This window comes from Pollachius pollachius (genome assembly GCF_949987615.1).
Source record: "Pollachius pollachius genome assembly, chromosome: 1".
NCBI classification, from domain to species: Eukaryota; Metazoa; Chordata; class Actinopteri; order Gadiformes; family Gadidae; genus Pollachius; species Pollachius pollachius.
Window position 1 is genome coordinate 6,501,072 of NC_136934.1, and position 60,948 is coordinate 6,562,019.

The 60,948-nt window shown below is 42.9% G+C and overlaps 5 protein-coding genes across 7 annotated transcripts in view; 3 read left to right on the forward strand and 2 right to left on the reverse strand.

The window, feature by feature from the left end:
• LOC307074742 (arrestin domain-containing protein 3-like) overlaps window positions 1-9,311 on the forward strand; it is an 11,568-nt gene extending 2,257 nt beyond the window's left edge. The window contains exons 2-6 of one of the 2 annotated variants that reach the window (XM_079735019.1): window positions 4,999-5,056; window positions 5,346-5,493; window positions 6,398-6,494; window positions 6,973-7,229; window positions 7,427-9,311. In XM_079735019.1, coding sequence (XP_079591145.1) covers window positions 4,999-5,056; window positions 5,346-5,493; window positions 6,398-6,494; window positions 6,973-7,229; window positions 7,427-8,299 — 1,433 coding nt within the window. In that variant the 3' untranslated portion in view covers window positions 8,300-9,311. The remainder of the gene's footprint in view (window positions 1-4,998; window positions 5,057-5,345; window positions 5,494-6,397; window positions 6,495-6,972; window positions 7,230-7,426) is intronic. The other variant, XM_079735020.1, reaches the window with a different exon arrangement.
• Window positions 9,312-16,978: 7,667 nt separating this feature from the next.
• On the forward strand, window positions 16,979-20,287 carry LOC307075351 (uncharacterized protein). The gene is made up of 6 exons (XM_079735912.1): window positions 16,979-17,091; window positions 17,865-18,247; window positions 18,464-18,605; window positions 19,004-19,123; window positions 19,618-19,708; window positions 19,931-20,287. The coding sequence occupies exons 1-6, from the start codon at window positions 17,040-17,042 to the stop codon at window positions 20,127-20,129; spliced, it is 987 nt and encodes a 328-aa protein (XP_079592038.1). The 5' UTR covers window positions 16,979-17,039; the 3' UTR covers window positions 20,130-20,287.
• Window positions 20,288-34,909: 14,622 nt separating this feature from the next.
• On the reverse strand, window positions 34,910-44,466 carry aqp3a (aquaporin 3a). Of its 2 annotated transcripts, XM_079736014.1 has the most exons (9): window positions 44,418-44,452; window positions 43,942-44,022; window positions 39,941-40,008; window positions 38,663-39,027; window positions 36,827-36,953; window positions 36,544-36,681; window positions 36,275-36,390; window positions 35,895-36,112; window positions 34,910-35,747 (listed from the first exon to the last, which is right to left on the reverse strand). In XM_079736014.1, the coding sequence occupies exons 4-9, from the start codon at window positions 38,768-38,770 to the stop codon at window positions 35,546-35,548; spliced, it is 909 nt and encodes a 302-aa protein (XP_079592140.1). In that variant the 5' UTR covers window positions 38,771-39,027; window positions 39,941-40,008; window positions 43,942-44,022; window positions 44,418-44,452; the 3' UTR covers window positions 34,910-35,545. The 2 variants fall into 2 exon arrangements, with proteins under 2 accessions (XP_079592140.1, XP_079592141.1); XM_079736015.1 differs by lacking the exon at window positions 39,941-40,008 and having other exon boundaries at window positions 38,663-38,823; window positions 44,418-44,466.
• Window positions 44,467-45,795: 1,329 nt separating this feature from the next.
• Window positions 45,796-58,367, reverse strand: nol6 (nucleolar protein 6 (RNA-associated)). The gene is made up of 26 exons (XM_079734502.1): window positions 58,239-58,367; window positions 57,842-58,057; window positions 57,543-57,659; window positions 57,270-57,449; window positions 56,962-57,130; window positions 56,491-56,625; window positions 56,122-56,285; window positions 55,784-55,904; window positions 55,618-55,676; window positions 55,155-55,256; window positions 54,937-55,052; window positions 54,167-54,344; window positions 53,815-53,937; window positions 53,540-53,688; window positions 53,358-53,433; window positions 53,072-53,212; window positions 52,712-52,829; window positions 52,342-52,496; window positions 51,172-51,335; window positions 50,288-50,440; window positions 50,056-50,153; window positions 49,796-49,920; window positions 47,700-47,789; window positions 47,191-47,391; window positions 46,779-46,880; window positions 45,796-46,157 (listed from the first exon to the last, which is right to left on the reverse strand). The coding sequence occupies exons 2-26, from the start codon at window positions 58,055-58,057 to the stop codon at window positions 46,008-46,010; spliced, it is 3,402 nt and encodes a 1,133-aa protein (XP_079590628.1). The 5' UTR covers window positions 58,239-58,367; the 3' UTR covers window positions 45,796-46,007.
• LOC307075576 (cocaine- and amphetamine-regulated transcript protein-like) lies at window positions 48,463-49,354 on the forward strand (the record flags this gene model as incomplete). The annotated part of the gene is made up of 3 exons (XM_079736212.1): window positions 48,463-48,678; window positions 48,832-48,918; window positions 49,247-49,354. 3 exons carry the CDS (start codon window positions 48,463-48,465, stop codon window positions 49,352-49,354), a joined length of 411 nt encoding a protein of 136 aa, XP_079592338.1.
• Window positions 58,368-60,948: the final 2,581 nt, after the last annotated feature.

Consider the following 60,948-nt stretch of genomic DNA (forward strand, 5'->3'; position numbering starts at 1 on the left):
CTTTTATAATAATAAATCTAATATGAGTTGCCAAACATTGAAACCAAAAGTATAGCGGTTAATAAACTAAAGGCTGTACTATTAAACAATAACAACACGTGTTGTAGCCTTTTCAGCATGTGATAAGAGATGCCTTAACACAGACGGAGGATCCATATTTGAAGAAGCTGAAGTAAGCTGCCGACTCGTAGATTCCTATTCGCAGCTAGTGATTTGTGACCGGTAATAAGTCTAACACTTTAGTTTTTAATGAAAAACTGGTAATGCTAAGTTACCACTGGTACAGTGACAGGTTTATTGATCAAACAATGAATTTGTAATCTATTCAGTGTTATGCCACATATATTCCCAGGAACAGGATTCAGTCTGGCTCGAATGTTTTCCTAGTACCAATATCATTAGAACCGGTCTTAAAACGGCCTTTCATGGAGTATAACAATTTGTGCAACCCAAAACATGCCCATGATATACTAAGCAGGACTATCTGTTTATGCTGTTTAGAGTCTGGTCTTATAGACAGCTGAAAGGCAGCTCTTTTTTCGCATTTAAATGAGATTGGTTCGGTGGAAAAAACATTCTGCCAAAGTGAATCCTATACTTGGGGACATATGGCATACATTGGATAGATTCGAAATTCAATGAATTGTTTTTCGATCTGTAAACATGTGACAGCAACAGTGGTAACAAAGTATCTCCAGTTTGTCATTAAAAAAAAACTTTGTTAGAAAAAAATCGACTTGTTCCTGGTTGCACATCACAAGCTGCGAATAGGGAGCGGGGGCTTTAGCTTCGTCCATATTTGCTATCCTGATCGTGAAACAACATTTATAAATCATCGTAATATTGGACTTTTGGCAATATTCAACGTGAAAACATCAAAATTATGGTACAAAAATGATACTATCGTACGTCTGGCAACACTGTCTGAAACTATCATAATTATCTATGAAAAATCTAAATTGAACACTGGTATTTTCTTCAACTAGATATTGCCTCACCCTCTTGGGAACCTTTCCATATGTTCTGTTCAATCAGTGTGACACAACCTTTAAAGGCTGTGTTGCAGGTTAACCGGAACTTTCGATTAATTTGTACATAAAGCACTCAAAACATGTATATCATTTATAAAATGTCTCCAAAATAGTGTTAAAGTCCAGTTTTTGTCGTTTTTGGTAGTAACGGGTGTTTTCTAACGCCTTTCGATGATGAGGCCACGTTGGGGAGATGTGGTGGAAGGTAGCCTGAGCCTAGTACTAGAACCATGGCATCTAAGAGGTGGCAAGAACCACAAATAACATGTATGATGGCCCACAGCCGTATAATTTCAAACCTGTGAGACGTGAGAGGGCGAATGAGGAATTGCCGAGAACTGTCAAAGCTAATTAAATGCATGGTCAGAGGAGAATGAATGGAGAGCTGCTATCATTTAGCAACGCAGCAACGAGCGCTGGAGCTAGTCTATGAACAGCAGAGCATTTTTTTTTTTTTTACTGTCAGTGAATAGCACAGAGTGAAAGTCAACGTTTTCTTCAGATCTAGTGACAGTGATTATGTTGTTATGTCGTGCATATAAGTACCGGTGAACCAGAAGATCTAGAAGTAGAAGGCATAATGCTAGCTATGGGCTAACTTGAAGTTGCCAGTCCCACCTGTGAAATCCCCTCCCAGATAATTTCTAGGACTGAGTCTAGGACGCTCTCGTTGAATTTTAGTCAATGAGAGACAGAAATCAACAGGTTTAATGGGGAAAAAACAAATGGGCTTAGTGAGCGAGCTATCTATTATTCACATTGGCCATCTGTTGCATGGACGTATTTAAAGGATGTTGTACATATTTTCATTGTACATATTTATAATTCGAAATTCGTCCCAGCCTTTATACCCCATTTTTCACAACCTACCAGCTCTCGTTGTGAAGACTACTCACCGCGCAATTCGTTTCAATGGAAATCGCGACAGTATACTTTCAACATAAAGTGTACATATTTATCATTTGAAATTCGTCCCAGCCTTTATACCAGAAACTCTAGAGTCTATAGTGTAGCGACCCTGGGACATTTAAAGAGTTTGTGTGTTATGTGTTGCATCGTATTTCGTTGTCCGTTATGCCAGTTGTTCTCTGTGCATGCATTGGATGTTCTTCTTGTCAATCAGTGTGGGGGGCGAATCATCAGGTCAGCTGGGGGAGGGACTTGGGAGAACAGGAGGGTGGGGGCTTGCACGTTGAAGGGACCGGGTTGGGGGTTGCCCGGGTAACCGGTTGTTGTTAGTGTGGCTTTTTGCCGTTGGTTACGGGTTTTCAGTGACCTGGTTTGTCACCGGCGAGGTCATTACAATAGCGTATAACTGCATTGTCTGATGACAGTTTAATGCATTTTTCACAATTAACCAGCTCTCGTTTTGAAGGCAGTGTTAATTTTGGCAGCTAGATTTAGTCTTTGGCTGCACAGGGTTCTGTTTATGGGAGCCTAAAACACCCGGGACACCCACCATCATTGCTAAATCAAGTCTATTATTTTGCTGATATGTCAAACATCCAATAATCAACTACACCCCCATCCCGCTGCGTTTGGTTAAAGTTGTAATGTTGACGTATGAGAATGAGAACGAGGGAGGCGCTGAGTCTGATCCGTTCATTCCATGATTCTACCGGAAACTCGACTAAACGAATGAACGAACTAACGAACGAGGGGCTGAGTCTGACTGACTCAGAGAACCGTGTATGATTCGATTCACCGCTACCGGAAACTCGACTGAACGAACGAACGAACGATTCGCGAACGACTCCTCTTGGCGAACTGAATGACGCGAACTGGTTCGCGGAAACTAATCAATAAATCAATCTCTACCACCGATTATTGACAGGCTGGGTACTTTATTCGTAGTTCCATTGACTTAACAGTACCTTTTCACACACCTTTTTGAATAAATCGCAGTTTCTCGTTTTCCGATGGCGACAACAAGACGACTATCGTCTCCTTATACTTCCGGCTCACGGCCCCTGGGAAAAATCTCGAGCATGCGCAGAACGCATAATCCGATTCCAATCGTTTGACCGTATACATGCACGCTTAAATCGACCAACAACTGGAATATTCTAGGGGTCTTAATTCGACTATGAGTAACTTGATTCAACATTATTCAGACTAAGGTGTGTACCAGAGATCTCGAGTCACATGACTTGGACTCGAGTCAGACTTGAGTCATGATTTTGATGAATTCAGACTCGACTTGACAAAATTACGCATGACTTGCGACTCGACTTAGACTTGACTGCAATTGACTTGAGGGCTAGCCTAGAGGGCTAGACACCCAAGACGCATTCACTTCTGTGAAGATGAAAAAAAAAACAGCGAGCGAAGACAAATCTATACTTCAATAATATCAAAAAGAAATTTCGATATCGTTTATACTTTATACTTGACTGCTAAGACTTGGGACTTACTTGGGACTTTTTCCCATCTCTGGTGTGTACCATAGATAGTATATAAAATGGATGTAGCATCCGGGCAGACCTCAGTTATTCCAACTGCATCCAATTCTCTTGGCTTATGGGCGTCGCCATCTTGTCATAGTTTGACTCCACCTCATTTCCTCTAACCAAAAAAGGGCATTGATGTGACGTCGGGGGGAGGGAGATCTAGGTGACGTACAAATGAGCTCATAGCTCATTCGTTTTTAAACGATCGGTTGGTACAGTTGACCGCAGAGCAAGGCATCTTGGCCCCGGAATGAACAATAGGAATGAGCGCAGTCGAGGTCAAGATGACGGAGATAGCATGCTAATGCTGAAAACTATCCTCTGAGTCGAGGTGAGAGTCAGCGGCTAGCTGTCACTCAAGAGGCCGCGCCCCTAATTATTCATACATTTTAACCTCCAATAAAATAAAAACTAGCCTGCCAAAAAATAGAAATCACCCCCTCAGTGTTGTCATGGCGATATGAACTAAACATACTGACTGGAATGTTTTTTTGGACCAGGCTGTAAATAGGTTTAATAAGACTGTGAAAGCAGGCTGTTTAACAAATGAGTCAACGAGGAATTGCTCACTTTTGGTACCACCTCGTAGTGGCCACCCGGTGCTACTGCAATGTTTGTCACTTCCGCATTGGATGCTGATAGAACTCGCTGTGGTTGGGGCTTGGTGTATACATGCATTTTAATAATCCAATCATAGTCGGACTAAGCCAATAATTCGACTTTCTTGAGTGTCATGTAAACAAACTGACTAACATAGGATGCTGCATTGGCTAAAGTTGTTTGGATGCACATTGTTTTATAACAAGGAGAGGAAAAGTTGTGCATTACAATACAAACACGACAATATTTGGCACCAATCTGGCGCACTTAGAAGAGCAATTGACTGAATAAATGCCAGGTAAAGCCTATCGGACACGCAATCAGTGCACTTGCAAATGAGTGCCTGCAGTATGACCGATCGTGGTGTGTGACTTGCCAGTTAGCTTTCGCTTCCTAAAATGGTGCAATTTGATATGTTCGCTATCTCGGGATATGGTGCAATATCCCATGATTGAGAACTCAAACTCTGGATATTGTTTTCATCACCTGACGGTCGTCTTGTAACGCTAATAAAAACAAATAAATCCCAACAAAAAGTGTTAACTTGTTTATTTTTGGAGTGTTCGCATGTAGTATATTACTATACAATTATACCCCCACATGCAATGCATTGTGGGGGACATGAGTATCAATCGCAAATCGGTAAAATAGTACCTCTTTTTCGTCTTACATTCCGTTTTGTGATACCCAACAACATCTAATACAATGGATAACAGTTTACATTTTTATTACCAACAAGCAACTGCAACACAGACTTCAAGCTTTCACCATGTGAGCTTAAGAATGAGCTTACAGGTTACTTGACTTTCTATAGCACTCAAGTGCACTGTTATTTTAAAATCAATTATGACCGCATTCCTTTTTCATACTCTTATCATGCTAAGTATATATTTAACACAATGACATTTCTCATGCAGACACTGAAATCTCCAAGGGAAATCACTCGTATAAATTCAGCTTCAAAATTCCATCCGGGTAGGTAATTGTCAAACAGATTATTTTTAAGGTAACGGAATACAGCAAGCCTTACATCCCCAGGCAAATTCTCTAATGCATGTGAGACTGGGACTTCTCAGTTCCTTTTCGATTTCCATGGGGCTTTATCAACAGGGGCAGACCCAGAATGAAAATTCCTCTGGTTTCCACAGTACAATACATCCTATATGTCACATCAGTTGAAACACACCAGCCACGTACGTTACTTTTTTCTCACACATGGACAGTTCTGATTATTTGAGTTGTTCTGCTCTGTGTGCTTTAATAGGAGTATGCCCTCATCCTTCCGCGGGATGTTTGGTAAGATCGTCTACAAGTTGGAAGCCAAGCTTTCAAGGAGCTGGAGGTTGGACAGTTGTGTAAAACAGGAGATCAACTTTACATCGAAGGCCATTTCAAACTTCAGCAACCTGATGGTATGTAGCGCTGGCGTATTTGGCCTGGTAACAGAATGGGTGGCACAGTAAGAATGTCATTGGTTCTATGAGGGGGGAGGGGCACCTTTCTGTATGGAGTCAGTACGTTCTTCTCGTGTTCAGTTAGGTTTCCTCCGGGTGCTCTAGTTTCCATCAACATCAAGAAATCCATCCATGGTGAGGTGAATACTCCTGCCGGTGCCCTTGACCTTGGCACTAGGGTAAAGCCCTGCACTGTGTGGCTGCCCCCTGCTCCTAGTGACGGGATCAATTCAGAGTCCTCACTTTCCTTCCGGATCAATTTGGTATTTTAAAAAGTAACTGTTTGTGGAGGAGTCAAAAATTGCCACAGGCCAGATGTTTATGGACACATCCAATCTATATTTAAATTCTTTAGGGATGTCACAAGGTCATCATCTGGGAGTTGGAAATGTGGCTTCATTCCCCATTCCTCTCTGGACAAAGCCCTGCATATTTGGACAGCAAAAAGCAATAATGTGTATTCAACTACAATTAAAAATATCTTAACTTAAATCAAAAATAAGTTCACATTTTTTTAAAATAAGATATTTGTATTCACATTTGGTAGAGCTGAATTACTTGACTAACTTATCTTAGAAAAAAAAGATTTAAGAAGTTACTTAAAGGAGGTTATAGACAAAAGTATGACCATTGTATGCATCCATTGTTCAATAATGGACTACATTTGAATTATACTGGACACATTCTAGCATCACTGTGAGACTAACTGTCATGTGTGTATCTCCACCTAATTTCAGGAACCTCCTAATTTCAGGATGTTTAAGTTACTTAATCCATGTATCAGACCAGTTCACCTACCTGTAGCTGATCAGTTAAGTCAACATTTACGAACATTGTCCCTGATCACCATGTTCTACTCTAGACCCGCCAGGTTGACCAAGTGGATAAAGACATAGGAATCTTCTCCAAAAGATCTGTACACATGGAGGCGTTTGTGGAGAGGGGAATCTACGCCCCGGGTAAAACACACACACTCACACACACACACACACACACACACACAAACACACACACACGTTTCACACACACACACACACACACACACACACACACACACACACACACCACTGAACAGCATATGTGTCACATATAAAATTGGAAAAACACATGAAGTTGACCTTACCACTTAGATCTTAGTCGATTGAAGAATATATGTATGCTTACTTGACATTTAAGAGTATGACACCACATTTTTACATTGACAAACAATGGTGGCGGCTCTTTTTGCACCCAACCACAACGAGCCACCTATAGGCCGTTAGACAAACTACACGATGTTGCTTCACAAACAGGCGGTCATGTCTTCCGCTTTGCCCCAACCACAACACCCTGTTTGCAGCTACTCTACACAAACTACAACAAACAATTCCACATAGTTGTTTAATGTGAATATGTGTGGACTAATCTGTTAATTGAATATATATATTTTTTCCATAGGTCAAACGGTGGCAGTTACTGTTAAAGTCAAAAACACATCCTTAAAAGACATGAGCCCCAAGTTCTCTTTGAATCAGCATGTTACGTACCGTGCGCAAGGCCTTACAAAGTTCTGTTGTGGTGAAATCTGTAAGTTAGTTGGGGAGGTTATTGAGAAGAAAAGTGAAAAAACAGTCACTTGTGCATTGAAGATCCCTCCTGACACGATCCTATCCATCCAGAACTGTGAAATCCTTTCAGTTGAATATCATTTAAAGGTATGAGCTCAATGTGATGACAAATGGTTATAGTATATGCCTAAATTCATAAAAGGTTGTGTAAATTAAGTGCAGACCGTTAGGAAGTAGGATTTTCCCTAATTTAGGCCTACCCAAGTATATATTTTACATTTAAAAGTCATGCACATGATGAATGGGTATTGGGTTTACATCTCACTGTGTACTCGTTTCCCTAGGTGTACTTGGACATCAGCTTTGCCTCAGACCCAGAGATCAAGTTTCCACTGGTCATTGCCCCTTCCGGCTTCATGGTAAACCCAGGGCCCGGGGGAATGAACCAGCCGTACCCCCCTGCATACGGGGACCAAAGCAACAGCGACTTCCCTCCCCCCGCCGCCTGCTTTCAGCCAGCTCCGCATCAACAGGCCTATGTTCCCTCAGCAGGGACCATAAGCCTGCTGAGCGACAATAGGCCAAGGGACCATAAGCCCCTCAGCCTATGGTCCCTCTTGGGAGCCTTCGGCCACTCAACAGCCTTCGGCCCCCAAGCAGCCTACGGGCCCCTAGCAGCCTTCGGGCTCCAAGCAGACTCCAGGCCCCAAGCAGCCTCCGGGCCCCAAGCAGCCTACGGGCCCCAAGCAGCCTCCGTGCCCCAAGCAGCCTACGGGCCCCAAGCAGCCTTCGGGGCCCAAGCAGGCTATGGGCCCCAAGCAGCCTTCGGGGCCCAAGCAGCCTCCGGGCCCCCAGCAGCCTGGGGCCCGGGCCCCTCTGCGCCCGGTGCCATGGGAGCAGCTTATTACCAGCCCGTGCCACAGAACGTGTCTCCGTATGGACCCCCGGCCAAGCCCTCATCGCACGCCCCCGAGCTCCACCCTCCTCCCCCTCCGTGGGGCCCGGTTCCTCCGCCGGCGACTCTGGCCTCCGCGCCGATGTTCGACCCCGACCAGGACACCCCGCCGTCATTCGCCTCCTGCTACAACGCCCCCACGTATAGCATGCCGCCGCAAATGCCGGGGATGGGCACCAATTTTCTATCCCAACAAAATGAGGAACCTCCTTCCTATCTGTCTATGTTCCCCCCGGCAACCAACGATAAACCACCAAACTAAATGAACGGAAAGCGCTGATGATTCATTGTCGTGGTTTTTGAAACATGGAAAGGTGCCATGGGATAAATGTGTATATATATATATTTATATATATATATATATATATATATATATATATATACACACCTCAATATGCAACCTATGGTTCATTAATGTTAAGCATATATACACGTATGCTATGAAAAGCCTTATTCAATGTCTAAAATGGGGGAAGTTTAAAGGCCTTTTGTATTTTGTGGCTTCCTCTCAGGGTTCAACCATGACCAGTGACGTCATTCGAACACACCTGGTTGCATGTGGTCTTTAACTGCAGTAGTGTGGCCACAATAATCCTACAATGGACCATTGTATATTGAAGACTTTATTCAGCCATGCATGTATGGCAGAAATGTGTGACACATTTGAAAATATAAGAAATATAATTATTATACACTTTAAGCATAAAGAAAGTATGATCAGTATCATGCCTACATGCTACATGAAAGTGTGGAAAAACAGTCAACAAAGAGTTATTTAATTTAATAAAGCTCTATTGGACATACTAAAATTAATCATTCCTTTTAAATAATCGTCTACGTTTCCTGTTCTTTCTTATACTTTCCAGCACACATGTCCTACTGAACTTGGGGTATTATGATTTGGTTGATGGCCCACTCTTTGCTTATTGTAGGGCAGCTCACCTATGTAACCAATTAACACATCCTTGTTTGACATTGGAAGGTGTTCCGCGATGTTGGTGGAGGGTGATATACTGAACTGGTTTTCTGAAGTACGGGATGGCTTGAAATATGATTGCCTTTTAACCTTAAATAAATGCCTTAGCCTCGAATAAACCTTGTACTACCTTTTGTATGAGCCTATATATATTTTGTAAATATATATATATATATATATATATATATATTTTTTTTTTATTCTTGGTATGTTTCTCTGACGTGCATTTAAAATAACCTTACCAAATGTAGCAAGATGTCTGGACCCTTTTGTAAATTGCTTGCTCTTTGCTGCTAAACAATGAAGTGTATTTTAAGAATAATTGTACCAATAAAACATACAATAAAAACCCACTTCTGTAACTTCCATATCCAGATTTTCTGTGGATCCACTTGCACATGAGACACTGAGCACTCTGGGTACTGAGAATAATAGCACTTAAAATAATTTGTGGTTGTACCTTAAAGATTTCTTGCCACAGTATTCACACTTTTACTCAGTACTCAAGCATAACAAATAGCATAATGCTAATATAAGCAAAAAGAAAGACAGGACAAGAGAAGTAAATCACATACCCCAGATAGGGGTACTTTTGATCGTGCGTACTTTCGGTCCCAGACAGGAAGTAGTATGTGGCTATTTTTTAAATCTTTGCAGCGACTGAATGTTAATGATAGAACTGATTGTTGTGCATAAGATGAGTGTGTGTGACTGTGCGTGTGTCCTTTCCGGCTTTGGCATACTGCATGGTTATGAAGGCCTTGTGATTGGTTGTGGTCTTAGTGAAGCAGCCTTGGAGTTGGAGTGATTGTGTACGTGCGTTCGAGAGAGAGCACTCCCGCCGTGGTGATGTTTGGCTTGTTGTGGGCTGTCTGTCAGCATCCCCCGGGTTAGACGAACATGCTTTTTGTACGTGTTCAATGATGTATCTGTCTGAACGTATTTGCTGTAGATGGACGGTTAAATAATGTCACACCACCACGATCGGTCATACTACAGGCAATCATTTGCAAGTGCACTGATTGCGTGTCCGATAGGCTATACCTGGCATTTATTCAATCAATTGCTCTTCTAAGTGCGCCAGATTGGTGCCAATTATTGTCGTGTTTGCATTGTAATGGACACTGCCTTTCCTTGTTATAAAACAACCTGCATCCAAACAACTTTAGCCAATGCAGCCTCCTATGTCAGTGTTGCTTTACGAATTCTTAAGCATATCGGTTTATCACAATTGTTCGGTGTGTGTGTTGTCATGTAGGCTATAGACTGATTGTCTTGGCTTGTGTGTGTGTGACCTGACGCACAGCGCACTGCCTTGTGTGTGTGGTGTGTGTGTGTGTGTGTGTGTGTGTGTGTGTGTGTGTGTGTGTGTGTGTGTGTGTGTGTGTGGCCATTCTCTGACACTTACTACATCAGACTTCATAACTTGGTCAATATTTTATCGTTAACCCTCGTTCAAAGGTTTAGCAAATCAACACACTGATATCTTCAATAATCTGAAAACAGAATTTTGATTACCTTCATACTTTTTTAAAAACCAGTTTAAGTTCCATGTCGGCTTGTTTTCAGTTGGTCTCATTGATTTACGCTGAGGTTAGAGCGTGAGGACGTGCAGGTAGTGTTGCCAGATTGGGCATATTTTCCGCCCAATTGGACTACTTTTAACAATGTTAGGATGGAAAAATGGGCATTAGGCGAGTACATATTTATTATCTCACATTAAGTTCAGCTATTCAATCTTTTTTTTACTTCTTATACATCATCACACTTATTGTTTTAACAGTTGTAGTTTTTATATTATATTTTATTTTATATTTTATATTTTCAGTTGGTCTCATTGACTTCCATAGATGTTACAGTATTTCTTGTTTCACTGGTGCTAATATGATTGACATCTATCTCAAATGTATTTGTGCGTGCGTGCGTGCGTGGTTGTGTGTGGTTAAGCTGTTTGTGAACTCGGTGGAACCGCTAGTGCATCCGGTCCCACACCGGAAGTTGTGGGGGCTCTGTGATTGGTTAAACAGTGTGTGTGTGTGTGTGTGTGTGTGTGTGTGTGTGTGTGTGTGTGTGTGTGTGTGTGTGTGTGTGTGTGTGTGTGTGTGTGTGTGTGTGTGTGTGTGTGTGTGTGTGTGTGTGTTCTTTGTCAAACCAATTCGTCTTTGTTTTCTTACTTGTTTGAGAGCAATAAAAAAGTCTTTGTCTTTCATGAGCCAGACTCCTTGAACGCACTTATTTCGTTAAAGTGTTACAGGTAGTTTATCTACCAGGACAGGCAATTCCTAACAGGATGTCTGAGAGAGAGAGAGAGAGAGAGAGCGAGAGAGAGAGAGAGAGAGAGAGAGAGAGAGAGAGAGAGAGAGAGAGAGAGAGAGAGAGAGAGAGAGAGAGATAGTGTGTAGGAGCCATATTCTGTTCAGTATTATTTGTGCGCAATGCTTGTTTTGGCGACCTCTACAGGTATTGAGTGCCTGTGTGCATATAATAGGAGACAGAGACAGAGACAGAGATGGACAGAGTGCCTGGTGTGGCTGATTACACAGCAAAAAGTTTTTTTTCTACAATGGCTTAGCCCACATCCTGCTCTTTTGTTTGTTTAAAGTATTCTAAGTCAGTTTTCTTTGATTTTTGAACAAAATAAACCACAAGACCTTTTTTGCAAACCCAAAAAACTTCTGGACATTGTATTTTTTGGACTCAAGCATTGTTAGAATCTAGTCTGCAGTCAGTCACCTGTGATGTTTTTTGGAACCAGCAAAACTTGAGAAATGTCACTATATATATATATATATATATAAAACAATGATTACAATGAGTCCTGGGGTGGTCCCCAAGTTCTTATTCATGCCAACTCAAATCTTGTTTGAGAGTAATAATAATAAAGGCATTGCCACTACAATTTTTGTGGTAAACAGTATTAATGTGATCGTTTACATAGAGGGGTTGCCACGGAGGTAGGCGTGAACATACGACGAGTGACCGAGCCAGGAAATCCCTCGTCTATTGGATAGTGACCGATGACGCAGTGTGGCGGATGTTGTGAGCGGGGTAATATAAATCCGTAGAGAAACACAGTAATTTGAAATGTGCAGCCACAAACATTGGAAACAACGATCCAACCAACGACAACATGCTGATCGGCTGTAAGTATTTCCTAGAACGTTGTTATATTTCATATATATCAGGACTATGACAATGCGTAGCTGGTTTATATCTGATTGATGAGAAGTCTGTGATTACAAGAGACACTGAGGGGAATGTGATACACCCTCCGGGGCCACGACCATGTATGTTTTTATTTCATTATTGTTGTTGTTATTACCGGTTACTCTATCACTCTATTATTATTATTATTATTATTATTATTATTATTATTATTATTATTATTATTATTATTATTATTATTATTAGTAGTAGTAGTAGTAGTAGTAGTAGTAGTAGTAGTAGTAGTAGTAGTAGTAGTTTTGTGTAGACCATGGGGATAAAACAAATCCTTGTTATGTGGTAGGTTCTGTTTGTTAATTTGAGGATTAAGGATTAAGCCAAGACCAGCTCTTTGTGATCTGAACAATGTTGGGGCCGGGACCAGCCGTGTAAGATACCAAAAACATGTATAAAGAATATATGTATATGTATTCTTTTTGTCTCATCTCTACTTTCAAGAAGTTAGAATTGTTTCAGACACATTCTGAACAACACCCAACTAAAATATGCCTGTACCTACCTGACAATCACTATCACTACATAGAAAACCGGACGGGATTCTTTGGTGACAACTATGTTTGCGAATAATGCTACAAGAGCCATGCTGTACCACAAATTTCCATTCTTCTGTAATGTATGTCTACAGTTGATGCTGTTGGGTGCAATGATCATGACAAGTTGCATATTTATGACAGTAAGGAATAGAGAACAAGATTAATAGTCCTTCAATATTTAAAAGATGCGATATGGGATCTATTGTGTGTGTGTGTGTGTGTGTGTGTGTGTGTGTGTGTGTGTGTGTGTGTGTGTGTGTGTGTGTGTGTAATTAAATTACATGTACTCAAAAAAGAATAACATGATCACAAAATAATGTATTTGTTGACAGTATATAGTGCAAGTTTGCAGTTGTTTGTGTATTTATTACGAAATCAATCACAACTAAATTTTTCAGATAAATCTGTCTGTCTTTCATTCCAGAGGGCCGCAGCCTCCTGGGATAATGGATTTGAAAAAGGAAATGCATGATGAAGACTGTGGGGGACCGGAGGAAAAGGTACCGCATGACATTTGGCGAACGCTATTCTTAACAAGACCATAATAATCATTACCCTGCACCCATTTATTTTTTAACTGTAAGCTAACTATTTTCTTACAATGACAATGTTTTTCAAAAAATATCTAATCTCTCAGATCTATTGTTTTTAAATACTCTCTGCAATCCTGCTGTTATGTTATTTTGATAATGTTATTTCATTCAGACGTCATATTCTGTTTCTTCCGTCGCATACCCCACAGGGACAACTGATGGACAGAGTCAGAGTGCTGGAGCATCAGGCCTCTACCCTACAGGGACAACTGATGGACAGAGTCAGAGTGCTGGAGCATCAGGCCTCTACCCAACAGGGACAACTGTTGGAAACCTCTATCCTTCCCTTCCACATTCCCCACTCCTTATCCTGTTGGTCCATCTCATCTACCCAGAGAAATTTCCCCGTACAGGTTTCCCTTCCTGGACAAGAGGCTTATCCGATGCCACAGCAAATCCATCCATTTCCAGTGGCATACCCCTACGCCCTCCCTCAGGCTGTGTCTATGAACAGCCCACATTTCATGGAGCGTCCCCCACCGTACGCTTGGATTCTCCCACCTGACCACGCGACTTCAACCCTTCAGTCATCTCATTATACACTGGTCCCATCTTGTAACTGTAAATTTGTTCTACATTTAAACACATCATATACTTTATTTTATTCAGACTTAGCTTTGCTACTTTTGTTTTTTTACGTCGCTAATGTGTGTTTTTTAAGTCACTGAAATACAGGTTAATAAATGGCTCATTTTAAATAGAGTACGGTAAGGAACAAGTAGGGGAACACTGCTACTACAGAAGGGAAGCAACTCTGGATGGCCCACCTTCACCCTGAAGCAGCCAGGTGGCGCCAGAGGGTCGACAAATACTGGAGACAAACTTATTTATTTGTTTAAACTTTACTGGCACGTGTGTGATAACTCAGCCACACACAAGCTATAGCCAATTAGCCATGCATCTTAAAATTAACTAGAGCTATGTTTTTAATACACAATATAAATATCTTATATATAAATATATATTGTGGGGGTATATGCAACTATTAAATGGATGGATTGCATGTTATATTCATTTATTATTTGATGGTTTCCAATTAGGCCTATACCTGGTATGTATTGATATTAATAAGGAAATCCATTTCCAGCGTGTGCTTGCGTTTTCTGCCTTAACTAGCCAATGATATAAAGTCTGATTTCTTTTCACGAAAAATCGGTCAATAAATCTCACGTAGCCTCCATTTCTCCTGGTAGGACTACCACTTCATTTTTTCACAGTAATGGCTGACCACCACATATTTAGGCTACCCTTAAGCTTTGTTTGTTTTATAATTCATCATTTCCCTGGCTATGTTGTTGTTAAAATAGAGAACAATTTGTTATGTACATACAGTGTTGTGCCTGAACGCGTTCACTGAACGAAAGTTCATGAACTCGTTCATATTTTGGGCGAACGTGAACTGAACGTACTGTATTACTGCCTGATGAACGTTACTGTGAACTCGTTCATTCTGGTGTCAGTGAACGGCACGCTCACTCGGTTTAACTTCGTTCAATGGGGGGGTTATTTCTCTATCAACACGGCGGATGCGCGCGCAGATTGCCGTGTTGTTTGACCAGTTGCCATGGTAATCCCATGCGGTTCATTTGCAGTTGCGGTGTTGCCAGCTTACTGTTACATTAAACTGTAATCAGAAAAGGTGGTTATATGCTATAGACCCTATAGTATCTGTCATATAAAGGCTGGGATGAATTTCAAATTATAAATATGTACACTTTATTTTGAAAGTATAGACCAGCGCGATTCCCATTGAAACGAATGGCGCGGTGATTATTCTTCAAAACGAGAGCTGTTAAATTGTGGAAAATGAATTAAACTGTAATCAAACAAAGCGGTTATATGCTATAGACCCTAGAGTATCTGTGGTATAAAGGCTGAGACGAATTTCGAATTATAAATATGTACAATCCATAACGTTTGCTCTCTGGCTCATTGCTCAGCTGAGTAGAATATCTCATAGAATCATTGCTTGTTCATTGCTTGATCATTGCTCGGTTCTCCGTCTCATCAGTAGGGCTAGAACCGAGCGAAAAGACTACAATCAAACGTGAACACCCCCCCTTTCCGTTTTAGCCAACGAGCAATGAGTCTTCCAACAGAAATCAATGGGATTTACAAAATGCGCTAAATGTGGAATAAAACACGATAGAAACTGTATTTCGCTACGATACTTGATTCAACCACTCTATATCATCCTAGACAAACCACAAAGGGTGCTCAATGTTCAAAATACCGGAATAGACGAATAGCTCACAGCAACATTTGAAAAAAAGAACTATGAACTAGTTCATTTTTTGGAACTGTGAACTTAGTTCAAAATTTTGAATTATGAACGTTTAACTGAACTAGTTCATTTTAAAATTTGTGAACTGAACTTTGAACTAGTTCACGAAGAAAGTGAACTTTCCCAACACTGTGTACATAATCAAAATACTTTGGGTATGCATATTAGGTTGTCTTTCAAACTAAGTGGAAATAGTGAGGCATGGTCAAAGCCTTATCCACCAGCTGAATTCCTACGCAAAGGATGAACCATTGTGTAGACCAAGTATCGTTAGGCTAATTTCGCTAGTTATTTGGCAAGTTGGTTGGCTAATTTTGTTCTTTTGATTTAAAACATAGTTTTGACCCATACGTCATATGCAAGGTAAGTTGTCACTTTCATCCAAACAGACTCACAGTGAAGTTCACACTGCAGATGGGGTTCTTCTCCTGCCTTGACTTCCTCAGCCAAGCTGGAAGTGGGCTTCAGGAGGCATGAGGGGAGCAGCAGGGCTGTGTTGGGGGGGTTAGGTCTCTTTCAGCCTCTGGGGTCCTGCGAAGTGCCACGCCCAGTTTGACCTGTTCAATGACATTTAATTCCAGAATGAATATAACATGTTTCAACTGTACATAGGCCTATATCATTTGTCAAATCACACACAAATAGGACATTAAGTTTGACCAATAAGGGATTCCAAAAGCATGAGCAAAGACCACTAGGACTAAAAATGACACACGGAATGTGTAACAGGGCAGCAAACGGCACAACACAACTCTAATACTTACTACCCCTTGAACAAGTGCCTTTTTGTTTTGTTTTGATAAGTCTTTACTACGTATTTTCACAAAGTTGGTGAAAACAACACGTGACTATCCAGGTACAAAGCCGTCTCATATCTCAATTTAACGAGTGGACGATAGGCCTACTATTCAGACCATGGTGTTCTCCCTGTAAAACAGATTTATGCACTTCGGGTCTAATTAGTAGTCCATGGGCTCCCGACAGAAGACACAACATAGATTGCTTATGATCCCAGGCAAATTCCGTTTAACGTTAAGTCGTGCAGGCATAGGCCTATACACCTGCCACAAAGCAAAAAAGGGTTCCCTAAATTGTTAGTCTATGTTTGTTCATCAGATTGCATAATTGGCTCACCCATGGATGCAGCAGAGAGCGGGCTAACTTTAATAACTGCAGGGAAGTATCTCGGTCTATTAATTCGTTTGCTTAATTTCTTTACCCCACATGCTCATCACAGTTGAAGCCTGTGAATGCAAACAAACATCTGATTGGAGGACTGAAGAGCATTTCGATGCACATTCACACACGCCCCTGAATTCTGCGTGCTGCAGGCTGTACTACTGCCGGAGCAGCTCACCACTATTGTGCTCAACTATATTATATTCTACGCAATGGGCACAAGTTTCGTCCTACTCTGGGTTCTTGCTGCGCTCATCTGCAATGGTAGGAGTTTATCTTTCGTTGAGTTATTTGATATGCTGCTTATTAATGTGCTGGATGTCGCTTACTTGAACTGGGACGTAGGACCAAACTAATAGCGATAACCCTTTCCATTTTCACGCTTGATCTACCAAACATTTAACAATTTAACAACCCCAGATTATGTGGCTGGCTGCGCATTTAAAAGGAGTTTCGAAAAAACGTTGCTTCTAGTTGTTTTTATCTCTAGGGTAGCACTAGCTTTGTTGACAAGGGAGCCCGGTGGTCCAGTCAAAACCTCCATCCTTGAAAAACGAGAGCAATCCTCTGGCATTTATGCTGCTGCTGCTGATGATCATCATCATCATCATCATCGTCATCAATAAACATAACTGAAAAGTTCCAATTGGATTTAACAAACAATGTCTTTGATGGAGATTGTCGGTTACCGCGGTTACCGTTTATCGAGTTGCCTAACGCAGTGAACAGTGTATCCCTTTAAGCGATACTAAATCCCAACTAAATTGACTTATTTTGAACTCAAGCAACCAATCAATCAAAACGTAAAGTGATGCATAATTAATAAAGTACATTGCATCTTATGAATACAATAGACAAAATGTCATATTTGTATACAATGTAATATAGATGTAAGAACCCCTCGGGTTCTAGAAATGACAAAAGCACGGGTGGCACGAATAGTGCGGAGGTTAGTGGTTCGAATCCCACTGGGGATTCATCACATCGTTTGCTATTTGTGTTTGCCACATTCTATCTTGTATATTCTCCGATCGTAGAGGCTTCCAGCTTCATGATTCGGAACAAGCTGCTGGGGAAATGTCTGCAGGCCCAGGTAGGACCATCCCAGGGCAGGGTGTCCACAGTGGACTGTAGTCCCACCAACCCCCTGCAAGAGTGGCACTGGCAGACTGGGAGTGCAGCCCTGGTGAACGGCCACACGGGGCAGTGTGTGACCGCCCCCGCGGAACAATATGAGGGAGTCCATCTCCAACCCTGCGCTGACAGGACAGAGGGGGACGGGGGGATGATGAGGAACGGACGTCGTAATCAAGTATGGTCCTGCTCCAAAAGAGGCCACCTGACACTGCAAGGCAGGGGTGTTCACCTCATCGCCACCAAAGACTCCGCTCTGGTATTTCTGTCCAAGGAGCAGAAGCAGGTAACGCCCGCTTAGCTTTTAATAATAGGAATACATTTTATTTGAAGCCGCTTTTTAAGATACACTGAAAAAAAGACATTTATAAACATATAAAACCAACTTAATACCAAGTAAGTTGAAAGATGTTTATAAACATATGGGCTACATACAGGCGGTTGAATGGTGGATAATTGATACAGTTACCATATAATAACTATATAATGTATATACTAATAGCATGGAAACAGGTGGCTGACACTTGACAACCAGACGGTGTGCAGTGAGATGGACGCCAGCCACCACCACTCTCAGAATCAGGGGGATCCATTGCATCTTGTGGTCTCTCCAAGTGTCATTTCCAGTACAAAGCCTCAACCGAGTAACACACAAACACACACACACACACACACTCTCTCTCTCTCTCTCTCTCTCTCTCTCTCTCTCTCTCTCTCTCTCTCTCTCTCTACAGGTATCTTTTTCATTAAGTCTCACAGTTTGGGGTAGAAGAGTCAAATGCAATGATATTTGATTCTTGGCCTTGGAGGTACAGTTAAAGTGTATACTTTAAGAGTTATGAAACATGTATTGTCCACACAAAAGGAATAAATGTCATGATACAAATGTGTAAGTGGTATTTAACTGAAGATATCTTCTCAAATGCATTAAATATGTCACTCATGAATTTCCACCATTAAGGCTTTATATCACAATAGTGGAGTTTGGTTGATTTTGTTCTCATATAAAGCAATGACAATCTCCACATCTTTGCACTTTCAGTTGGAGACGCATTGGGCTTTGATGATTATCAAAAGGACCAAGTGTCTGAACCAGTCCCTTTGTTCATAAGCACAAAAGCACCCGGGAATCCCACCATGGTGTTCTTCACCATGGACTATGGTGAGTGAATTGCTTTGGTTGGTTTTTTCTGTTTGGATATAAAAAGTGTAACTATTTAATGACTTACCTGATGTGAATTTACAAGTGTGCACAACTGCAGTAAAGTGATATTAGACTTACTGTGGTTTTCAATAAGTATGCATTTGAGTCTCATTCAGAAATGACATGTTAAGAAAATAATAGAGTGAAGCAAAGTTGTATAGAATATTACTTGTTTTGTCTATTCAAGAAAACAACAAATTATTATAAATACAGCTTTAAACTTTAGATTCAGAGGACTTTATTAATCCCAATGGATACCATTGGAGGCGTCAAGCTAAATAAATTGATTTTATGTTCTCTGGTTGGTGCATTGTGAGAGGCAGCCTACATGTGTGGCTTTAAAGCCTCAGAGAGGTTTATTATATCAAAGGGATTTGCCATTGGTGGTGAGCTTTTTGCTCGTGTTGAAATAATCCTATTGTTTGTTAATCAAGGTTTTTTGTTTATTGTAGGACTGAGCTGGAAGATAACTATGTTGGTCCTTAGCTCTTTGGCTTTAGTGCTGGGGACTGTGATTCTTATCCTCAATGTGTACTCTAACAGGTAGGACCCACTCTGGATAGTCTTTCCCAAGATGTCTTTATAGGCCTTCATGCATAATACATTTTTGTGATCAGTTAGACCAAGGACTCGTGTATACACTCATGGCTGATGACAAACCCTGAATCTGTGCTTTCAAAATCAATGTTTTCAAATCAGCAGAATGTACATATAATTGACCATGTGAAGAGCTATCCTTTTGGATACTTGTCATTGCCATTCCAGGAGGAGGAAGAAGGTGGTGTGTGTGCTGAAGTCCTTCTCTCCAAGGGAAGAGGTGAGCATTCCTGGGTCTCCGGTGCAGAGTGAAAGGGCCCCACTCACCAGCCACGCCGCGTGCCTCCCGCACGCCTCACCCTCTCTACGAGGAGAGATCCTGATCGAGTGGAAAGATGGCACTGTTACTCCTCTTTACGAAGGCTGAATGGCTTGTGTATGCTCTGCAGGGCATCTAAGACTAAGGTAAATGTGGACCATAGTGTGTGTTATGCTCGCCCGCATGTGTGTGTGTCTGTGTGTGCGCGTTGGATACATGAAAGGGTAGTGATAAACTGCCTCCTGCCTGACAAGAGTTATGCTCAGCAGATGTGTTGTGCAGGTTTTCTTTCCAACATCAACACTTGCATACAAGGTGAATATTTAAGATTTAATTGTTCCTCTTTTTACAGAATTAACCGACTGTATGTAATGTAATGTAATTAAAAGTTTCTATGTGAGTATTTTTTCATGTATTCCACATTCTATTCTACATAAACTCTAGCTGTATAGATATTTAAGTAATCTGTAACAGATTTTTAACAGATTTATTTTTGGTTGCTTGAAGAATGTGTTTGAACTTGTTTGATTGACTAATGCACTCTTGTGATACTGAATCTATGAACTGTGACTTGCTGCACCTTAGTACATGTTGATGTCAGGTCTTGCATAATTTCTAAACATGTATGCCAGATGTTTCATGGCATAATAAAATATACTTATTCTAAATAAACGTTTTAACTTTAGCTTGTGTCTTTTGTAGCATTGCTCATCTTGCTCATGTTTTTGTTTAATACATATCTGTCATGCAACAAAGGAATGAGAAGGTTATCAAGGAAGGGGTGATTTGTGGCAACTCTATTGCAACTTCCTCTGAATGTTGTTGTAGGTGTGGGCGCGTTAACTATAGCCTGATGAGGATTCTGAAACTCCTGGAACTCCCCAGTGGCACGGAAATTTCCCAGCAGGAGAGAAGAAGAGATGAAGGTGTTTTTATGTTTAGGGGCAGCCGGGATTGTTGCAGAGCAAGCTAATTTGGATCCAATGCTTGAAGGAACATGAACAACATTTGCATTGTCGAATATACAAAATTGTTCCATTTAGAAGACATAAATCTTTCCTTGGTTGATTCTTAATTTATTAAATCCCAATCTGCTTGTGTAACCTCCTGATATTGTCAAAAAGGGAGGGTTTGAGGAGGTTATTACGGCACTACCAAACCTTATACTTGTGTCTCACACACATAGAAAACATTTTGATGCTCATCAGTCAGCAATTGTGTTGCTGAATGATTAAGTTAATGAATGCCTGTTTTATAAGTTCAGGACGTAGAGGAGAAGGTGTGTATATCTCTGTAGAATTATTGCTTTCAGCGCGGGAATATGGGCATGGGAAGGACAAAGGGCTGAAACGTGTACGTTATGAGTCGCTGACTTGCATTACATTCAACGCCTGCTATTCTGCATTTCCAGTTGCTCGTATCATTCTGCCTTCAGTTGCATTGTCACTATTTGTAGTATTCACGAGTCATGACTACTACATGACTGGAGTAATGGTGCATATTTACATTTCAATGCTCAAAACTGGTACCGTAATGGCTTGATGAGAATATACTTAAGCATATTCCAAACTGAAGATATTTGGGGCAGATGCAATTGCATTACCTGCATTAATTTTTCATGTCAAATTAATTCAAAATAAATGTCTTCTGATAGAGAAAGGACAACATCATTGTGTTGATTTGATGTTGATCTGTGGGGATGTGGTGCCTCTGTCGATTATGTCTAGCCCAGTGACTGCTGTGGACAGGAAATGTACATGTGGAATGTGTAAAATAATGGTTTGCTAAGTACGACAGACGTTGTAATTACCCCACATTGAGCCACATAATGGTAACAGGCCCACACATTTAACACCACTAAAAGTTCAGTGTGGCCGGGCCCAGTATTACTACCAGCAACCCCCCCCCCCCCAATGCGCTCCCTTCATTTCTAAATTCACAATCCACTGATTGCCATGTACTCATGCATTTCATATATATCTCTTATTTCAATATACATCTTATTGTTCTATACTGGCGAAGGCGGAGAACAGCGTGCAATGGGTCGGCTCTTAGTGTCGATAATGCTCTGGTTTGAAATTACGTACAAAAAGACCACAGAGCGGGTTGCTGAGGTTTTCCGTTGGTACATATGGTTTGCACATGTTACTCTTAACTCCCCTTAGGTGTTTCCTATGCAGCACACCAGGACATTCTAGGACTGTGACATGCACAACGTACAGTTGTCAGGGGGGGCTAGGGGTGTTGCCTGAACCAGCCAAACACATTTCTACCCCGTCAGACTTTCGACCTGGACTATAATCCTATTTTTGCCTAAATATACTCCTTAGGCTTAACTTTTTCACTTGATTGCTCAACCACAAAGGCAGGATCAGCCCACTTTCACAGATGTTTTTACAACTGGCTGGCCCACTCTTCAAAATCGTGCTATTGTTTTGTGCCCTGCTGAACCCTACATCCAACAGTACTTGGGAAGCATGTTGCCATTCGGACACACAAGACTAGTAGTGGTTTCCACCTTAACCACAAGGGTGCAGTGAGGTCATCTCTCCGTTGTCAGGCTAAACCAAACTCATTCAAAGAGACAGCCGCTCCTCGGTCCAGGGGTAGCCCCAGACCTAAATTACTACCTCAGTTCTTGGGCCCTATCTTGTATCCGGCGCAATTGACTTTCTACACTGACGCATGTGTCGTTGCTAGTTTGCAACTGGCGCAGAGCGTTCTTTTCCCTCCACCGCCACGCGCCTGTAAATTAGGGAATGATCTTGCGCCACAAGGGGCGGTTCGGCGAAAGGGGGAGGCGTGTTCTGGCGCAAACGTCAATGCATCTGCAAACACCGTACAGCAAACACATATATTCTTGACACAGACATCGTGTACATGCCCATAACTTTTAGGATTGATGACATTGTTTTACCGCGAGTGAGTGTTAAAAAGAATGAATGAATGCGGGCGCGCGTGTGTGTATGCGTAAAATAATTAATGAAAGTGGGCGCGCGTGTGTGCGTCCATCTGTTTAAACACAAGCAAACTAAACATGTAACGCATAATACAGTCCATGGCAATGTATATTAACGGGGGGACACATGCATATTATGAACACAAGTCGATAACGATAATGCATACAATACTGGTAAGAAACGATGTTTGTTAATGTATTGCGTATATCATTAAATAGAACCACAGTTACCGCATATCATATGTGTGTTAAGTTTTCTTTGCCAAAATTTATTTGAGGACTCAGTGTTTCTGAAGTTGTGGAAGAAAACGCTATTCCATGTGTGAATTAGGCCATATCATTTGGCCATAAACTGAGCCATTTGAAGTTTGAAATTCATGTAGTCATGTGTCATGATCCGCCCCTGGTTTTCCCATTCACCTGCCTGCCACCCTGATCACTCCCAATTAACCCAACCACCTTCACCTGTGTTTCCCCTATATCAGTCCTTTCCTCCCAAACATTCCCTGCCAGATTGTCTCTTGTGTTTCACAGTGCTTTCCCGCGATTCGAATCCTGACCTACCACCTATCCTGTCTGCTCCTGATCCTCGCCTGTCTGACTATCCTGCCTACTCCTGATCCCCGCCTGTCTGACTATTCTGCCGGTTCCTGATCCTCGCCTGTCTGACTATCCTGCCTGCTCCTGATCCCCGCCTGTCTGACTATTCTGCCGGTTCCTGATCGCCGCCTGTCTGACTATCCTGCCTGCTCCTGACCCCCGCCTGTCTGACTATTCTGCCGGTTCCTGATCCCCGCCTGTCCGACTACCCTGCCTGCTCCTGATCCCCGCCTGTCTGACTATCCTGCCTGCCGATCCTGAATCCGAATAAACGATTGACACTGTTCCACGCTCTTCGCCCGTCTGTGCACTTGGGTTCAGCCAAACGCTCACGTTACACTCATGCATCTGTCTCATCGGAGACTGCAGACGCGCTGTCAAAATATCAACTCGTCAGATTCAAATGCGCTCATGGCTCTTAAAGGGGATGGGAGATGGCACTCTCATTGGTTTATTGCACGTTACGTCCAAACCACACCTACGGGTAATTAGGCTACTTCAGACCAAGCCTTTTTAGATTTGCGCCGTCATTTATGCGCCGGTAAAATAGCAACATCGCCATAGAACCGCCCACAAAGCTACTTGCGCTTGGCGCTTCTCACTTGCGTTTCAGACCGTTAAAATTGGGCACCTTGTGTTTCTCACCCTCCACCACAAGGCTAAAAGCAGCCAATGTGTGCTTTGTCCGGCTTTAGCTCTAGTGGCTTTCTCCTGCACACCAATGTAAACAGATCAGTGTGTTTGTTTGCTATGGTGATTCATTGTGATAAGTCTTCTGTCTTAAGAGCGCCAGGCCCATTAGGTGTTTGTCTCGATACCATAAGTCTACAGGAGTTCAAATAGGCCAAATCCCACTGGTGTGTTTTAGCATGTTTTAATGAGCATCATCTGTGGCTTACTATGTCCTTAGGGCAGTTTGGGCCCAGTTAAATGGTCCCTTCTTTGACTGCTGGAACTGGGTTTGATGATTTTTCCTTTCCTGGGGATTTTCCCCATTGCATAACCTATTCAATACAATGTTTCCATGTATAATGTACTGTTATATGCATGAGTTTGCATCACTGTTGCATCCCACTGCATCCCTGTCCTGACAGGCAGTTGACCCATACAGTGGCATGTTGACTGGAATATAATGACTTTGGTTACATAGGCGCTATGCATGGAAGACCTCTCATCGTGTGGATACTCTGGCGTTTCCTTGGTCTCCGGATAACAAGAGAATTTGCACGCAGACACACGCACCTTATGAATAGCTGGTGACGATGTGAAATTACTAACTTCTATTTATCTGCCACTTAACGACTAAGTTACCTAATAGTTGTAAGTGGCAGAGTAGTATTAGAACCCTCATGTGTAGAACATTTTTTGGTCCTTAGGTAGCTACCTAGTGATATGAGCTGAATAGTAGAAGACAGAATATCACATAATAGTGACTGTATATTACTGTTGTACAGATATGATATGGAGCATTTTAACACAGCTTTGTTCAATTTCTGGAAAAGGAAGGTGACTGTTCGGCATCAAGTTGTCGCGTGCAGGAGCACGTACAAATGTAATAATGAAAAGGCGCACAAAGTTCATGCTAGGGCAAGTCCAGTAAAAAAAAGGGAAAGGAATAAGAATCGTTGGTCCCACCCAGGCTTACGTTTGAATCACAAACTATATATTCAGGATTCAATTTGTTGTGCAGTTTAAAGGTTCATAATCTCTCTACCTTTTCATTTGTATCTGCTTGATTAATGGATTAGACTTTAAAACACTGCTTGTGATTCACCCCTTACAGGCTTGGTTCAGGAATAGGGCTTTATCACGTTTCTGATCCATCCGAAGGTCAGAGCAGTAAGACTATTTTTTTGTAAAATACCTGGTGCCAAAAGTTTAGCTCCACAACTAAACTTAATGCACCCTCTATGCAAACATAATGCATACATTCAAACATTTACATGTGTACATCTGGAATAACTTAGGTAGAAAATTGGAATTCCCAAAACAAGTATTTTACAAGCAGTTACTCCCTACTATGTTTTGTAATTCTCGAATCTACCTACGTCGCACAGCCCATCGGAAGAAAAAACAATGTCTCGGTTTTTTCAAGCACACACATTTCTTTGTGACAAAATCAATGAATGTGTAACAGTGGTGGTAGCCAGGTAGCCCTGGCCGGACCTGAAATGGTAGGGCCACCCTCCACAATGGCATTTTCCCCATCTTCTGCCTCGGAGCATGGGGCCTTGGGCCGCTGTGCTGTCTGGCAGAGGTGCAGCTGGGGCTACGGTGGGCTGGATCCAGGGGCTGCTCTTGGCAGTTGTTGCGCTGCCTCCCATGTCCTCCACTGGATTCCGTCCCGACTGTCGCTGTCATCGTAAAAGGCCGGTGCTGGGAGTTGCTGCCTTCCAGTGTGTTCCCAGGCAGCCCTTTGGTGGCCCTGCCATGTCAGATAGGCATGTGCACAAGTGTAGCAGGACATCCCCCGCAAGACTCCACCTACAATTGGCACCTCCAACACCAGTATAGATTGATGTTGTCGAAAACCAGTTTACTGAATACGTTGAAGGTTGGCTGTATGCCGCGCAGGTGGTGAATACTGACATGTCAGAGCACTCTCTGAGTGTGTGTGATGATGGCTGGTTTATCCTGTGTGCATTGATTGCCTAATGAACCACACAGGTATGCCCCAACCCTTTCACAGTGAGTTTCTCTCTCCTTTTACTATTGTACAGTTGACATCGGAACACACCTCCTCAGTGTATTGTTAAATGTAGTTAAAATGCAAGAAGCATTCGATACCGACCAGTGACAACATTGAACATCCCTGGCCGGTATTTGAGGCTGAAGTTAAAAGCGACTAGCTCTGAAGCCCATCACTATGAACTGTAGCATTTTACTTTGCGGTGGTGAGTATATATGTGAGTGGGTTATTGTCTGTATGGAGGACAAAAGAGGGCATGATTTGAGTGCTAACAATGCCGGCCTGCGTGAATGCACAAGGTAGTTATTGTCAGAGTGAGAGACCCATGAGCAATGTCATTTTGCCTTTCTGTCGCTGATAGAGTACAGCTCCAAGGCAACCCTAAAATTGATCACAGTGCATTATGAAGGGCTGGTTCAAGTCCATATAGTGTAGTCATATAATGATATACAGTCAATCCATTTATTTTTAACTCTTTATGTTTCTCATCCCATGTGATGGTGGTTTAAGAGGACTTTTGTGGGCTTTTTAAACCCTTACTTTTCATTGAATGGCAGATACAACTCCTGGTGTGTCTCACTGTGGTGTTGAAGAAGACAACATTAGAAATAGAGGGGTTTGGTTCTTGCACTGGAGCAATCTCTCTGGGATCCATACTGTAGCCTCCTTGCTCACCATCTTGCCACAAACTTGACCTGGCTCTTAAAAAGATCAAACTTTCTGTGTGTGAGCTATACACTGCTGCTGGAAAAGTTGCATACCTGTTCCCACATGTTCCAGCTGCGCTTCAAAACGTGGACTATAGACCAGGTTTTCGTTCAAGTATGGTTGATAGTTTCTCAGTCTCAGTTCTGACATGCAGTCTTCCATACCTATCTGAAACTCAGCAGGAGCAGAGATGAGACCAAAGGGGATACGAACACACTTATACCCCAGAATGGTGTGATGAATGCAGATAATGGGTCAGCTGTCTGGATCAAGAAATCTCTGATGATAAGCCTTCCACTGATCTAGTACAGAAAACCATCACCTGCCACTGAGAGTCGAGCCTGTATCTGGAGATGGGATGTCGGTCAGGTACTGACCGACATCCCAACTGGGGTAAGGGGCAACTGGGGTAAATTCTGCTCTGGGAGTTGAACAGGGTATACAGGAGGATGTCCATTTGGTAATTTCTGTTCTAGTGAGTTTGTTTGCACAAAGAGATGAATCTCTGTTCAGTTTCAAAATGTTGGTGCGGTTGACAGCTGAACGTGTGGCGTACAACATCAGTAGAAGGAAGGGTGGCATTAAGACCTATTCTTTCTTAGAAAGTTATTATTAAAGCCCATGATGGGTCACTTGAGACCGGAGTCTACTGACACAAGAATTAGGATGGTGAGAGCTTCAGTGGTGGTTCGCCTGCTGCTCTGAAAAAAACTCAAAAACTAAAGCTGGTGTATGGAATTTTTGTTTAGTTTGAGGAAAGTCTAATAAGTGGTCCACTTCTCAAAAACGTCATAAATTGGACGGATGGTGGTGTGCGGGAGATATTGTCTCCTCCGATCTATGATGCTGACCTTGGTTCCAGTGTCACCCAATTATTGTACTGTGACTCTGTCCAACAAAGTACTTGTAAGACATTGTTAACCAATGTTAACCTTGTTAACCAATGAGGCTAATGATTAGCCTCAGTGAGGCTTACTGTGTGTGTGTGTGCATGTGTGCGTGCGTGCATGCATGCGTGTGATATAATCTAGCTTGGCCTTTTTCAATCTTGCAAAAAAAGACCCATTTCTCCAAACAAAAACAGTAATTGCACTGTTCATCTTGATGTCTGCCCACTGTATCTCACTCTGGATGTAGACTGAGATGACCTCCCTTCTCTCGGGATGTTGTAGCCCGGTGGTCTTCATTGCTTCCAGGAATACCGTTGTGTGTGAGGTCAGTTTGAAGCTCACAGACACACACTGGGACTTTTTTTTGTTGCTGTTCATTTTCCAGGCTTACAGCTTCACTAATCCTTTCAATCCGGATCTCATCAGACTTTGATGTCACCCCAGAGGGTCTGAAATGAAATGTGATGCTGTCACAGACAGGATACATTTGATGCATAAGGTCATGGGTGGGGTATTCCTCAGCATCTGCTTTACTTGTTCAGCATCACTTGAAGGCCACAGCTTCTCCTTCACTTCATTGAAAGGAAACAGGAAGGTCGTAGGTCATTCTCCGGGATGACGGGATTCTATTTTATGTTCAGGAGTTAGTGGTCGATGTCAGATGCACCATCTTCCTTCGAAGTGGCCTTTTAAGATATATTTTACGCCGGATAGTGTCAGGTTACTCTTAATCTCTGTATTTTAGATGTAATCCAGGATTTACTGCTCTGATGATTGCTTTCACCACCTCTGGGTCTGAGTGGACCTTCCGCAGCCCAGCCTCCATCTGATGAATGAGGCTTGTGTTGGACAACTTGTCCCTTTGTGCTTGTGCACGGATCTTTACATTAATTCTAAATTCGCGCTTGAGAGTTACCTCTGGCACTGGTGGGTCAGGTAGGCAGTGTTGTGCCTGAACGCGTTCATTGAACGATAGTTCATGAACTCGTTCATATTTTGGGCGAACGTGAACTGAACGTACTGTATTACTGCCTGATGAACGTTACTGTGAACTCGTTCATTCTGGTGTCAGTGAACGGCACGCTCACTCGGTTTAACTTCGTTCGATAGGGGGGTTATTTGTTTTTCAACACGGCGGATGCGCGCGCAGAATGATCGCAAAAATAACTTTTGTTTGACCGGTTGCCATGGTAATCTCCGTGTGGTTAATTTGTAGTTTCGGTGTTGTCAGCTTACTGTTGCATTAAACTGTAATCAGACAACGCGGTTATATGCTATAGACCCTATAGTATCTGCCGTATTAAGGCTGGGGCGAATTTCAAATTATAAATATGTACAATCAATAACGTTAGCTCTCTGGCTCATAGCCCAGCGGACTAGAATACCTCCTAGAATCATTGCTTATTGGCCGGAAACGGAAAGGGGGGCTGTTCACGTTTGGTTGTAGTCTTTTCGCTTGGTTCTCCGTCTCAACAGTAGGGCTAGAACCGAGCGAAAAGACTACAATCAAACGTGAACACCCCCCCCTTTCCGTTTCCGGCCAACGAGCAATGAGTCTTCCAACAGAAATCAATGGGATTTACAAAATGCGCTTAATGTGCAATAAAACACGATAGAAACTGTATTTCGCTACAATGCTTGATTTAACCACTCTATTTCATCCTAAACAAACCACAAAGGGGGCTCAATGTTCAAAATACTGGAAAAAAATAATAGCTCACAGCAACATATTGAAAAAAAGAACTATGAACTAGTTCATTTTTTGGAACTGTGAACTTAGTTCAAAATTTTGAATTATGAACGTTTAACTGAACTAGTTCATTTTAAAATTTGTGAACTGAACTTTGAACTAGTTCACATAGAAAGTGAACTTTCCCAACACTGCAGGTAGGCTTACATGTCTAAGCTGAGGGTTGCGGTGGTTAACAGGTGATCATATTTTCCTGCGGATCTCTTAGTCATTCTTCTTGGGAATTGTAATCGAACAAACTGGTTCTTGATGTCAGGTAAGTGGCTTTGTTCAGGGGATGTGTTTTCTGACTTTTCTGTTCCTTTAAGTTCTTCCATGAATGAGAGTAGATCTCTGAGGCAGTTAGACATCCTAAACTTGAGTATGTTCCAGCATTCAAATGAACATATCTTTTTGAGTCGGATCGTTCATTTGCAAATATGAATATTACGTATCATATACCTAATGCTCTTGCGCCTATACTGGGTGACATAAGGATACACAGTGAAGCCATTTGGGGCTACAGAGCAATTTAGAGTACTGGATCGCACCAAAGTTTGTTCTTCTTGAACGAATCGTTCATGAATCCCACATCACCATGATGTAGCACTGTGCGACGAAAGCGAAGAGCTGTGATTGTGCACCAACGAAACATGTGAACCATTGTTGCCATAAGAATATGAAAGTAAAAAACACTTCATGTGTTTAATCGACTTGTTTATGGAAGGATTGACTTTGACAAAAACTTCAGAAAAATCGATCCCACTAATGTCTTAACACTGTACCACCCTGCTTACAAGAAATAACGTTTTGCCCCAATCCTCTAGCGCCAAGTCTGACCCTAATAGCCATGACAGCACTGAGAAGTATTACAGAGGCAAGCTTGGTTTAAACTGATTCAATTGTTAAACTCCTGCATCTTGAGGGACACATTGAGACTAAGAAGAACATGGGCTCTAACACCCCTTGCCCACTGCATCCGTCCGTTGACGGATCTCTTTGACTTTGCATGGGGAGATCCCGAAATGCATTGTGGGTCCATCCATTCCGTCGGCTCCGTCTCTTGCGTTCAAAAGTTGAGAAAAATTTTACTTTTCAGGCTGCGACGGATCCATCAGCCAATCAGATCGTGGCTCCGTCGGCAAATACCACTCCCCCATTCGTCAGACACGCCTTCCGTCGTCCGTTGACGGACGAATGCAGTGGGCAAGCTGCGTTATACTAACTGTAGTTTACCAAGCACTCTAAAGATAAATCCATTTAATAACTTCATGGGAGTTAGTTATTTAGTGACATAAGGCACTCCAGCCCCATCTATGCTTAGGGTCTATGTGTAGAATGAGTAGTAACATGAATCCCCAAAAAGGGTACCTTGCTGTGACCTCTCATGCCTGAGCAGAGATGGGGGTTGAGACAAAATGTCATCAGTATCCTTCGTATTGACAACACATAATGATGAAACCTTTCCCTAATCTTTCAGGTCATCACCCATTACCCATCAAGTAAAACAGTTTGCACAGTCTGCCATCCAGGTGCGGCAGAGATGATGGATAAAAATCAACAAGAAGCAGTGGAAAGCAGCTGCCACCTTGATAATAAAGGACTAGGACCTTGTGGAAGACATTCTTCAGCTTAGTATGAATGCAAAACCCTTGGCAACCCTAAAGGGGGTTAAAGTACAGTGAGTTGGACCAGTGGAGGATTCCAAGCTCGAGGACTGGAGAAGTATCCCTTGCAATCCTGTAAATATCTTAATTATTTATTTTGTATGTTCACTTATTCTCTCTTATATGTAAAACCTTGTTTAAAACAAGTGCAATGCATTATGCTGCTCGGTGTTCATTTATAAGTTTAAACATGTTTTTTGCAGCTAGGGTCTGTTTTCATTGAAAGTTCAACTTTAATTTGTTTCATTATAAAAAGTATATTTTGTGATAACCATATTGTTAATCTTTTTCAGATCGGTCTTGATTAAAAGGTCAAGGAGGAATCATTTACCCACCCTACCTGTCACATACGGTTTTGGTACCTGAGGTGCAAATCAATTGTAAAAAGTATTGACTAACAACCTTGTTAAGCATCTATTAAGGCAGCCCAATTCAGGTGCATTCAGACAGGTGATAAAACAGTCAAATGTAATCATTAGTCATTTATATAGAAACAGCTACAGCTAAAACTGTATCCTCATTCCCCACACAGATCGTCTTATAACATGCACAACAATGCCCTCCTCCCCCACTTCCAAACAGATCGTCTGACAACATTCACAAGAATACAGCTGAAAATGAATACTCATCCCCACACAGATCATCTTATAACATGCACAACCATGCCCTAATCCCCCACCTCCACGGAGATTGTCATAACATGCACAACCATGCCCTCATCCCCCACCTCCACGGAGATTGTCATAACTTGCACAACAATGCCCTCATCCCCCACCTCTACACAGATTGTCTTATAACATGCACAATAAGGACAAATCTATTTGCTTTACTCAAGCTCCATGTCCTAAATGTGTATATATTTAGATTTATTTAGTCAGGACATCAGTACTGACAAGCCAGATTCTGAGCTGCTGTGTTTGTATCTGGTCAACAAACTCCTCCTCCTCAACGTAACATTTGTAATCCATATCTGGCAGAGAAAAGCTATTGGGAACTGAATTAGACTCACTGCTATGTACCTCACATTATTAGAGTGTTTCATTATTAGTTTGTTTTGCATGTTTTAATTTGAATACAGGGAGGGTCTGAGTAAAGTCGGCCAAGTCAAATATTTGTGTGCCGTGTTTGATGACAAAATCAATAAGTTCAGTGCCAAACCCAGTACAAGCTGTCTTGGCGGTGTGTGTATAGATGTGTTTTCCTGAACCAAACAGCCCTGGCAGTCCTCCATCATATCCCTGATCACAAAATGTACCTCTCTACATTTGACAGGAGTAACCTCTTCTTGCAACAAGTCGTACCTCGGGGTTAGCCATCTACAAACTTCTACAAATGTGGGAGAACATACACAATGGCAATAAGTGCAGCACATATGTCCTGGTTTGACACTTCTGAAAGCAGCTAATTCTGCCCGTGTCAAGCCCTCCTTCAACTACCCCACCAACCATTTTAGAAGGATGGAAAGCAGCATGTGACTGAGACCCATCTCTGCCTGGCCTGTCAAAAAATAGCTTCACCATCCTCTGGTAGCCCATAGATGACCACATGTGAAAGTTTAAGCCCATCACAAGGGCTGTTGTTGCAACAACTCTGCAGCTACCCTCTCCACTGAAGGATGACAGCTCTCCACTTTTGTTAACAGGCAGTGATTGGCTGTGAAACATGCCTATAAGTAGGTTCTCAATCAGGTGTCATCTGGTCTCTGTTAACCCAGGCATCTTCACCTAGTTCTGCTTTCAGATAATTTAATACTGAAAACTGGCTTTAATGTTTGGCAGTAAATTATGATTTGTGGGTCTTTAATCTCTCTCACAATCCAGCATCCGAGTAGAGACTTTACTCAGAGGTTTGTCCTATTTGGGCTCATCGTCACAATGCAATTGCCTTCACCCTAGCTCTGGAATCCAGATCGGCTGATATGGTTAATTCCAACACAGGTGTACCTGAAAGACAAGTAAATACAAGTAAATAAAACAATGCCCCAGTAAAACACCACGCCTAGCAAACCGACAAAATCTGCAAGCTCATCTGCTAATTGTTCTGCCGATTAAAAGTCATATAAAGCAAGCACCTAAGCCTCAATAGATATTTTGATAGCTAGGACATGCAAAAGGTTAGCGTGACAGCGCAGATGAAATGTCAGCTTACGAGCTCCAGCTGAATCTTAGTTTATGAAGCCAGCCAAGCATGACCAAGTGGCATTCAAAGAGCAGCTGTGTGGCTGTTATAATAACTACTATCGAGCTATCTGGCTAGGCTAGGCTGCTAGTTCCCACCTCCATATTCATATGGCTTCTATTCAACATAATACAGTCATTTGTTATGACATGATCTAGAAAACAACCCTTACCATTTGTAGACGAGGCATACTCCAACCACCACAGACCCATCAGGTTTCTGGATATCGTGTCTCTCCTCTAGCTGATCAGTAGCCAGGACTCCGGGGAAAAAACATCAGTCGGTCTCCATGAGACAGACTAATGGCCAGACTAAATCCCTGGTCTGTCCTCCTTGAGACAGACCAACGGACAGACTAAATCCCTGGTCTGTCCTCCTTGAGACAGACCAACGGACAGACGACATCCCTGGTCTGTGCTCCTTGAGACAGACCAACGGACAGACTACATCCATGTTCTGTCCTCCATGAGACAGACCAACGGACAGACTACATCCCTGGTCTGTGCTCCTTGAGACAGACCAACAGAGAGACTACATCCCTGAACTTTCCTCCTTGAGACAGACCAACAGACAGACTACATCCCTGAACTTTCCTCATTGAGACAGACCAAAGGACAGACTACATCCCTGGTCTGTCCTCCTTCAGACAGACCAACGGACAGACGACATCCCTGGTCTGTCCTCCTTGAGACAGACCAACGGACAGACGACATCCCTGGTCTGTGCTCCTTGAGACAGACCAACGGACAGACTACATCCCTCATCTGTCCTCCTTGAGACAGACCAACGGACAGACTACATCCCTGGTCTGTGCTCCTTGAGACAGACCAACGGACAGACTACATCCCTGGTCTCCATGAGACAGACTAACGGACAGACTTCATCTCAGGTCTGTCCTCCTTGAGACAGACTAACGGACAGACAACATCCCTGGTCTCCATGAGACAGACCAAAGGACAGACTACATCTCTGGTCTGTCCTCCTTGAGACAGACTAACAGACAGACTAACGGACAGGGTTTTCAATGCGCCCTAACCCTTTTGGGGCGACCAGCAGGGCCAGTTGGTAAATTAAACGTTGGAAGTATGGCGTCTTCCTTTGCAAACAAAGCTTTAAGTGCAGTCGTTTGTGCTTATTTTGGTGAAAACCGTCCGGTTTGTTTAATACTGTGTCGATAGCGGAATCAACAGAAAGATCTACATCGGCGGTATCCATCTTCGTTGTTATCAAAACAATGGCCCTGCCCTTGGCGTCATCGTATTTATCCCGCCTACTTTTAGATAAACGGTTGTGATTGGCCCGGTAGGGTTCTTGTCGAAGAGGAAAATCCGCTCTATGGGAGCAATTCCAGTCCCATAAATAGAATGTTAGAATAAGTTTACCAAAGGCGCTAATTTCGACTACATGAGATGTTTATTAAAGAAGTTAATGTTAACCTACAAAAAAATTAACAATATTCAAATGTTGGTATGGTATGTCCATATCTTGGTTAGACTCAAAATAGTGTTGGCAGCTACTTCTAGGTATTTACAAAGTTGAAGCAGATGAAAAACATTATCCTGTTTCGATTTAGAGTAAAGGAAATTGTCACATTCCGTCACTGAAATAATGGATTACCAAGGCCTTTTAGTTTTTTGAAAAACATGTCAATACATACTTTATATCGTAAAAACATCAATAATAATACAAACAAACAAAACAAGATAATGCAAAAAAGAATTGAGATGTATTGTTGGGATATAACAGTAGTGTAACAATAAAACAGTGGTATATGTTGCCAATATTTGTTTGGTAAGAATAAACACATATGCAAACAATTGGTGTGGAGACACTAGATATATCTATAACATTATATTCTACAAAATCCTATAGGAAACTATAGTCGTAGTAATAGAAAACTATGATTAAATACAACAAAATGTATTGTTCATCAACGAATTAATGTAATTCTGCGCTTTGTGTGTCTGTGTGTGTGTGTGTGAGTGTGTGGTGTGTTAGTGTGTGTGTTTGTGTGTGTGTGTACAGATTGTGGAGAACTCCATCTGTTGCTAGTTCTAACCCTAACCCTGTTGCTGTGTATCCCCCCGTGCAGACGTCAGGCTCTTTATGACACCTCCTTCTCTTTGTTGTGGTCGTTAGTGCTGATGCTGTTGAGTCGCTCTCTTTCGTTCTGTTGTTGCGCCTCACGCCGGTCGCGTACTTCGCCCTCCATATGGTAACCCACCATCGTCTGGTAGATCACCACCCCGATGATAGCCCCAAGAAACGGGGCAAAGATGGGCACCAGGAACCAGCAGTTTCGAGCCCTGAGGAACAGAAATCCTCACAATCAATAGAGGTGTAGGACACAACAAATATACACAACTCAGGCAATAGTGTCAGATGAGAGGAATGCTGTGTGTCAGTGATGTCTTCATAGTGGGAGAGGGAGATGACATGTAAACCAGACTCACGTGAAGACCCCCATGCCCCAGCCAGCCATCGAAGTGAAAATACGTGGCCCCAGATCCCTGGCTGGGTTGACGGCATAGCCAGAGTTAAAGCCCATCGCCAGTCCAATGACCAGAACCACAAAGCCCACGGTGAAGGCCTCAAGCCCCTGGGGTATGGGGTTGTTGTATGGATCCACAATGGCCAGGATGCATACGATCAGGGCTGCCGTTCCAATGAGCTATGGTGGATGGATGGGCACACATGAAGCAATATTGGAAGAGAATACTGACGGTCTAACCATAACCCTGTTGATATGTTTATTCAGTACAAGCCAAGCTATTGTGTAACAGAATGTATAAAGATGATTCAACTAGAAATTGGGCACAGTCAAGGTGGATACCTGATCAAAGAAGCCATTGAGAATTGTGAGATGTTTTCCAGGATAGGTAGCGAAGATGCCGGCAGTAGACCGATTTCCCGTCACATTAAAGTTGTCAGGATTGTCCCACAGGGCATCTTTAGATAAACAAAATAAACGTTAAATACTTTTTGTTGTCTCAGTCAATATTACAATGATGTCAAAATCTACAGCAGAGATCCTTTGGGTTTTGATACAATAACATAATAGCAACGTGATAAAATAAAATATAAATTGACTTGATCCCTTACCATAGTACATGCCGAAGATTATTGCAGAACCGAGGAATGCCCCCAGTGTCTGAAAGGCAAAGTATACTGGGAACTTTCTCCAGGGTTCTCTTCCGAGTAGGCAAAGGGCAAAGGTCACAGCCGGATTCAGATGGCCTCCTGTCGGAAAAACATGTACAACAGGACCATATTAAAAATAATGATCATTAGGGTCCCACCCCACCTGCTTCTAGTGACTAGCATTACTTTGTCAAATACAAATAAGTATCTGAAATTGTTTGTGCTTGACAGTTCCTTGGCTTACCCGACACTTGGCCACAGACTAGAATGCCCAAGGTGGCCGCAAAGCCGAAGGAAAAGTTGACAGTTAGAAACATGCCATGGGATCCTCCGCTGAGCACTAGTTGAGCTACAGCGCCGCAGCCAAACATCTGGGGAGAGAAACATATGGTTCAACGTCAGCAGAACGCAACCGTTTGGTCTGTGGGAGTCGTCCGATATCACTCTGTCACTGGCTCTCCAAAAAAGTGCACTGACTGAATGACTGGATGTTTGTCCCGCATAGAGGTCACCTTATTGGGTGAAGGGCGGATGTGATTGTTATCAGTGAAATTGAAAGCCAGTTTTTGTGGACTGGACTCGTGTCTAAACTGAGGGGAGTGTAGACGGTCACACATCTCACCACCATCCACTGTAGAGGTTACTTTTTGACTTTGGTTCAGAAATAATATTTGCTGGTATTATTACATTGTGTATATTGATAAAAAAAATCTGAATAGGTGGGATAAAGTCTCCATTGTTTTTCACTGCATACTTCATTAAACATTCTAATTTGCATGTGTGTGATCTTGCATGTGCATGTGTCTGTGTCTTTGCATGCACGTGCCTGCCTGCCTGTGAGCACTACAAGTGCTTCATGCATCTGTTTTCGATGAAAGGACGTGCATTAGGTTCTGGCTGAGGCTACCAATATAAACCCTCTGAATGGGACGCATTCCACCCAGACCACAGGACTCTTACAATGAGGTTAGCCTCGGGGAACCGCATTCAATCGTCCTGGCGCCTAAGGGACGCTCTCCATCACTGGGTCTCGGCTAAAGCCCCGTAAATATAACGTATAAAGTCCCTTTGATGATCGCCGCTGTCCGCAGCTAAGTAAAGGACATCTGTAAAGTCCAAGTTCTTTAAGACCAGAATACTTTCAGACCCTTTTCTCCAAATGTCAGAGGCATCCGATTGCAGACGGCTCAACATGGGCCAGCAAACTTAGGTCGGATGAGATTTCCATAGAATTGAAGCCTTAATTGTCCTCTTTGCTCAAATTTGCTATTGGAATAAAAACATATGTTTGGTGAAATATTTACTTTCGATACTTTTTACGTGTTCAACCTATTAATAAAAATAAATCCGGAAGAAAACTGAAAATCTAAAACTAGCTAAAGCTTGTCTACTAATTTGAAAACATGTAATTGCCCTAATTATAGTGCTTTTCATCCAGCAAGTCGTCACAGCATTAACAAGTTTGGATTAGTTGACCATGCATGATATCCCATCCATCCCAAATTTCCCTGCCCATCTATATATGGGCTTGGGTGCTCATGTGAATGTTTTAATGTCTTGCTCTCTGTGCATCTGCAGATACTTTGATCTCTCTGCTTACAACTAAAATTGTATTCAGCAATTCATGTTTACATATTAAACATGATGAGGGGTTAAGAAACATAAAGGACACTGGTTTATTAAACATAAATTGTACAACGTAATGGCTTATTGAACATAAACCAGTATAATTTCTTGGTCTCTGAATTTATATCTCAAAATATTTTTTACAAATCAACTACAGCAAATACTACATAGATGTGTCAGAGGAAAAACACAAAGACTTATAAAATCTGCTGACATCCCCTGTGAGAAGTAAGGTAGGTGAACAAGATTCCTTAAAGGTTAGTTGCCATAGGCGTTCTCTATTGTATGCTTGGAGCATAAAGCTTTCATTGAGAATAACAATGAACAGAACTTTATTCCCGAAGAAAATGTGAGAAATACTATGTTAACACACACAAACACACACACACACTCACTCACAAAGACATTGAACACCAACGCACAGACACACACACATTATACATTATCAACTTACCACAAGGATGAGTGTGCCAAGACATTCTGCCAGGGCCTGGCGAAGCAACAGGTTGCGGACCTGGCAGCTTCTGGACATCTTGTCCAAATATACCTTCTGTCTTCCCATGTTGTGTTCTGAGAGTGGTTTGGTGGGTGATGGTCGTCAGCTGGTATGTCCTTCTGTGATGTGATGTGCAGAACACGAGTCTCCTCTTCTTATAATTTTGATACGGGTCCTGGCTGGACACATGCCAAGTCCTCGGCCCCACCTTCTCAGACATGCCTCTTTCTCTCCTGCCATTCCAAAAGGCATGCTCACTTGCTGTCTCCCTTTCGATCACTCACTGCCGCCCTTTCACTAATGCACACGCACAGACACACACACTCATGTCGAGACACAAACACACACACACACACACACACACACACACACACACACAAACAGCTGTAATACACACCTTGTCCTAGCACCTACTTTTCTGGTTCACACTCCCATTTTCTTTTCCAAACGACCCTGTGTGGCTCTTTTGCTGATCCTGTCTTTGTCCGGTCTGAAACTTTATCTCTCCATATTATTCCTGCTTTGTATAGCTTTAATAGAGGTGTGAGAACCCTTTTCCTTAAAAAACTCCTATATGCTCAGAGTTCCATTGGAACCAGGGTGCAATTTGTTCAGTAAAAAACAACATAACAAAAGAACTATGAACAATGAGAGGAATTGTTCAAATAGTTTAAGTTGAACAATACATTTAAATAGAGTTTCACACTGACTGTCTCGCTTTCTCTGAGAAAAAATTTGGATTGAAGGAAACATGTCTGCTTTATCCTACTGTATTGACTTAAGAAGTGTAAAATACATTTGACAGCCCAGTTTAGTTCATCACTTAAAGGTTAAGGTGTTTTTTTTGAAGAGCACTTATCGAGGATTAGTGGTAATTCTTTCTGAAAACACATCTTGGAGCCATCTCAGTGACAGGAAAAAGTAAAGACCAACTGATTCGGTACAAAAGGTAAAATAAAGCATAATGAAATTAAGCTATAGAATGGTGCACTTGGCACTCAATAGGTGCAGATGTTATTGCTTGGGAATACAACAAGAACATCGAAACAACAACTTGTAAATCCACCCCTCCCCCCAAATGGTAATTAACAAACAAGTGGTGAGCGCAGCTGCCCCACCGCAACAACGTCCTGGGTTAAAACCCATCTGGGACGCTTGTGCAGGAAGTTTCTATGTTCTCCCTAGGTAGACATTGTTAAACACGGGGTGCACCCGTTTCTTAACTAGAAGCCATACCGGTTTATGCCCTTGCCAGTATGCCTCGAGTCGGTCCCTGGGCGTTGCACCCTGACTGCACCCTGCTCCTGGAGAAGGATCGATAGTGTACAACGCAATGCAATGGCAATAAAGAATGAGGAATAAAGTTCCGTAAATGGTGTGCAGCCAAAATAATGTTATTCCAAGGAGGGATGAAGGAACTAAAACAAGCAGAAGTAATATACATTTTTGTTTGTTGCATGTGTTCAATCACACTATGCAGATCGTGCAAACTATACGTGGCATCTTATAGGAATTGCATAACAAGACAGCTGCATTTTTCAAGCACATGTCTTGAAGTTTTCTACAGTGGAGTGGAAAATCAAATCCAGGTCAACTACTAAGATGATGGAAAACTTCCAAAAGATAGCACATTTAATTTGCTGAGTAGTAGTACTATTGTTTGTTCTTGTAATGTCTTGTTTTCCTGTGAACTTAATTTGAATAATTCAGCGTGAGTCATCCCTCAATCCCATCAAAGTGCCTTTCTGCCCGGTAACATGTTGGAAAGCAACGATAACATCGCATGGATTTGTGGACTACGTGACCTGGGCTTCCGTTACTTCATCACAGAATTTTAGTGGGAGTTTTTTGTTTGGTCTTGTAAATTCTTGCTGTGCAGCAAAACAGTCATTTTCCCCAAGGGGATAACACAAGTATCTAATCATCTATTCATCTATGTGCCAGATTTTTCACACTGGCACACTGACACACTGGCAGTGCTGGAATAGACGACAAGGTGAGGAGGGATGAGGAGTGATTGGAGACGATTGGCACCCCCTTATATTAGTTTTCACCTGGTCCAGTCCGCATTGAGACAAATAGCCTACCACAGTCAATCAGACATTCATACGATTCTTTTTTTTATTTTATTTATGGCAATATTGATCAGCTCATGCAATACTACGTGTTGAACAGGTTTCGCATGGTGTTAATGTATGGGTGAGAACCCTGACAATTTATGACTCATTCACAGGTTGAGTGACACATCGTATGTCATGCATTGGCTTATGTACTGTACTGGGACTCCCGTCATCAACATTTTCTTGCACAATCAAATGTTGGCTATATACCCTGGGAATAGTAGGCCAAAATAAAGGATGGCATTCAGGCTGAGACACAAAGCCGTCTGGCATGGGTTGAAATGATTTTTGTTTTGTATCAGTCTTTCCACACACCCCGTTTTACGGCAGTAAATCATGTATAAAACAAGCGTTTACACTATTTTGCAACTTCAAATGTGGGTCTCCACTAACCACTAATGTGGTGCCTGCTATGGCAAAAAGAGTTAGAGGTGAACACTTTTTACTTGTGCCGCTACAGAAGAATATATAGAAGAGCACCCATAAATCTCATAATCGAACAGCTTGCTACTTTTGGGGGTAGAATTTTGATGAATGTTAATAACTGGAATTTAGTCTCTAGGCTGGATTTATAAGCATGTGTTCACTACCTAATGAATGCCACTTGGAATTTAATTAATTTGGGATTTTTGCACTTTCAAACAGGCCATTAAATAAAAACTCAAACAAATATTTTGTTAAAGAAATGGTATTAAAAAATAATGTATGTATGCAGAAAGTACAGCAGTTAGTAGGGCTGGCTGTGAGCCCACTTTGAATGAAAACTAAAGTTTAAAGTTTGCAACTCTCACAACCTGTCTTCTTTCTAACAGTCGACATCTGTCTAACAATGTCTGTATACATTTCACACCTGTTTATGCTGCATCTATTTATACATTACACTTATTATATTTTTACTTCATTCTAATTATTTCATATCCAGTATTGTAGTTTATTTGTTTATTTTTGTTTACTTAGGTCTCAGCTCTCTTTACTTGTTTTTCTCTTATACTTTTTACTTTTATATTACACTGTTGAAGGAGCCTGAGACCCTAGGAATCTAGAAGCAGTTTTCATCGCTCATTTAAGAATAAAAAATAAAACTCTTTAAGGGATGTCATTTTGAATATATTTAAGAGCTGTAGATGTAGGTGTAAAGAAACATATGATATAGGCTTGACATGAGTTTGGCAAGCTGACATCAGTTATTAATTAAAGGAGAGATATTATGGTGTTTTCCCAACAAGTAAACATAGTATTTGAGTTCCAGATCTATTTACAGCTGTTTGCTGTAAATAGCTTTTAGGAGTAAAAAAAACCTCGCCTGCCGCTATTCCCCTCTGTTTCAGTCCCTTCAGAATACGCGGTTTCTGGTGTCTGTAGCTTTAATGCAAATGAGCTGCTGCCCATTGACCAATGAGCTGTCAGAATGAACCACAGCATGGAGGAGAAGGGATTGTTGCCGTTTGCGGACTCCTGGAGCTCTATATCTATATAATATAATATAATAATAATAATAATAATAATAATAATAATAATTATAATAATAATATAGATGGGTATTTATATAATATTATATCTAATATCATGGCCAAAAGCTATGTGCGCCTCGGATGATATTATGAATCATAAAGACTGCGTCTGACGTCTCTGGCCCTTCCACAACAAGTAAAGACTCGTAGTGGGGGATATCTCGGCCATGGTTGACAAGAATTGGGGGAAAGGAACTTTGGCCTTGACTCTCTGAAGTCCATGAACCGCGACACGGAGGAGAAAGGGATTTTACTCCGGGAGCTGAGCTGCCGGACTGCCGCCGAGCTCCCCGTGCCGGAGCTGCCGGACTGCCACCAAAGCTTCGGCGGCAGTTGGTAGCTCCGGCATTGTACACCGGGAGCTGAACTGTTGCCCGAAGATTTCCGGCTGCTCCGGTGGGTGTCCTCCGGGAGCTGAAAAGTCCGGCAGGGGTAGATCGGCGGCAGTCCGGCAGCTCAGCTCCGGGAGTACAATCCCTTTCTCCTCCATGTCTCCTCCTCTGGACTGCCGCCGAAGCTTCGGCGGGGGGAGCTCGGCGGCAGTCTGGCAGAGAAAGCAAGGGATTGTACTCCCGGAGCTGAGCTGCCGCCGAGTTCTCCCCGCCGGAGCTGCCCGTCCGCTGGTCCACAAAATCTTAGGGGAGCGGGGAAGTGGGAGGTAATATTCAACTGTACCCCCTTCCTACATAGGAGAGGGAGCCGAAACTGACTCACTCGTTTGGTAACTGTAGGCGGGGTACTTTCATCTCACTCAAAAAATCATTTACAGACTTTTTTCAAAGTTTGTATGCACGAGGGAGCACCAGAGACCCAAAACAACACCAAATCCCAGGAAAAGTGTGTTTTTCATAATATGTCTGTTTTGAATGAAACACACAATGGCTGTCCCGTTATACCTATTGCCAGCTCTCTGGAACAGCTTTCCTATTAACTTTTTTAGCGTCACGTCTTCGCCTGCTCTCCTGCCTCAGGAAACAACCAGTGCTCTTGCACATGCTAATGCTTCTACATACAGTAGCCTAGATAATGCATTGCATGGATATTCCTATTCATGTGTCATGATCCGCACCAAACCTTTCTTCCTCCATCGCAATTGTACGGATGGGCGGATCGATACTGCAGGATTGATACTTTACACTCATAAGCTTCTCATTTGGTATTGATTCCTTGAAATCAGATATTGATAATATAAATATATCAATACAAAGAGTGTGCTGCATCCCTTCCAATCGTGTTCACTGTTCAGGACTTAAGTTTTGTATAATGTTTGAGGTGGGAATCATGGATCTATAAAGAAATGGGTGGGAATGAACGAATTATCCACCATGACGCGTCGCTGGCCCTTCGCTTTCTTGATTGCACTTTCAAGTGCATGAATGTGGAAGCCTGTGTGACGACAACAGAGTGCGCCCGCGCACACTCACACGCTGCCGCCATCCTGAAGCATCACACTTGTGTGGTGCCCTTGACACTCTTCAGCCGTCGATAAACCACTCGTAGGATAGGCTATTTGTGACAAGAATGTGCCACACAGTAGCCTTACGAGTAAATTATTCAAACATTTAAATACAACACACCCTGAGAGTTATAAGTGGGAAAAATATACCTCGGAATTGTTGCACCCTCAGCTACAGCAGATACGCCGTTTTCTAAGGCAGGAGAGACGGCCAGGCAGAGGCGAATTCGGCTTAAAAGACAAAATGATATCGAATTAAAAAGGTTTGGTATTGCCCATTCCTGCTAAATGTCAGCGAAATGCACCCCCCTGTGGTCAAATCCAACACTACATTCTAGCAAACAATTGTTACGGCAAGATATTATAATATCTTGCCGTCAATTGTTACGGCAAGATATTATAATATCTCGCCGTAACAATTGCAATAATAATAATGATAGTTATTTCACTACCTCTTTTTAGTGGCAAAGTGTTACTGTGGTCGGGGTGAATGCCGGCCTTAATACAGTGCATTTGTTAAATGCTACAAATTACACACATTTAGACGTTACATCGACACCCATTCACCAGTTAGAAGCCATTTCAGGGTATTAGTTTATAATTATTATCTTTTTTATATGACCTACCTATATGTCAATTCCAGTGGCGGCTGGTGATCAAAAATGTTGGTGGGGCACAGTAACAGACTATAGACTAAAATAGATTTGATTTCCTGTACTTACATTGACTTCAACGTGGCCGGCGCCCCTGACTTGGAGGAGGGCTTTATTTCGAATGACCATTAACTAGCCTAGCCCAAATCATTGACGTTCAGACGCATTTAAATGGTTGCTGGCAGTGACAAGTATATCGCAAAATTAAACGAGGATAAACGCTATGTATTTTTGTTCATTTATTTCGTATTGATAATAGTTGATCGATAGTTGGCAGATATAGTCAAGTAAATATTTCACGGAGGGACGGCGCCCTAGCGCCCTCTATTGACCCACCGCCACTGGTCAAGTCCCCTTTCAGGCCTATTCAAATGTGTATTGTTGACCTTCAAGCCATTAATTCATATTGATGAAACGCTGTGCTTGGTTAATTAAGCCCTTTGAACAAAATTATGCAAAAAAATCATGCAAAAATGATAACTATATTGTATCCCAGTACATACTTGCCATTTATTCCAATATCCACTTCAAAAGTCCTTATCACATCAGGCATTGTCATTTCTAATGTTTTGTAATGTTTTCGTCATTAGAAATGTCCATGGGGTCAGTTTACCTTCTGGGAATGTGCAGCTGAAAGTAAGTATTTGTGTGTGAGCTTGTTGTTAAGGGTTACTATTATCCAGGGGGGAGTTCCGATCGAAAGATGAAGGGATCTCATGTGAGGAGAGAAGTGATCCATTGCCAATAAAGCTCTGGGAGGTGGGACGATACCAGTTGGTTGCAAGCGGTGGTATTTGCCAAGGATTCATGTTGAACATGTAAAACCTTGCAATTGAAATACAAGGGTAAGCAAACAATATATAAGTATAGTACAGAGTATGAGGGAACAAAGAAGTAATCAAATGCTGGGCAAGAGCTGGAAGTTTCATTTAAACAAGCATCTATTTGAGTTGAACATTATCCTTGCATGATCTAAAGTTAAGTTTATTGATAATGGTTACTGTATACACACACACGTTTTATTAACATGAGACAGAGTATGTAGGCTTTTAAACCGTTTGTTTCAGTAAAAATATTCATTTTTCTCATGTCCCAATTATGGAAATCCCTGTTCCTTATTCCACCTCTTGATCTTGATATCTCAAACATAAGTTTGTTTTGCGTGTTATTTTTCAGTAAATTGAGAAATGGAACTCTTACTAGGCATCAGACAAAACCTTGAGAACAGGCATGTGTTTTACCGACTTACTTTTATTAACTTCCTAGCCATTGTCACATTTACATTATAGTGCGGTTAACTGCTGTAGGATTAGTATCTATGAAGGAAATAAGGGAAACAAGTATTTAAGAATCTTTTAATAAACCAGTCCGCCAATAACAAACGTGTCACGTCTTATCCTGCACGTATACTAAAACTGAATAAGAATTATATATTGTACATGTACACGGAAGCTGAATAAGAATGACAGTTATCAGAATGTTCTGAAAAGAACAACCAACGTCTGACTTTTCCCGACATACATTTGAGATCATAATGGACACGATGGCATGGCTGCATGTCTTCTAGACGCTCCACCTCTCCGTCCTGGCCTCCACCGACTTGACCAGGTCCTTCCCCATCACACTGAAGTCCTCCACGATGGCCTCCACGTTGGGCACACTGTGCGCCTGCTCCCCTTTCACCTCCACACGCCGTGCCTTTATCTCCGAGGTCTGCGTGGCGAGACAGAGCAGTCAGTGCTGGCCGTGCCGTAGTTGGTGTTATAATATAATAGTATGTCTTAAGCGGCAGTTTTGAGAATTTGAGAATTGTCAAGAGAGAGCGAGTGGGAAAAGAGCACATTTTGAAGTTAAACCACCCGAAAAACATGCACTCCCTCTCTTCCCCCTCCCACCCAATGTTTTACAGCAATTGAAACGATAACCCTATGTGTGCACGAGTGTCGTCGACAGGCAAGATGGATTGCCCAGATTGAAGAAATGAGCAAGGAGAGAGGTTCAATTTAAGTTACTATTGCATAAAGGCAGTAAGCCATTTCAGGCCTTGATTTACAGTGATTGTTGAACCGTGAGGGGGAGTTATGCAAAGCCTGCATGCTCGTGGCTTATTGCTTAATTGGCTCATCCAAAGGCCACCCAGAACGTTGGATGTTCTCACAGAGAACGTCGCTCCCGAATAGATGGCGCATGACTATGCCAATTCCAAACCGTTCACACTCAAATTGCAGCTCTGAAATCGTGCCTAGAGCTCCATAAGAGACAATTTAGTTACTCATATCAGCGATGGTTGAAATGTGCAGCTCCCTCTATACTACACATTGTGGGAGAGGCTACCTTGAAGGGCACTGGTTTGAAGGCTTTGGGCTTCCACAACACCGCGATCACCGTACCACCGTAAGGGTCACAGAAGAACAGGGCCAAGTCTCCAAATGAATCCTGGAGGGGAGATGAAGATGGTGAAAAAAAAAAAAAAAGAATTAAGAATAAAGGAACATTTGCTTGCCTGCTTCTGCTGATTAATAAAAAAGTAATAAAAAGTGTGATTAAAAATTACATAAACTAATAAATGAAAAGTTTCCTTATATTGTATGAGCGTTAACAGCACAATAATTTCCAAGGGAACAATCACACAGCTCATTGAATAACTATTAATCTAGGCTTCCCTGTGCATAAAAACTCATTAGAATGTCAAAAGTTGGATGCGTGCATGTACACATGTTCTAGTTAAAGTAATATAAAGACGAACCCTGAGCTCTGACAGGTAGAGAGCGACGGGGTTGTAGTCTATGACGGGCATGGCCCCTCCAGGAGTGCCCGCCTTGCCTGCCACGGTCCCCCTGCTGAAGACCACCAGCGGAGGGTCCACCGCCTGCTTGAGCAGGGGGACCTGCTTGGGCAGCAGGTGGATCAACACATCGTAGGCTTCTAAGGGGGGACGCATTGCCACCTGCACAAACACCAACACACAATTAGGTTCCCTAATAGATTACATTTGAAAAACACACAATAGATACATGGGAAAGGAGAAAACCGATTCGAGAGCTTCCTTCGGCGACATCCTTCACAACATGGAGCTTTTGTTGTGCCCTACGACTTCTGCAGGGCGACTTCTCCGTTTGGTGTGAAGGCGTCTTCACATCAGCCAAGTAAGTAGGCATCTCGGACACAGTCACCTTTTTTGGCAGCAGTTGTCCAATTTTCACAGTGGAGTCCGACTCCATGGAGCGGTCGTATAAATGTCCGTTTTGAACCAACCTTGACGTCCTGTATCTGGGTGCCGTCCTTCAGCTGGGGCTCCAGAACCTTGAGGCTCTCCGCCGCCAGCATCACCGCCCGCTGCATCATCTGCAGGACAAAGCAGTGAGGGACCGACATCAACTCCAAACATCTCCGTAGCAGTCACGAGTGTCATGCATGTGACAGAAAACCATTGAGTTGAAATCAATGTTTGAAAGAGACCATTATGTACCTTTATTGTATTTTAGATGGACACTATTGGCTCAGTATGACCCCACGGTGTGCCAATTTAAAAGTCAATGAAGCACTTACAGATCTGTCTCAGCTATAAAAAAACGATTGGGATGGACAATTTCCCCCTAAAGTGCTTTTTACAGAAATTACCAATTAAATGAGATGTAATGACCACGTGCCAAACTCTGTTCTTGTCGGAGTGCTACACTGGAAGACAGCAGTGTATCAACATGCATTTAAAAATATACAGTTTTATTGAGAATATCTTTCATCTTGTCGTCAAATCCTTTATCCTCATTAAGCGTGTGCAGGCAGGTGACCTCCTGTCTAAAGTTTTCCCTTTTATTAGCCTTCAAGAGGCATTCAGAGCAACTTTTACAGACTCCCATGACATTCAAGTTGTTACATCTGCTTCCAGAGGTGAGTCAAGGAGGCTGAAACTCCTCTTTACAGAGGGGTGTTTTAATTGGACTCTTAATAACAACCACAGTGTGACGCATCAGTCCGTACGTCACGCAATGCCAGAGACTTCCTGCGGCTATAAAGAATGACGCTGGACAGAGGGGACTCAGTGGCTTCCAGGGGGGGCTTGGAGCAGGAAATGAATGTGGGTCAGCTCCGCAGCCGCGGGGCCCGCTGGCCACTAGGCCTTCTCTGCGTGCTCCTAGCCGCCGGCCGCCACGGCCGTGCTGGTACCGAGGAGCTCAGCGCCAGATATTCAGCTCATTTCCCGGCCGCGCTGGACCTCGATGAAAGACAACTGGTGAGCGGAGTCGGTTGTTATGGTGTCGTTGGGCGTGTTTGGTTTTGGGATCAGGGTTAACTTGGGAACATTTTGAACTGGTTTAAAATAGGGAGCAATTGGGAGCTCTTCATTGTACGTATTTGATGAGTTGAAAAGCTTTGGCCTTTGCAGATGACTGACTTACATTGGGTGCTGGAGCGGCTGAAGAACAACAACCGGTTTCCAGCTCAAGGAATGAAGCATAATTATGTGCCAAAGGTACAGTCAAAACCCCCACTCAAATCAAAACAGGACTGCAACCATTCTTCGGACATAGAATTTTTCTTATGTTGACGTTGATATAGTGTAACCAAGAAAAATTAGGGTATTCTTGTTGACAACGTTTGCATTTTAAATAAAGCCATTAGGCGCGTGCTTACTTTAAGGACTATGATGCTTTTGAATTCGACGAATCGTTTCAGCACTAGACCTTAATAAGTAAGACAGTCTTATTGAAATGATGCGTCACACCAAGGACACAGATGTGGAGCTGTTGGAGGATAATTCACTGGTAATAATTCCCTGCAACGTGGCCGTCTCTCCGCAGTGTGCCCCGGGGGAACTGTGTGCCACGCGGAAAGGCTCAAGGATCGGAAAACTGTGTGACTGCTTTCTGCCGAGGACATGCAATACTCTTTTACACCGCTGTTTGTGAAGTCCAGAGTCATTCATTTATGTCTGATGCGAAGCCTCTATGAGAAGCTTCAGATTAAATAGTGAATGTTTCCCAATGACGGGAGCTCCACACAAAGTGATTCTTCAGTTATGGGATGGCCTGTGCATTCGATATGAAGGGTTTGCTGTTTCTGTTGTCAGCATGTGGATGCATTATATCTGTGTCAATGTGTGCTTAACATAAGTGGAATCATCACAAAAGAGGTTTCATGTTGAATATCTCATGTACAGATTGTTATATTGCTGCATCAATTGTCTAGTAATCTGTTAGTTAACGAACCATTTATTGCCCAAAACACCTCTTTCTTTCCTTATTGTAAATATGTGGTCCCTCTGTTTTAGGTCATTTTAACTGTGAATAAACGGCGGTAAGCCAACATGTGAATAAAGCTGTACTGTTGGGGGTTGTCCTGTGACTGACCTGTACGCTAGGTTCGGGCTTGGTCCACAGTGACAGCTTCTTGTCGCTGGGCGTAGCTATGAACATGACCGGCAGGGAGTTTCTGCCTGCCACAAAGTCGTTCTTGATGTCTGTGTAGTCGGCCGCTGCACGGGAGGAGGAGGTGACGACACACAGTTAGACACTTGGGAGGCCAACCACTCAGAATCACTCAAACCTCATAACGAGGCACGGGTAAAAAAACAACAACAAAAAAAGCATTGAGGTGTGTGTGGACATGCCTGTCAGCTTGCTGTTGAGGTTAACCACCAGGGGGTTGTTCCTCCAGTCGAAGGATGAAAGCAGGCGGAGGAAGCGCAGGAAACCCACCTGAGGAGAGCTGCGGGCAGAGGGCTAATAAAAACTCAGTTCACATCACCTACTAACGAGGCAACCACAAAGGGAGGGGAGAACGTACCGGGGGGCGGGCGAGGATAAGAGATGGGGGAGGGGAGAGAGAGAGAGAGAGGGTACCTGGGGGGAGTGAAGGGGGCGGGGTGCAGGAAGAGCGAGGCCACCAGCAGGTCGGCCGCGTCCTCCCTGATGTCGTCGCTGAGCAGCTGCGCCCCGAGCCAGCGCTTGGCGAGCCGGCAGACGGCGCCGAAGCAGGGATGCTGCTGCTGGAGGCTGTGGACACGATCAGGTTAGGGTACATTTGAAAACAACAAGTGTAAGGCCCTGTCCCAATTCTCCCCCTAGATTTGAGCCCTAACCCTAGATTTTGCGTGTTCCCGCAGAGGGGTAGGGTGTCCCAATACTTAAGGGAGCAAGATGGAGTGCTGTTTTCCCCATAAAATCATCCCTTGAACGCTAGTCAGCTCGGTAACTAGGGGCACTCAAAACAAGTGTTCTTGTTAATTAGAGAGAAAGGGGACTGGGCCGAAACCGGCGCCATTATCAAAGCTTTCTCACTAACGACCTCTAGTGGAGTTGTAGCTACACTTATAGCTATAGTATGGACTGCTGTGAGAGATCTTCTAATAGTGGGGGGGCGGGGAGGACAATCTGCCTGGATGGATGGATTGACTTGGATTTCATCTTGAGAAGCCTTCAAGTACCAAAGATCATCAATGGGAGGAAATAGCTGCGGCGGAAAAATGATTGTGCAGGTTCAATATGATTTTAATATCCATTAACCTCTGCCTTGATCATCAAGTTATCATTAAAAAATTATCTCTGAATCAACCATAACTAGCCAACACTGCAATTGCTTGAAAGTGATGCATTGCAGGTTGAATTCTGCTTGAACCCTGTGTCTTATTGAAACAACCGCTTAATTAAAAAAAGGCATCAGACTCGGAAAACAGCGCGATCATCAACACCGTTGGGGTTGCTTGGGCCCCCAGAAGGAGCCCTACCCGTGCAAGGTGCTGGTGAGCAGGGGCCGGTGCACGGTGGCGAGCTCCAGGGCCTGGGCGGCCTCGTTGTCCCGGACCACCAGCAGCCCGTCGGGGTTCACACTCTCCCGCAGCACCTGGGGCTCGCGGTGGTACGCCACGTGGACGCGGAAGGCGTAGCCGTCCTGGAGGAACACGCGGAGAGAAGGGTCAGGTCAGCGTCGATGTTCTGGGAGAATCGTACATCAGGTCCAGGGAGGGTGGATGTGCACCCCATAATAAGCTGCAAACCTCTGGGATACAATAGCTGCGTGTACCTATGTTTGAGATGACAATTACCCTTCCAATTATCATCATTGCCTTAAACCCATTGGCACACGGACAGATGTTTCACTCTTTGCGTCCAAAATAGAGTTGAGTCCTATCCAAAGAAAGTGGAGGAATACAGCCCTGCTACATTTGCTTTGCTCCATTTAATGCCATTTTATAAAAAAAATTGGGTCGTTCTACCTAAAAATAAGAATCAAAATTGTGCTTTTTGTACTAGTTAGAGCCCGACATATTGGTGGACCGATGTTAGGCATTTTCCAAACTATCGGCCGATTAATTAATATTTAAAAAATCTTTTTTTTTTTGTTATTATGTTTTTGTTCAAAGGACTTTGAGTTTCATATCTCAAGTTTGTATTTTTATAAATTTTATGTATTTAATACATTTTGATTTTGACTTTTCTGTTGTGACAATAAAACAATAAAATAAAGTTTATTTTTAAACTGCAACACCTTATTATTTTAGTGAGTACTCATAAATGACTACAAATAACCAATGTTAGGGAAATCCGTTTATGTTTTGTGAAGTGTTTCTGGAATTTATTTTTTAAATATATATTGGCCGATATATCAGATTTTTATATCACCAAATATTTGTATCGGTATCGGCCTTAAAAATCCGATACCGGTCGGGCTGTAGTACAACTTGCTTTTAGCTGCATGCGGTTCTAATAAACCAACGGCAGGGTTAAAGGCTTGGAATTCTAGCATTGTGAAAGAAAATAAACAATCAAATGTATCCCACGGCCATGGAACCGACAATTCATATCTAAAAACAAACTCGGGACGGCACCCAGATACAGGACGTCAAGGTTGGTTCGAAACAGACTTCTTTTTCTTTTTGTCGTGCCGCAGGGTGTACCTTCCAGACGTCCAGGTGGGTGGGGCAGGGCCTGCAGGTGTAGCTGTGCTCCTTGTTCAGCAGCTCCCCCAGGCTGATGTGAAAGGCCGCCTTGAGGTGGCGGATCGCCGTGCGGTCGTGGGGCCACTTCCCGCTGCCCTCCATGTGACACACCACTACAGGGTAACCACGGTGACCGTTAAAGACAACTTTGTGCTTTGGCCGCACTTAAACCCTCTTTAGATGAAAACGTTTTTCTGTATTCATAAAGTCAGGCAACAGCAGTTCAAATGACACAAAAAAACCCACAAAAATACTATTTAAAATTGGATTGCTTTGTCTTCCATCCTCAAAGACCTAGTATGACATTGGAATACTTTCTCAAACGTACCTGTGATGGGTTCGATATAGATCGGGCAAGGTTTACCCTCTTTGGGCAAAAGTGATCGGGAACTCTTTTCTTTACCAAAGAAAGAGTAGTCCAACTTCAGGGGTTCCGGGGGAAAGACCTAGAAACGCCAAAGTTCATGACACCAAGTCCATAGAGCATAACACTCATAATACACACATATATCCATGCACACAGCCACAAAAGCATCTGCTTGTAAACACGCTTCAGTATACTGAAAGAAGTTTAGATTTATAATATTTTGTTAAAAAAAAAATACATTACAAAAAAAATGATCAGATGTTAATGTTGTGAAACATAATCACAGTGCTGTGGAACAATCATAACCATCGCAGGGCTTACCTGTGTGTATCTGAGCACAGGGTGTGCTCCCTGGACGGCAGTGACAGACAGGGGTAGACCTTCTAGCCTCCACAGCTTCCTACTCAAGTCATCGTAAGACTGAACCACCTTTAAACTCCCTTCTTCCCCAGTACTAGGCACCTTCGAAAAAATAAATACATACAATTTGTAATTGGAGGTTCCGCTTGTTTTAACAGTGAACACAACAACATGTACTTGGCAGACAATCATAAGACAGACACCCTCTTCTGGTCAGTTACAGAAAGTACAAAAACAGTAACCGTACATCCTTGCTCATTTTGATGACATCATCCATCATGGCCCCAACGTATCTCACACAGGATTCGGGAATATCTGCATGACTGTTAAGAGAATAAATCAATTATTCAAAAGGCTTTATTCACAGCAGTGGTTTAAATTGCTTAAATGAACATATAATAATAGGACAGGAGAAAAGGATTAGGTTACAGCTGTAGCAGGTGAGTGACAATCTGCCTGGGGACCAGCCGCTTCTCACAGGCGCTCTGCCCCGTCCAGAGCACGGCCTCCGTGATGGCGCCGTCCTGGAAGCGCCGCAGCTCGGAGCGGGGGCCCCACAGCTTGCGAAACTCTGCCGCCTGGGACGAGAATGCAAACAATATATCAACGACGACAATAGTAATGGCCAACGAGTGCATGAAGAGAGCATCAGAGTGCCGAAATGGAAACATTATTAGACACTTCCTAGTCTCGCGCACACAGACCTTGGGACTGTCTGCAGGCGGGCCCCTCTCCAGGATCGAGGCTGCGTAATCGGGCCGCAAGATCAGGCCGAAGGAGAGCGGAGGCTGGGCTTTGTGCTTCGGGGGTTCAGCCTCCACCGTCCACTACAAAACCCAAACAAAGTCGGCGAGATGTCAGCCAAGCACATGCTTAGCTTTACATTAGGCCATAACCCTAACCATAACACATTCAGAGACCTCGGTAGAAGTGGAAGACCGTACCCAAATGTGACCTGATAGTACTTAACAGTGCTTTTTAAACGAGAACTATGGAAGGAGAGGACTGAGTCACGCGTGCATTATCATTGACCCCGAGAACGACAGTACTGCTGACCTCTGGGTCCGGTGCGAGGGAGTGGGTCAGGAGGAGGATTCTCTGGCCTAGTCCCTGTTGGAGGAGGGACAGGATGTAGGGCAGCATCGTGCGGACATAGTTCCCACTGTGGTCCATCAGCTCGCTGAGCAGTTTCAGCTTCTTACAGCTGGCTTGAAGCTTGACCAGCTCCAGGAGTCTAAACAGGCAACAAACAGGATGTAAACAAAGGGGGTGGCCGGAGAAATGTGTGTGCAATGTCAAGGTGTAATACAGCCCGAAACACGTTGACGTTGTTATTGGCGATGTACAACAGATCCTATTTTACAGTTTTGTGTAGTATTTCACTATGCTGGATCAAACTAGATTTATGTAGACGCTACGTCACAGATACCACCCTGCAGTATTTCCAATGGATATCCATGACAACAGTTAGTGTAGGCAATAACCTGGTGGTTAAAGCAGAAGAAGGCCGCCTAGGGGATGTGGTGACTATCCTTCCGATCATATCTAAATAACTGTCTTAAACCACAATAACAATAATAAAAAAAAAACGCCTGCTGGAAATGTGGTCACAAACCTCTGATCATATCTGAATACCTGTCCTGAAGCACAATAATAATAAAAAAAATCCTACAGGAAGTTGTGGTCATCAGCCTCTGATCATATCATAATACATCCCTTGAAGCAGAATGATATTAAAAAGCCTACTGGAAGATGTGGTCATCAACCTCTGATCCTATCTGAATACAGGCCTTGAAGCACAATAATAATAATATAACAAAGCCTACTGGAAGATGTGGTCGCTGGTCCTCTCCAGGGGCTTCGGAGTCATGAGGAGGGCATGGAAGCCGTTCACCGTGGCATCGTCCCAGAACTGCATGGACAGGGAAGCCTCATGCTGCACCTGGGTACACACACGGAACCGAGGTTTGATCCGTCGCTTTGAGGATTCATCCCGAATAAACCCAAGTGTCTGACAATCAAAGAGCAACAGCTAAAGGCCAACCTGTTTGTAGGTGCACTCTGTCATCTCAGCACACAGGTTCAGGTGTCCAGAGGGGTCGACAAACACAACCTGGAAGGCATCCTCGAACTCAGGCAGGGATGGCTGCAGGGAGGGCCAGGGGAGATAGAGAGTCACACATAGGGCTACTGAGTGTAATATTCACTGAAATGCATCACATCAAAACAAACGCAAAGGAACAACCTATGCCTGGAAATGAGATCACTACCCAATACATTAGATACTGTATTTTTGCCTCATGATTTCAGTGTCAATGTATGTGTTCATGCAAAGCCTTTGACATACATATACCCATATATAGTATACTATAGATATTAATACAAATAATTTCTGGTTCACTACAATTATTTGATTTCACAATATGGTTATTTTATGTGAAGGGGATCTTCAGGGGTGAAGATTGAGAACAACTAGACAAGCAAAGTGTCTTCACTGCAATACTCACTGCAGTTGAGTCTGGTTTCCTCGCTAGGGTAATTGCAGTCTCCGTCAGGTCTGTGGTAGCTAGAAATTAACATAAAAAGGCATGGATCATGAACCAGCAGACTATTGAAAACAATTACAAATAATTCCATATCTCCAATGGGATTTCAGAAATCCCATTGCCTCACCAAGAAAGTGCAGCGTGTTTCGGAGCAGCTGATAGGCCGTCATGTTGTTGTTGACTCTGTGTTTACTCAGAAGGTACGCCAAAGTCATGGAAGCAAGGAAGCCATTGAAACATCCCGCGCCCTGTGGGGAAATCATGTAGGGTCAATGCAACTGTGAGACCACCAATGACAACATGATTCATACAAACCAATTACATTTATTTACTCAAAATACCCATTGTGGAGCTACAATACATTGTAACTGACGTGGCAAGAGAGAAATTCTGCCTTAATACGAGAAAAGAACATCCAATTAAAAACAATAAAACAATTAAACAATATTTGTTTCTCCTGCACACCTGATCGAGTTCCCTCTGCCGGAGCCAGACTTTGATCAAGGCCACTCCTTCGGCAAATGCTGGACACTGAGAGCTGACCGCGGAGAGGAACTGAAGGTGGGCTCTGGGCAGCATGTCCCCTAGAACTGAGCTGTTGTAATGTGGCGTGGGAGGTTCTGGGCTTTCTACACACGGAGGCAGTGAGACCATATAAAGAGAGACAAGACGGCGTGAGACAAGGCCTTGTTTTACATAAAATAAATGTTCATTTCTAAATTGAATGACTGATGACATCCCGGCAATGTATAGCTTCAGAAAGTTGAATCAATAAAAAATATATATAATAATGAGCATTTGGTGACCCTAGCTTAACCATTTGGAAGCAGTTACCTGGATCTGAGGAGTCCAGGCCGGTGTACCACTTGGTCCGGATGTTGTTTCTTTGCGGGTGAAAGCGGCTAGGCTTGAAGTATCCGGGTGGGAGACACGCATGGAGACGCACCGTGAAGTTGCTTGACTCTTTGCCTGAAGAGGAGAGGGACAACAAACACAAACACTTCAATACAGCCATTAAAGAGCACAGCATTGCACACCATACCAGAAATGCACAAATTAAACATTAGACAATAGGACACAACCACACAGTGTTGCCAATATTAATAGTTTTAATAAATGTTATTGTACAAGACAGTTATAATCTCCTGAACGGCCCTTTATTCCCTGAAACCGTTATTGCAAGCCATTTCTAACATCTGTAAAATAGTTCTGAAGTTATGCGAAAAATTGTCCTTTGTCAAATTAATTGCTTTAGAAAGCAACAATGCACTCTTGCAAAAGACAATTATGAAACTCCAGAAATACCTGAAGGGGTCAGCAGCAGAAGGGGCCTCAGGCGATTCCCATGGAGGCAGGAGTAGCGCATGCTTCCGATTTCAGCTGAAGAGGAGAGATGCTGAGCCAGGCCTGCCAGGTAAAGCGCCCTCTTCCTTGGGTATCTCTGGTTCATATCGTCCTTGGTTTGCAGGACTTCCTGGTTGAGGGAAAAGACGCATATTTAGCTCATCAGTGTATCATGTCACTGTATTGTGTCACTCAATCTGTGACTATCAAAACTCATGTCTGCCAATACTCAAGGCACGAATGAGTGGTAAAAGAAAAAAATGTCTTACGGCCGGGATGGTGACTGCAAGGTCCACAGTGATGCGTGGTTTGATGCAGGTACCCAATGGGTAACTTCCTATAAGATCCACAGATGCTGGCGGTGCCATATTGAACTTGCCGGCATTTTCTGCAGGCATCATGATGAATGGGACCTTCACTGAACCCGACAGCCAGGACAGGTCACCGAGCTGGACACACGCATATGCAGGAATGTTAACAGAGGGTGAAAACTGCAAACAGAAAGCATAAGCCCAATCAGAGGCCGTTGAAGAGATACATACCTCAACTTTTGGAAAAGAGGGCACACTCTGCAGAGCTTCGGTAACGGTCTTGACGAAGGAGTCGATTTGCTTTTTCCTACGTTCACTCAGGGCCACTTCTTTCAGCAACTCTTCCATCTGCGGACGTTAGCGAACGTTTATCTCAGTGAAATGTTTGTAGTTAGTTTGTTGTTAGTTACAAAGAGTATTTTTGAATTCTCTGAAGCATATTTTACAAGAGACATTTAATTGCGTAAAAAAAGCGAAATAGAATGCAATAATGCATTTGAATACATAGTGGGTGATTGTTGACAGCATACCTGCATTTTAAGCAGACTGCAGTGGAAGAGGCTTTCGGCCTCTTTCAGCTGGTTGAGCTCTTCTACTGTCGGGGGTTTGTACAGCTCAGTCCGGGAGAGCTTCACTGGTCGGAGGACGGCGTCCTGCTCCCCCTGGTCTTCGGGTTTACTACGCTTGGCATTCGCAGGAACACCATTGCCGTCCTCCTTGGCTCGGGACGAGTCTGACGGAATCATCTGTAAAACAAAAAAACAGGAATAACATTTAATAACACACTGTATAATAACGAGATTGACTCCCAACATTACATGTGTTTAGAGTCCCTCTCGGAGGTTTCACCACAAGCCTGGTTGAGCGTTTGGGTATCTAAATATCAAGTAAATGTACATTTTAGTTTATTCTGCGTTTTATCCTTACCTTGTCTTTGTCTCTTTCTGCGATAGTATCGCTTTTGAATGCTAATGTATTTCAATTCTGTTCAATTATTGGTATTCTCCAGTTGTGTTACAATTCGGACTTCCGAACATTGCGTTTCACATGTGCAGAGGGTCATACAAACATGCCTGCTAAACATTTGTCGATTGGTGCAGACGCCGCTTTCCTGAATAGTGATTGGCTGATTGTACCACATACTTCCGGGATACTTAAACAAGGTAGGTTGCATGAGCACTACCCTATGACGTTACCCACGATTTTATTTTTCTATTTAGCAAATGAATAATCGTATTAACTTATAATAAGTATGTTTATTTACGACAGCGTATGTTTAAGAAAGGCAGTTGCAAAAGTGATGATATATTTATAAATTAAAAATGTAAAAATGTATTTTTATAATTTTCTTATTGCCCATCAAGCTTTTTAATTAGTTTGAAGTTGAATGTGGGTGAGTTTAATTATGGTCATCATTGCTATACTTTGCTTACCCTTTGTTGATGTAATAGTAGATTAACTGATTTAATCAAATCATTCGGAAGAAATTGAGATATTGTCGACGCTTATGATTATTTGGGTTAGCAGTGTATATATATATATTTTTTACAAATAACATTTTCGGCTGTACTTTTTTCACATGCAGCCTAATATTATTTTGCCTTTCATGCAGGCCTACTTACGTGAGCTACTTCAGATGTCCAAAAAAATCACATTCAAATTGATTGATCACCTTTCACATATACACACAGCTGCATGTTCTACAACAATGCCTCCAACAGCTCTTCGCATCACATTCTTCTTAGTGTACTTTTATTATTTAAAAAAATAGAACAAGAGTCATCCCAAGATGACGTTCTGGCGTTACTTGAGGGGCATTGCCTGAGCTGGTACACCTGTACTATGCTGCTCAGTAGTAAGGCTTGGCAAGGCTGGATACCTTCGTATGGGTCTCAGCTCAGCCATGTTATCCAAACGGACCTGAGTACCAGCGTTTAGTGGACTGTTCTGAAGACCCTGTGACTCACTGAGGGAAACCCCTGGTACTAAATCCATGGTGTCTAGCCTCAAACTTCCGGAAAACCTAATTATACCACTCTCGTCCACGGGAGTAGAATGGTGTCTGGGCTCAAGCCAGAAATCAGTCCTGGGCTGGGCGTTTGGCCTTTGTTGAAACTTGGCCTTATTATCCGTGTAGTTGGGTAATGGCTTGAGCTTCATGCTGGTTGACACCGCACGCTTTTTGGTGTATTTGTGCCCTGAGAGAGGAAGTCCATGTATGGTCTGTCTTCTAGGGAGCAGTGTGTCCAGGATCTCATACTGAGGAGAGACAAGGGGCATGGGCTGGAGGACATGATGTTGCTTTGACACGGGTTGCTTGCCCTCAGACGCATGTAACGAATCAAACCCACCAGTGGACAAACAAACCCTCCGCTTCCTGTCCTCCTCCTGCTCCCCTTGTGTAACCAACCGGGAAAGGGACTGTGTTGAGGACTGGATTGATTCTTTGGCCGCAGTATTTAGCAGAATCTTCATTTTTTTCTTTCTATCGCTTTTGCCTGGTGGGGTAGGAGTGGCTTTTCTGTGAGGGCTGTGATCTGCAGGCCCACTCCTCTCTCTATCCTTCTCATGTTGTACTCTAGAGCTGTTCAGCTGGGCCCCTGGGCAGGGTGGCCGGGGAGATCCTGGCTCTTTTTTATCCAGCCCTGCTGCCTGTTAAAAACAATCCAAGATGAGCTACAGGATTAGACACACACACACACACACACACAAAAAAAACACACGCACAAACATAGATTCCACTCATTCTGGGAGCCGTTAGTGGTGCAATGCTACTCGTTATCTGTTCATGTAATAACACACACAAACACACAAACACAGTCACTATATGTAAAGCACTTTAGCTGTCTTGAAAAGCACCACATGCAATGAACAATATTAATAATATGATTCTAATAATAGTAAATACTAGTATTATTATGTTCTTTATTAATTGCAGATGTGAAATTTTGGTATGACAGCAGAAAGATAAGGGACAGTAATAAACCAAGCTGCAGTACATTTCATTTGAAATGACAGAGCATACTTTGTGAGGAGTTGTGTGAGGAGGAAGAGGAGGAGGAGGACTGCTGATGTATACAACAGGCACACAGCCTTGGGCCCAGGAGTCTATAGGTGAAGGCACCGGCTGTGAGTCTTCAGCAGTGGAGAAGGCCTCCTCCGGCCCGTCTCCTGGGTCACGGTAGAGGAGCGCCAGTTCCATGGCCTCGACTAGGAAGTCTTTGGCCCAGCATACGGTGTAAGCCACCAGCTGAACAAGGGAAATATAAGCAAGGTTTTACGATGGAGGCAAGTTGGGGGCAAAGTCGTCACATGAGGGAACATTCATTTGTATGATTCAATGTATGGATGTGAAGAATGCACTAAAGCACACGTGTCACCTGTTTGTGAATGTGTGACTTGAGACATTTCTCCATAACATTGCCCATGAGGTCCTCCACTATCTCCTCAACTTTCTCCCCCGTCTCCTCCAGCTTCAGCAAGTCCTCCCACTGTGTCTGGGTCAGGTGACCGGGGACCACGTCTTCTTCCACGGGGGGGTCATTGCTCTGAGGAGAGGCCACTTGGACAGGGGCTTTTGGGGCCCGGGTGTCCGCGCGGGACTTGGATGCAGAGCGCGACATCTTAATTCAGAGAG

What these genes read in the sequence shown, in the direction of transcription:
- aqp3a (XM_079736015.1), bottom strand. Translation starts at nt 38,770, where the DNA reads ATGGGAAGACAGAAGGTATATTTGGACAAGATGTCCAGAAGCTGCCAG. An exon ending in TTGGCACACTCATCCTTGTG is followed by an intron (nt 36,954 to 38,662) that starts GTAAGTTGATAA and finishes TTCTCTCCCCAG; the next exon opens with ATGTTTGGCTGCGGCGCTGT. An exon ending in AGTCTGTGGCCAAGTGTCGG is followed by an intron (nt 36,682 to 36,826) that starts GTAAGCCAAGGA and finishes TTTTTCCGACAG; the next exon opens with GAGGCCATCTGAATCCGGCT.
- nol6 (XM_079734502.1), bottom strand. Translation starts at nt 58,057, where the DNA reads ATGATTCCGTCAGACTCGTCCCGAGCCAAGGAGGACGGCAATGGTGTT. An exon ending in ACCAGCGACCACATCTTCCA is followed by an intron (nt 54,345 to 54,936) that starts GTAGGCTTTGTT and finishes TTGCCTGTTTAG; the next exon opens with ACTCCTGGAGCTGGTCAAGC. An exon ending in TCTACCTGTCAGAGCTCAGG is followed by an intron (nt 46,881 to 47,190) that starts GTTCGTCTTTAT and finishes TCTCCCCTCCAG; the next exon opens with GATTCATTTGGAGACTTGGC.
- LOC307075351 (XM_079735912.1), top strand. Translation starts at nt 17,040, where the DNA reads ATGGGCACAAGTTTCGTCCTACTCTGGGTTCTTGCTGCGCTCATCTGC. An exon ending in TGTCCAAGGAGCAGAAGCAG is followed by an intron (nt 18,248 to 18,463) that starts GTAACGCCCGCT and finishes ATATACTAATAG; the next exon opens with CATGGAAACAGGTGGCTGAC. An exon ending in CAGTACAAAGCCTCAACCGA is followed by an intron (nt 18,606 to 19,003) that starts GTAACACACAAA and finishes TTGCACTTTCAG; the next exon opens with TTGGAGACGCATTGGGCTTT.